We start from the raw sequence: 72,089 nt of genomic DNA on the forward strand, positions 1-72,089 counted from the left end.
GCTGGGAACCCCAGCACCTGTTTCACGTATCATGGATTCAGAAGTACCTGGAGGCTTTGCTCCAAGTATTTTCGCTCGCATTACGACACATGGGAATTCCACTCCAGGTGACCAAGGACATGCTACTGTACCAGGAGGTCCTACTCCATTAGACCTAGGGCATGTCACTGTGCCAGGAGAATCTAATCTGGTTAATCCAGGACGAGTTTCAAAAGAAAATCGTCGGACACAACTAGGTCCGGGGGACGACTCCGACAACTCTGAATCAGCAAGATCTCACCGTCGCATCTCCAGATCTAGGGAATATCTATCTCCCGACGAGTGGCTCTGTATCTAACAGAAGAGTGTGGTGGCTGAGTATGAGAGAAGGGTGCGTGAAGAACGACTTCATGCTCGCACTCTGACTTATGACGAAACTCCCGGAAAATCTCTTTCTCCTCCTCCAACGGTGAGAAGAAGTCAGATCCGTACAAGTGTACAGACGGAAAGAGATCCGGAGGAAGTATGGAGACCGCGCGACCATCCTCGTATGGTCAGGCGGGTACCTACTTATTTAAATGATTATGAAAGTCATGATTCAACTTTTCATCCGGGTGGCGTCAGTTTTTACAGTGGTGATAGCAGACTTCACTTACGAGGAAGTACGAGTTATCCACGAGCAGAAGTTCGTTAGGCGGAATACTACAGCAATGTTGAGGAAGACTTCTCTAAGCCATATCGCCCAGCTGCCTTTGCTGAAAAGTCAAAGTTTATTGCACGTATTGCAACAGCTCCATTCCCAGTCAATGCTAAAATCCCAACATCTATAGGAAAGTATGACGGAATGACTGATCCAAGTGATCACTTACTGAACTTTGTGGCTGTGGGAGGAATCAGTGGTTGGACTCTCCCATATTGGTGTCACATGTTCGCATCGACTTTTACTGGGCAGCGCGGGAGTGGTTTGAGAAGCTTCCGGATGGAAAGATAAAAAGCTGGGATGACTTTGTAGCCAAATTTTCTCAGCACTTTAGTCAGCAAAGAAAATACACTCGTGATCCGTCCGAAATATTAGATGTTGTTAGACGGAATAATGAGTCTATCAAAGACTACATTACCCAGTTCAATAACAAAAGTCTTAATATCGGCGGAGTAAGTGAAGATATGTTGCGAGGAGCTTTCCGCAAAAATTTGAGAAGTGATGAATTGATTATGACGTTGACTGGAAAATATGGTATGCCCACGTCTTGGAATGACATCATGACTACAGCGAAGTTGTTCGCAAGGACTCAAAAGACGTTGGCAACCATCAATCAAAAACAAAACTTAAAAGTAGAATTCCAAACTCCGCGGCCGAACAGGAAGGCGAAAGGAACAATTTGGTCTATACTTTAGCTGTTCGCGGAGACGTTTAAACCATTTGATGCCAGATCTTTGATCGGCAACAAAAAACAAAGCAGACTCCTCAAACCGAGGCTCAAACAATTGGACTCCACTTTCAAAGACTCCCGCTGAAATCCTTACTACGGAGAACGTAAATTTCAGGAAACCACAGCCACTTCTAAGGAGATCATTCCTTGATGCCAAGAAACACCATTCCATGATGACATTGGTCACAATACAAATGAGTGTGTCTCTTTAAAAACTGAGATTGAGGCGGCTGTGGAATCAGGGAAACTTGGACATTTGGTCAAAGGTGGAAAACCTGGGACTGGTAAGGCTCCCGTGCGAGATAACCAGGGCCTACCCAAAAATCAAGCGAAAGATTTAAACGTTCATATGATTCAAGGAGGACACAAGGTTGGCGGGAAGAGAAGAGAATTCTTGGACGAAGAGTGGAAAAATGAGACTGTGATTTTTCCACGAATCAAAGGAGGTCCTTGTAACAAAAATCCTTTAATTATCACCGCCCTCTTTGGTCATTATCGTTCACGGTACGTTTTCATCGACACTGGTAGCACGTTGGAATAATGTATGAGCAGTGCTTTGAACAGCTTGATGAGGAAGATAAGGAGAGGTTGAAACCCATTCATGCTCCTATATCTGGATTTGGAGGCGAGATAATGCACCCGCGAGGGATGATATCCTTTCCAGTCACTCTTAGTGATGGAATCCATTCAATAACCGAAGAGGTTGAGTTTTTAGTTTTACCAGCAACATCAAAGCATGATATTATTTTGGGTCGGGAAGCGATCGACGACTTCAATGCCCATCCTTCTACGGCACACAGTGCAGTTGGAGTTCCGACTCGCACTGGTGTGGCCATCATTCATATCAATCGCCATTGCTTCGCGACAGAAAGTTCTAAGCCCAGCAAAGTTCCGAAGCAAACTCAGCGGATTGAACCCGAGAAATGGGTATTGAACAAGAAATTTCCAGATCAAACAATAACAATTGGACCCGCTATCTCTGAGATAGTGAGAACATTCTTGAAGCAGATACTGACAAAAAATGTGGGCATCTTCGCATGGCAGCCCGCGGACATGACCGGGGTCCCGTGAAAGATTGCTAAACACAAGTTAAGAGTAAACCCAACATTTACTCCAATAGTGCAGAAGAAACGTAAGATGGGACCAGAACAAACGAAAGCAATGAATGAACAAGTTCAGGACCTATTACATGCTGGAATCATCCGCCCAATCAAATACCAGATTTGGGGTGCCAATCCAGTCATTATTCCCAAAAGTAACGGGACATGGCGGATGTGCATAGATTTCAAGGATTTGAATAAGGCGTGTCCCAAAGACTGTTATCCGTTGCCAGAAATCGACCTCAAATTTGATGTTGTAGCCCAATTCAAATTCAAGTTCTTCTTAGATGCCTACAGAGGTTATCATCAAATCCGCATGGCGGAGGGTGATGAAGATAAGACAGCGTTGCGAACAGACCAAGGCACATTCTGTTATAAGATGATGCCATTTGGTTTAAAGAACGCGGGGGCTACATATCAGCGGTTGATGGATGAGGCGTTTAAGAAACAGATTGGTCGGAACTTGGAAGTTTACATGTGTGATCTCGTAATTAAATGCATTGAGGTAGACCAGATGCTGAGAGACATCGAAGAAACATTTGAGACTTTGAGAAGTATCAATATGAAGCTAAATCCTGCCAAGTGTTCCTTCGGGATGGAAGAAGGAAAATTTCTAGGAGTGATCGTTACAGGCGCGGGTTTTAAGGCCAACCGGGATAAAGTTCAGGCAGTAGCCCGCATGCCTTCCCCTTCGTCTCTCAAGGAAGTGTAAACACTCAACGGAAGATTGGTTGCACTAAACAGATTCTTAGCAAATCATGCAGCCAAGTCTTACCCATTCTTTTCAACTTTGAGAAATCGCCTCAAGAAGGCACATTTCAAGTGGACCGAAGAAGCTGAACAAGCATTCCTGGAGGTCAAAAAATGCTTAATAGAGTTACCTACCCTAACCGCACCACAAGCGGGTGAACCTCTGACGCTGTATTTGTCTGCAACAGACATCGCTATTGGGGTCGTACTACTGACGGACATAAAAAATGTCCAAACGCCAATTTATTATGTCAGTAGGACGTTAACAGATCCAAAAACCAGGCACTCAATGCTCGAGAAACTGGTTCTGGCATTAGTCTATGCTGCCAGGTGACTCCGCAGGTATTTTCAGGGTCACCCCATTAATGTGCTGACAGGATACAAACTCAAGAATGTATTAAGCAAACCAGAATTGTCTGGACGATTGGAAAAATGGCCCATCGAACTGGGTGAGCTCGCGATTGAATTCAACCCCAGACCAGCAATCAAAGGGCAAGTGCTAGCGGACTTCGTCACAGAGGTTCTGCAGCACAAAGAGAAAGAATGTTTAGTTGAACAACAACCCCAAGTACCTCCGGAACAAGGACAAGTCTGGTCATTGTTCACGGATGGAACATCCAGTAGTGAGGGATCTGGCTCAGGCCTCAGGCTAGTCAATCCCGAGGGCCATGATTTTACATACGCCATCAAGTTAGACTTTCAAATTACTAACAACGAGGCGGGATATGAAGCTTTTTTGGCAGGCCTACGAATAGCTAAAAAACTTGGGGTAAGGCACTTGGAAGCGCGGGTGGATTCCATGCTGATAGAAGGACAGATCAATGGGACTTATGAAGCAAAAAACGATGTAATGGCTTCATATCTGTTGCAAGCGAAGGACTTGATTCTTCAGTTCTCCTTGTTCAAAATTGTTCATATCAAGAGAAGCGAGAACAATTCGACGGACACCCTTAGCAAATTGGCTTCAACAAACTTCGAGCACTTTGCTAAAGACATTCGTATTGAAGTCCTAGATCGCCCATCCATCCCGCATAATCAAGTTCTGGTAATCCAAACTGGTGTAGAATCCTGGATGACACCAATTATGGCTTACTTGTCATCAGGAGTCTTAACAGAAGAAAAGGCCGTGGCTCGGAAGGTAAAACACAAAGCCTTGAATTATCAGATGAACGACAGCGTTTTGTATCGACGTTCCTTCCTCGGCCCACTACTCAGATATGTGGATGCCGAGGACGCGAACTACTTAATCTGAGAAGTCCATGAAGGCATTTGTGGTATTCACGTGGGCCCGAGAATGGTTGTTGCAAAGCTCATGAATGCTGGATACTACTGGCCGGGGATGCACCTAGATGTTGTACAGGAAATCAAGAAATGTGATTCCTATCAGCGTCATGCTCCCAACACATTGCGACCAAAAAATGAACTTGTTCCGGTTACTTCCGCTTGGCTGTTCTAGAAATGGGCTATTAACATCATGGGACCTTTCCTCGAAGCCCCAGGACGCGTCAAATTTATAATCGTGGCCATTGATTACTTCACAAAATGGGTGGAAGCCAAACCAGTCGCATCCATTACGGCATCGAGTGTTAAGAAATTCCTTTGGGAATTTATAATTTGCCGATTTGGTCTTCCGCTAGAACTTGTGAGTGACAATGGGACTCAATTTGCGGATGACGGGCTACAAGAATGGTTGAAAGAACTTAATGCTACTCAGATTTTCACATCTGTAGCTCATCCGCAAGCAAAAGGTCAGGTCGAACGGACTAACTGGACAATTAAGGAATGAATTAAAGCAAGGTTAGGCACTAAACGAACCGGCTGGATCGATGAATTTCCCCATGTACTTTGGGCCTTTCGCACCGAGAAGATTTCAAGGAACTATGAAACGCCGTTCAGTACTATGGTACTGAAGCCATGATCCCAGCCGAAATCGGGGTTCCATCCGCACAAACTTTAATAATTGATGACAATGACAAAGAGTTACGGATGAACCTCAACCTTCTCAAAGAGAGAAGGGAATTGACATCAATCCGCGAGCATAACTATAAGCGCCAACTACAGAAATATTATGCCTCGCGAGTCCAAAAATGCACGTTTGATGCGGGAGACTTTGTCTTTCACAGTAACGAAGCTTCCGGCCAAGAGCCCCCGGGAAAGTTGGCCCCAACTTGGGAAGGTACCTACAAAGTTAAACAAGTGTTATCTAAGGGCGCTTACAAGTTAGAGAAGTTAGATAGGACTGAGGTCACTAGAACTTGGAATGTGGCACAATTAAAGAACTACATCTAGCAAGGCAATTTTTATTCCTTCTTATTTTCGGCCTGCGCGCCTAATAGACTAGCAAAGAACATGTAATGTCATTTCTTGTAATTTCGTTTGCCTTAGGCCTTTTTTATGAAAAATCTGTTAATCCTAAGTTTTAGTTGTATGTAATGCACACGTTACAACCCGCGCGCCAGACGGGATCTATATATCTATATAGAAAAAAGTGGTAATCCTTTATTGTCAAAAAGAAGATCCTACAAACACTTATATTATGTGAAATAAGACAAAGTGTACTGGACAAAAAACTTCTTATATATGTGCAAATGAGATTACAAGAAGGTTACAAGGAAGATAGATCTACAAAGATTACAAAAAAAAAAGATAAAACTATGTTGCTTCATCTTCTGTGTCTTCCTCTTCCGCATCCTCTTGATCGGCGTTGACAGTTGCAAGAAGTTCCTTCAACTGCTCAACCCCGTCTTCTTTATCTGCAAGCTCGACGATTTGATTTTCAATTGAAAACTTAAAACTGTCGAACGTCTTCGTCTTCTCATTAAGGATTTGAGCAGTATCCCGGTCATGCAAGACGAATTCCTCCGGAAGTCTACCATCTGATGCAAATCTTAAACCTTCCTGGAAACCCCTCTGGTGGCCGGCTTGAGAAGACGCGTTTAAAAGTACGGCAAGGCAGTTTCCAAGTTAATCGCCTTCTCGAATATGGGCGATAACTTGTTAAAAATAAGTGTAAACAAGTGTTTCGCATATACTTATGAATATAACGAAATCCGGAGTAACAAATTACCTGGGGAACTCCTTCCGCCAACAACCATTTTTTATCCACCTCGGCCCGGACAAGTTCCATCTTGTGCCCCGCACACTCCATGGCTTGCTCCATGTTCTTGGTAGCAAGAGTGGCATGGCGTTCATCTTTGGCGACTGACTCAGCCTTCAAAGTTTTAATGAGCTCATCACGCTCATCCAGTTGTTGCTGAAGAGCAGTTTTGGCTTTCTCGGCAACAAACCGACATGCTTTCTCCGCCTCCAGTGCCATATTGGCATCCGCCAGCTGACGTTCTGCTTTATCAGCGGCCAGGCGATTGTCTTTGACCTCCTTTTCCGCCTGGGTTGCCCTAACCTCCAGATCCTCCCACTCTTCGTTCATGCCCAGCAGTCTCGACATGATTCTTGAGTGGTAGAGATAGTGTTGGCTAGGTTGTACGAGTAGGAATGCAATAACTCATGGCATGGACGCCCGCGCTGACGCTCCCTTTGCGCCGGAGGAAGACTCCCTTGCAGATATTCCGGGCAAATATCCACGTCAGAAAAGGTTGAGTCCTGGCGTAAGGACCAGCGAGGACGATGCATCGAGGAGTCCTCCTCATGCAGAGGCGAGGTCGGGTGTGGACCATGACCGAAAGCACTAACCCCTCCTTGATCCTTAAAACGATAGGAAAATTGGAAAGGTGAAGAATCGACGGGGTCTTTTGAGTTACCGTATTTCTTACCTCCTAAAGGAGGGGTATCTGCGATCACTACCAGCTCCTACACACCCGTGGTGGTGTGGCAGGCGGCATGGATCCCCTTGGACCAGAAAGATCCTCAGAGGATTTCTTCAATAAATCTGCAAAGCAACATATTTATGTCAACAACATGTTTTAAGAAAATGAAAAAGCAATTATTAATGCTTAAATATTGTCGGAGTCACCTGAAGAATCATCAGTGGATGCAAGTTGTTGGAGACGGGCGGCTAGCTTCGTCTTCTTAGACTTCTGAGCAATGGCAGGTTTGGTGGATGGCACCTTTCGCTTTCCAGACGCCTTGGAAACACCCGCATCAACGGCTGGACGATCACCGTATTTGATAACATCATCGGTAGCTCGATGTTCATCTCTGGCATTGACGTCAGCACCCTCGTCACTTGTCACCTTAATAGTGATCGGATCTTGATTCCTCTTGCGAGTTAGACCTACAGTCGGATGTAGGATGCTTACAGTCTCAGTACCAATAACTGATATTCCTTCTTCGCGGGATGATGAATCCCCGCTAGACGAGAGAAGCACTATCACCCCGCTAGAATTAGCAGCAGTAATTGGTAGGGGTTTCAAAATTCCTTCACCTTTCTCAACGAACTCCTCACCTTTAGCATACATCGCTTCGGAAACCACAGGTTCCGAGCGGAGTGTGGTGGAGAACAAAAAGTTGCTGCTGGTACGTTCAAGAATAGGCGCGCCCTTTGGATCAATAGGGCGACGCACCATTAGACCCTCCTCGTGGTCTAGAAGCATACTGAAGATGAAACCCTCGCCTGTATAAACACAAACAACAGTCAGAATTTAGGCGGAACCTTAACAAGGAAAAAACAAACTTACTTTTGTTGGGCTTTTCATAATACAGCTCCAAGTCAGGAAATGGCCATAGACGTCTCATCTTGGCAGCCACTAGCGCCCCCTCATGTATCGCACGCATGGGGGTAGGCGTATGAGTTAGAGTCTTAAACCACGGAAGATTCACATTCGTAGTAGCGTGGACCACAGGAAGCCGCTCTTCGATTTTCTGATAAGTCATCTCGAAGGGAATTACGTCTTTCCGGATCCAGAAGAACTTGGGTTTCCACTCATGGAGACTTGATGCAGCAGTATAAACAAGAATGAAGATCGAATCACGTTGATTCGGAGAATACCCGTGATGAACTTCGAAACTCCCAAATCCCACCCAAAGGTTTAGGGAAAATGAAGAGAAAATTGATAATTATTAAAATTCAAGTCCATCTCTTCAGATTACATCAACATAATATAAATAGAGTTTCAAACACGAAATGGGCCTAAAATGGGCCATGGACCAAACACAAACCTAAAAACAAAAACATAAAAACTGATAAAAAAACATAAAATGGCCCATAACTTTATTTAGGAGTCGTTTCTGGGCTTCAGACAGGGGCCAAACCGCCAAAGGCGTTTGCCACAATGTGCTACTCATCTCAAGCAATAATAAGGGGGTAGGAGTTGGCCAGTTTTGAACAGCTGCAACTTTAGATTCATCCACCTGTATCCCATGACCTGAAATAACATACCCTAAGAACAAAACTTTTGGGGTCATGAACACACATTTCTTTGTTGCTGCATAGAAACCGTCTCTGCGAAGCAAGGCCAAAACCTTCATGACATGCACGACATGCTCACTGAAAGCAGCACTATAAATAATAATATCATCAAAATTTACCACCACAAACTTCCCAATAAAAGGACTGAGCAACTGATTCATCGCACGCATAAAAGTACTAGGCGCGTTTGATAAACCAAAAGGCATCACCAACCACTCATACAACCCTTCACGAGTCTTGAAGGCTGCTTTCCACTCATCACCAGGTCTAAGACGAATCTGGTAATAACCACTCTTCAAATCCAACTTTGTGAAAACAGTGGCACCACTAATCTGGTCAAGTAAATCATCGAGTCAAGGAATAGGAAACCTGTATCTCACAGTAATCTTGTTGATGGCTCGACTATCAACACACATCCACCAGGTACCATCCTTCTTTGCAGTTAACAAAGCAGGAACAACACAAGGGCTCATACTTTCACGAACATGAACCTTAGAAATCAACTCCTCAACCTGTCTACGCAACTCTTCATGCTCTCTTGGGCTCATCCTGTAATGTGGCCTATTGGGCAATTGTGAACTAGGCTCCAAATCAATATGATGTTAGATTTCACGCAAAGGTGGCAGCCCATCAGGCAACTCATCAGGGAAAACAAAGGAAAATTCCTCAAGTAAAGGAATCATAGCTTCAGGAACCTCAACTTCCTCGACCACTGGCTTCCCTATCAAAACAAACACATTGTCTGCCTCCACCAACTCATCTTCAAACTGACTAATGGTCAATAGGTTACCCGACTTCTTTGTGACTAGCTGTTTGGGCTTGCTAGGAACAAGCGTTATCTTTACCCCACCAAACATGAAGCTATAAGAATTTGACCGTCCGTCATGTTCTATACTTCGATCATACTCCCAAGGTCTACCCAACAACAAGTGACACACATCCATAGGAACCACATCACACACAACATCATCTTTATATGTGGTCCCGATAGAAAAAGAAACAAGGGCCTTTTTTGAGACCGTTACCTCTCCCCCATTTTTAAGCCATTGAAGGTTATAAGGCTTGTGGTGACTCTCTGTCTTCAAGGCCAACTTTTGGACTGCGACTTCAGAAATCAGATTGTCACAACTTCCAGAATCAATAACAAACGTGCAAACCTTCCCCAGAATGGTACATGTGGAGTGGAAGATGTTATGCTTAAGCCATTCGTCTCCATCTGCCTTTGGTGTGTAGCAAGAACGCCTAACCACCAAGTTCACCCCCACATCTCCGGTCACAAACTCCTTCTCATACTCAAGTTCTTCATCATACTCTGGGGCCTTTTCATATTCTTCATATTGTTCATCATCAGATTCAACAAACAAATGCCTCTTACCCGCCTGTTTACAATCAACTTGCCGATGACCTGTCTCACCATTTTTAAAACACTTTACCCTGCTACTACTAGCCCCCTTAGAAGTCGACCCAGTGTTGTTGGCCCCCGACCTCTGCTGACTTGGAATGAGACGAGGTCCTCCACTACCCGACCCCGAATTTCCTTCAGCAGGGGCTGGTGAATACGAACCGCCCACCCGACGGTTTTTTTTTTCAAAAGCCAAGGCCCTTCGGTATGCCTCGGCGACCGTTAACGGATCAAAAAGATTTACAGAGTCCATGATCTGAACCCCTAAACCTCCAATATAACGAGCAACAAGTTGTTCATCTGTTTCTTGAATATCATTACGAGAAATCAAATGATAAAACTCGGTCGTATATTCATCAATCGATCTGGATCCCTGTTTTAGATTCTACAAACGTTGATACGTCAACCGTTGAAAGTTGTGAGGTAAAAAAGTGTCCCGCAAACACTTTCTCATCTTGGCCCATGTCACGATCCATGACTTCCCGAGTCTGTTTCGCGTCATCTTCAACTATTTCCACCATACTGACGCCCTCCCACGTAGTCTGGTAGCGATCAAAGAGACCCGCTTGTTTTCACGGACCTCTCGGAACTCCAACACCTCTTCTACAATAACCAACCAATCGATGAACCCTTCCAGATCCAAACTTGTCCCATAAAATTCTGGGATATCCGTACGGATCCCAGCACCCCAACGCCGGTTTCCTTCACCAGGTCCTTGCCTTGGCCCCCTCTCGTACCCCTCTTCGGAAGACGAACCATCATGACCAAAAAATGGATTATCGAAGTCACGCCCCTCCCTGTTTTCAGAGACCTGTCTTCTACGATTCATCAAGTCAGCCATTCGATTAGTGAGTTGATCGAACACTTGATCCAATCGTTGCTCCACCCGCGCCATAAATCGTTGTTCCAACTCTCGTTCGTAAACCTCATCGAGCGGTCTCTGTTGTCTCCTTGGAGCAATTTTTCGAGCCAGGAATTCGGATTTGATACCAACTGATGCAGCGGTATAAACAAGAATGAAGATCGAATCACGTTGATTCGAAGAATACCAGTGATGAAATTCGAAACTCCCAAATCCCACCCAAAGGTTTAGGGAAAATGAAGAGAAAATTGATAATTATTAAAATTTAAGTTCATCTCTTCAGATTACATCAACATAATATAAATAGAGTTTCAAAAACGAAATGGGCCTAAAATGGGCCATGGGCCAATCACTAACCCAAAAACAAAAACATAAAAACTGACAAAAAAACATAAAATGGCCCATAACTTTATTTAGGAGTCGTTTTTGGGCTTCAGAAAGGGGCCAAACCGCCGGAGGCAGTTTGCCACAATGTGCTCCTCGTCTCAAGCTTCAGTATGGTGGTAGGAGTTGGCCAGTTATGAACATCTGCAACTTTAGATTCATCCACCTGTATCCCATCACATGAAATAACATACCCTAAGAACAAAACTTTTGGGGTCATGAACACACATTTCTTTGTTGCTGCATAGAAACCGTCTCTGTGAAGCAAGGCCAAAACCTTCTTGACATGCACGACATGCTCACTGAAAGAAGCACTATAAATAAGAATATCATCAAAATATACCATCACAAACTTCCCATAAAAGGCCTGAGCAACTGATTCATCACACGCATAAAAGTACTAGGAGCGTTTGATAAACCAAAAGGCATCACCAACCACTCATACAACCCTTCACGAGTCTTGAAGGCTGTTTTCCACTCATCCCCAGGTCTAAGACGAATATGATAATAACCACTCTTCAACTCCAACTTTTTGAAAACAGTGGCACCACTAATCTTGTCAAGTAAATCATCAAGTCGAGGAATAGGAAACCTGTACCTCACATAAATTTTGTTGATGGCTCGACTATCAACATACATCCGCCAGGTACCATCCTTCTTTGCAGTTAACAAAGCAGGAACAGCACAAGGGCTCATACTTTCACGAACATGACCCTTAGAAATCAACTCCTCAACCTGTCTACGCAACTCTTCATGCTCTCTTGGGCTCATCCTGTAATGTGGCCTATTGGGCAATTGTAAACCAGGCTCCAAATCAATATGATGTTGGATGTCACGCAAAGGTGGCAGCCCATCAGGCAACTCATCAGGGAAAACATCGGAAAATTCCTCAAGAAAAGGAATCATAGCTTCAGGAACCTCAACTTCCTCGGCTACTAGCTTCCCTATCAAAACAAACACATTGTCTGCCTCCACCAACTCATCTTCAAACCGACTAATGGTCAATAGGTTACCTGACTGCTTTGTGATTAGCTGTTTGGGCTTGCTAGGAACAATCGTTATCTTTACCCCACCAGACATGAAGCTATAAGAATTTGACCGTTCGTCATGTTAAATACTTCGATCATACTCCAAGGTCTACCCAACAACAAGTGACACGCATCCATAGGAACCGCATCACACACAATATCATCTTTATATGTGGTCCCCATAGAAAAAGAAACAAGGGCCTTTTTTGAGACCGTTACCTCTCCCCCCTTTTTAAGCCATTGAAGCTTATAAGGCTTGTGGTGACTCTTCGTCTTCAATGCCAACTTTTGGATTGCCGCTTCAGAAATCAGATTGTCATAACTTCCAGAATCAATAACAAACGTGCAAACCTTCCCCAGAATGGTACATGTGGAGTGGAAGATGTTATGCCTAAGCCATTCGTCTCCATCTGCCTTTGGTGTGTAGCAAGAACGCCTAACCACCAAGTTCACCCCCACATTTCCGGTCACAAACTCCTCCTCATACTCGAGTTCTTCATCATACTCTGGGACCTTTTCATATTCTTCATATTGTTCATCATCAGATTCAACAAACAAACGCCTCTTACCCGCCTGTTTACAATCAACTTGCCGATGACCTGTCTCACCACATTTAAAACACTTCACCCCGCTACTACTAGCCCCCTTAGAAGTCGACCCAGTGTTGTTGGCCCCCAACCTCTGCTGACTTGGCACGACACGATCCGTGACTTCCCGAGTTTGTTTCGTGTCATCTTCAACTGTTGCCACCACGCTGACGCCCTCTCACGTAGTCTGGTAGCGATCAAAGAGACCCGCTTGTTTTTAGGGACCTCTCTGAACTCCAACACCTCTTCTACAATAACCAACCAATCGATGAACCCTTCCGGATCCAAACTAGTCCCATCGAATTCTGGGATATCCGTACGGATCCCAGCATCCCAAAGCCGGTTTCCTTCACCAGGTTCTTGCCTTGCCCCCCTCTCGTACCCCTCTTCGGAAGACGAACCATCATGACCAAAAATGGATTATCGAACTCACGCCCCTCCCTGTTTTCAGGGACCTGTCTTCTACGATTCATCAAGTCAGCCATTCGATCAGTGAGTTGATCGACCACTTGATCCAATCGTTGCTCCACCCGCGCCATAAATCGTTGTTCCAACTCTCGTTCGTAAACCTCATCGAGCGGTCTCTGTTGTCTCCATGGAGCCATTTTTCGAGCCATGAATTCGGATCTGATACCAACTGATGCAGCGGTATAAACAAGAATGAAGATCGAATCACGTTGATTCGGAGAATACCCGTGATGAACTTCGAAACTCCCAAATCCCACCCAAAGGTTTAGGGAAAATGAAGAGAAAATTGATAATTATTAAAATTCATGTCCATCTCTTCAGATTACATCAACATAATATAAATAGAGTTTCAAACACGAAATGGGCCTAAAATGGGCCATGGGCCAAACACAAACCCAAAAACAAAAACATAAAAACTGACAAAAAAACATAAAATGGCCCATAACTTTATTTAGGAATCGTTTTTGGGCTTCAGACAGGGGCCAAACCGTTGGAGGTGTTTCCCACAATGTGGTCCTCATCTCAAGCTTCGATTTGACTGGTAATGGGCCTGAAACGGAGCCTCGTGGGCCAAGTTATGCCCGTTTTCGTGGGCCATCTTTGGAGACACGATCATGGGCCTCCAAATATAACATGGCATGTTCATCAATACTTGGGCCTTCATCAAGACTCCTGTACCACTCGGTACCGATGGGTCCCTTCCCGGTGGTAGACCAACTGTACCAGCCACCTCGGTTAGCAATCTTACAAATGACGGCGAACCGACCAACAGTAGGCTCCATTTCTCGAGCTCGGCAGCAGAATTCGAAGTGTCGAATTCTCAACATCCCAAACGGATGAATCCGCGATAAGTGAATCCCATAGGCCGTCAAGATGGCCTAAATAAACTTCGTCACGGGTAACCTAAAGTTCCCAGTAGTGAAGTGGTCCGCATACACGACCATCTTCTTTGCTGGTGGATTAGTGGCAACTGACCCATTCACAGGGTACTCGGGTTCCCACTCCGGCGCCAAGCCGTAGATTTTGACAATATCTTTATAATCCCTCTCCTTCCAGTGGAGAACGACGTTCTCTATTGAAGCATCTATCTTCTTATCTTTAGCCATTTTTAATCAGAAACATAACTGGATGATTTGAATAATGCAAAATCTCATATCTGGAGTTGAGAAAGAAGTAGAAGAATTATAAAGAGATAAGAATAAATAAGAGGTGGGATCTGGCCTAGTTATACACATTGCAATTAATGCGATTGGTCAGGCGCCAATGGAGAGAGAAAATATAGCCCAATGGGAAACCGACACGTCAGGCGGGAAAGACGAAAAAGCAAAAACATATTGTCAAAAGACGTATACACGTCTTATCAGTTATCTTACGACGTTTCTCTTCCCGCCACGTCATTACTCTTACACCACTTGCAGAAATTCAAAATATGGATAACTCAAAATATCTCACAAAGATATTATTCTAACATGAGGCAATACAAAACTCGCAAGAAGACAAAAATATTTCTTTTCATTCATGATTGAAAAATAATTACACTATACGAAAAGAAGTTACAAGTTCAAAATTCTAGTCTAAGGATTCTGGGCGGATGTATCCTCAGGAGATGTAGGCGGACTATCTTCCATTCCTTCCCACAGATACTCCTTCAATCGCTCCACGCCGTCGCTAGCCATTGCGAAATCCGGGAGCATGCCTTCCAAGGTAAATGACAAGTTGTCGTATTCATGAAGGCGCATGTCATACTCTTGGACAACATTTCGTCCGTGTAGTGGGTGCTCTTCAAATGTACGACTGGCTTGAGCATAACCCATTCCCTCGTTAAAACCCAGCACTCGGCCAGAATTGGAAGAGGCAGCAAGCAAGAGAGCCAAGCTATCGGTCAACTCTGTGCCCTCCTTGATATGCTTGATGACCTATAGAAGAAAAACCAGAATTATCAGCTATTATCGAAACACAAAAGATACAAGTAATAGCGAAAGGGTGGGATAACATACCGCATTAAGTCCTAGGCCTAACAGCCAGCGTCGTTCTCCCTCCGCACGCTCCGCCCTTTCCTGAAGCTCATTGTACCCGGCGGCTATTTTTTGCTTTTCATTTAAGTATTCTGCCGCACGAGCTTATGCTTCATCTCGAGCTTGCAAAAGAGAATCATAAGCGGCTTGCATGTCATCATCCCTTTTTTCATTGAGCTCCGCCCGCTCCTTTTTCACCTTCGAGTCCGCCTTGAGTTCTTGGATAAGAACGCCTTGGCGGGCCACTTGTTCTTCTAGTAACGAATTAGCATCAAGGGCCTTAGCCAAGTCGTCTTTCTTTTTCTGTGTTTCCGCACGGGCATCTTGGAGAACAGTATTCTGCTTCTTGCAGGCTTCTTCCCATTGACGTGCGGCAACCCTATGCCTATCTTGCTCATTTCTAAGGGCAATTTCGGCATCAGATAGTTTCCACTTGGCTGTATTGGCTACCGCATGGTATTCGTCGGCTTCTTTCTTAGCCTCCTCGGCAGACCGAGCCGCCTCTCCTAACTTTCCACCCATCGTCTGCCATTCGCGTAAAATTTCTTGTCCACAAGCCAAAGTATTGGCTAGGGACGAGGAATAATCCATATAAATGTCATGGCGAGAGCGTCCGTGTTGGTGGATCCGCTCTGCGGGCGGTACACACTGATTGACGAATGCTACACAAACGTCTGGATCAGTGAAGCGGGACCCATTCATGATTTCCTACTTAGGGCTAAACATGTTGTAGTCTTCTCCCGAATTTGGCTCCCTGTAGTAATCAACGTCCGCAAATTGGCGACGCACGGGGATGGAGGAAGACTGATGAGGAGCATCTCGGTTCACCACCCCTCGGTATTTTGAGGGCGTTGAAATTGAGATCCCTCCCCTTCACCCATAGTAATGGGTGGAGATGAGGAGAGTTGTGGAGGAGGCCGAGGAGGAGATTCTTGCGTTTTGTGTGCCTCCTCATACACAACTGGATCCTTTCCTTTGGAACTGGAAGTATTCCCATCCTCGAAAAGATAATCCAGGGAACTTTATGTTTCCTGATGACAGATTGGATTGCTTTGTCTCAGTAGGCGGAGTAGATGGCTTGTCCTCCTTCTCCTTCTCCGGAGGTGGAGATGGTTGCTTCTCAGCTTCAGGTGTTGGGGATGGCAGTTTGTTCAATATAACACTCCCACCAACAATCTCAGATGAATCTACATAATAAAAACGCATATAAGTATTGGTCAAGATCAAAAGTATATAGAAGGACATTAATATTACTTACCAGCCATTCCCTTCATATGCTCAGCAAGGATGACCCTCTTTTTTCGGATGGTGCGTCTGCTGCTTCTTAGTCGCTGGACCCTCCTCAGTATACGAGGAACCAGCACCCGCACCACTAGCCCACAAGGACTCAAAATTTCTCTTCCGCTCCAGCTCTGCCAACAGGTTAGAGACAGATGAAATTCCAGAATCATCGTCAGAACTTTCTTCATATTGGATTGAAGAATCGTCACTCGAGGAAAGAATGACGATTATCCCATCAGAGGTAAGAACATTAAGCGGGTGAGGTGTCACACCCGGCCCTAAGCGGCGGAAACAGCCGGGCGCGCGCGAGTGGGAATTGATACTTAAGCACGGGCCATTGCAAACATTCAAAGTAAGATTTTCATTGCGCATGAAAAGTTTAATACAAATACATTACATTGTTTAAAAATTTCATAAAACATCCAAGTATAAAATTTGTTGAAGATTTCCACGCCATATCCCCATGCGCGGCGGGAACAACCACGCGCATCGAAGGGATAGAACTAAAATCTTCCAAAAAGCTAGTTTAGATGTTCAGCGTGAGGTGCTCTAAGTGTGACTCCATGCGCTACCTAGTTATCTCCTGAAAGACACGTAAAAACATTTGAATCAGTATAAACTGAGTGAGTTCACAAGTTTTAGTAACTTGAGAAATCGTATTGCATCCTAATCTTGATACAAATCATTCTGAAACATGATTCTGATAACATCATTAAAACACATGCTTGGTAAAACATAGTCCTATCAACATATTCTGAAAAAAAAATCGTTCCGCGGGTTACGCGCGAACATTTCTGGGAACATGTGCTCGTCCATGCAAAGTGGCGCTGCCACTACGAGCTAAAATAAGTAATACCGTCCCGCGGGTTACGCGCGAACGTTTCAGGAACATGTGCTCGTCCATGCAAAGTGGCGCTGCCACTACGAGCTAAAATAAGTAATACCGTCCCGCGGGTTACGCGCGGACGTTGTGCCGGAAAACAAGGCGCTCGTCCATGCAAAGAGGTGCGACCCCTACGAGCGGGCTCAAACCCATAGTACTGCCCCATGACCATACTAGGCACTCGTCCATGCAAAGAGGTGCGACCCCTACGAGTGGGTGGATCAAACCAGCAGTCCCTACCCTTAGAGTTCCAATGGTAAAGTGATCACTTACTCGAGTTCTAGCGCACATACATCGAAAACCTTAGATAACCGTTTGCATTGCTCATCATGAAACATAACTTAAACACATAATCGCTTGCATAGCTTGTAAGTATACCATGATAAAACATTATTTAAGTACGTGTCCCTCGCCCCGAAAACAGTTTAAAAATAGTGAAACAATGAAAATAGGGGCTGTGAGACTCACCTGTGGTTCTTGTTAAGGGATTAATCGAGATTCGGGTTTTCTTGGTGTTGGCCTCGGAAATCGAAGGTCTAGGGCACGATTAAATAACAAGAAGTATATATATTAAGATCAAGAAATAGGAGAATATAAGGTTTGTAAAGTAGATCTCAAGTTTATAACCTCGGCTTACCTAGTAACGGAATCGAAAATAACGGATGCTTGGGAGAGGATTTAGTGCAAGTTTGCAGTTCTTTGGAGTGTGTTTTGAGTGATAATTTAGGTTACATATTTATAGGCAAACTCAAGGGAACACAATCCCTCGCTTTAGGGGATTGAAATCTTTTCATATCTAGGTGTAATAATGATAAAGTATGGAAATTATTATTGTTTATTGTTTATTTAAAAGTGGAGGAGTGGATAAAAGATCTTGATTTGATTTGGACAGGGCATGCAGGTCTGGGGTTGGTGAGAATAGGGTGGCTGACAGTTGACTTTTCATGTTACAGTGTGCTTTTTCAGGTACTTTTGTCAGTGTTCAGTAAAAAAAAGTAGAAAATCTCTGAAACACGCTACTGTTTCCTTTTGAGCGGGAGTAATCTCCTTATGTCTGGAGAATAGACTAAGTGTTCTGTGCGCATCACCTTGTGCGCATAGCTTTCTGCGTGTAGGACATTTCTTTGCTGCGGGTAGGTGCGTAACCTTCTCGCAGTTAGGGATATTGAGTTTCATTTGTAGATTCTCCAGGTGGTCTTGGTATTTCAACATAGTGATCAGTCATGTTGAAGTCAATTCCATCTTGGAGCTTCAGACAAACTAGCTCTCAATGTTCCCGCCATGCGGGGAGGTTAGTTCCCTTCCGCACGCGCATAAACGATTTAGGATGCACCCGCCTTAGCATCATGCGGGATGGTCAACCCATAGACAACATAATGTTGAGTTACATGAAAACATAAAGCCAAAACATTCGCGCATGGCGCATATAACATATGCTCACGCTGGTTCTTAACATGGTGCGCTCGCGCAGGGCGCACATAACAAATGCACGCGCTGAATAACATGGCGCGCTTGCGCAGGGCGCACATAACAAATGCACGCGCTGAATAACATGGCGCGCTTGCGCAGGGCGCACATAACAAATGCACGCGCTGAATAACATGGCGCGCTTGCGCAGGGCGCACATAACAAATGCACGCGCTGACTAACATAATTACCTAATATTTAGGTTGATTACTTGGTTTAAGGGATTGGGAATTTACCGGGTGTCACATTCTCCCCTCGTTAAACGAATTTCGTCCCGAAATTTAGGAGACGTTGCTGGCAGAAGCCATGTTCTGAAAGAGGTGTGGGTATTTCTGGCGCATCTGGTCTTCTCTTTCCCAAGTGAATTCAGGCCCACGCCTCGAGTTCCATTGAACCTTTACTAACTTGATTCTGCTTCTGCGTAACTTTTGTTCTTTCCAATCGGTTACTGCTATAGGTTCTTCTACGAAGTGCAGCTGTTTGTCGATGTGAATCTCTTCCAACGGCAAAATCAACGTTTCGTCAGATAAGCACTTTTTGAGGTTGGACACATGAAACGTATCATGAACTCCACTGAGTTCGGCGGGTAAACGGAGTTTATAAGCAACCGGACCGATCCTTTCCAGGATCTCGAATGGTCCAATGAAGCGCGGATTCAACTTTCCTCGCTTGCCGAAACGGGGAACTCCTTTCCATGGAGAGACTTTCAAAAGTACTTTATCCCCTACTTGAAATTCCAATGGTTTCCTTCGCACATCTGCGTAGCTCTTCTGTCTGTCGCGCGCTGTCTTAAGGCGATCCCTTATCTGAAAAATCTTGTCTGTTGTTTCTTGGATCAATTCTGGACCAGTCATTTGCTTGTCACCTACTTCAGCCCAGCACAGTGGGGATCTACACTTGCGCCCATACAAAGCTTCGAACGGCGCAGCCTTAATGCTTGTGTGATAGCTGTTGTTGTAAGAAAATTCAACCAATGGGAGATGAGTATCCCAGCTACCTTCGAAATCGATTGCGCACGCGCGTAGCATATCTTCCAATGTCTGGATTGTTCGCTCGCTTTGCCCATCCGTTTGAGGATGATATGCCGTACTCATGTCAAGACGAGTACCTAAAGCCCCTTGTAACGATCTCCAAAACCTTGATGTGAACCGACTATCTCTATCAGAAATGATGGACACTGGGACTCCATGTTTTGAAACTACTTCTCGAATATACAGTCGGGCTAACTTTTCCATCTTATCGGTTTCCTTGATCGGCAGGAAGTGCGCTGACTTAGTTAGCCGATCCACAATAACCCATATTGTGTCATAACCCCCAGGTGTCCTTGGCAGTTTGGTGATGAAGTCCATAGAGATTTGTTCCCACTTCCACATGGGAATTTCTGGCTGCTGAAGCAACCCTGATGGTTTCTGGTATTCAGCCTTCACCTTTGAACACGTCAGGCACTTGCTGACATACGTCGCGATGGCGCCTTTCAGATTGGGCCACCAATACAGCGTTTTAACATCTTGGTACATCTTGTCTGCGCCAGGATGTACGGAATACCGCGTCTTGTGAGCTTCGTTCAATACCTGCTCGCGCAATCCTCCCTTGAGAGGGACCCATATGCGGTTAGCGAAATATAGATTGCCGTTCTCTTTAAGTTCCAAACTCTTAACCATACCCCCAAGGCATTCGTTTTTAACAAACTCTGGTTTCAAGGCTTCTTGCTGAGCGTCTCGGATGCGGGTAGAGAGATCTGCGTGAATGGTCAACCTTAGAGCCTTGACTCGCAGCGTTTTTATTCGCTCCTTCCTACTTAGCGCGTCTGCTACCACATTCGCTTTTCCAGGGTGGTACTTAATTTCACAATCATAATCATTCAACAACTCCACCCATCTTCGTTGCCTCATGTTTAAATCCTTTTGATCAAATATATGTTGAAGACTCTTGTAATCCGTAAAAATTATACACTTTGTACCATAGAGGTAATGGCGCCAAATCTTTAGCGCGAAGACAACCGCTCCCAGTTCTAAATCATGCGTTGAGTAGTTCTTTTCATTGGTCTTGAGTTGGCGTGAGGCATACGCTATGACTTTGTCTCGCTGCATAAGGACACATCCAAGTCCCTGATGTGAAGCGTCGCAGTAAACAACAATGTCATCCATCCCCTCGGGCAAAGACAAAATTGGCGCACTACATAACTTCTGTTTCAACATTTGAAATGCTGTTTCCTGATTTTCGCCCCAAACAAACTTCTTGTCTTTCTGAGTTAGCGCGGTCAGAGGTAGAGCTATTTTGGAGAAGTTCTCAATGAAGCGTCGATAGTAGCCAGCTAGTCCTAGGAATTGCCTCACCTCAGTTGGGGTTTTTGGCGCTTCCCAGTTTTCGATGGCCTTGACTTTGGAAGGATCAACGTGAATTCCTTTCTCGTTTACAACGTGACCGAGAAAGTGAACTTCTCTAAGCCAAAACTCGCACTTGGAAAACTTCGCATACAATTTTTCTTTCCTCAACAATTCCAAAATCAATCTCAGGTGTTGCTCATGCTCGGCCTTGGTCCGTGAGTAAATCAGAATATCATCTATAAACACAATCACAAACTTGTCCAAGTATGGTTTGCACACGCGGTTCATCAGATCCATGAACACAGCCGGCGCATTAGTTAGCCCGAAAGGCATCACTAAGAACTCATAATGGCCGTATCTAGTTCGGAAGGCTGTTTTCGGCACGTCTTCCTCATGGACCCTAAGTTGGTGGTATCCTGACCGTAGATCTATCTTCGAATAATAACTGGATCCCTGCAACTGGTCAAATAAGTCGTCAATCCTCGGTAAGGGGTACCGATTCTTGACTGTCAGCTTGTTCAGCTCCCTGTAGTCAATACACATTCTGAACGAACCATCCTTCTTCTTAACAAACAGTACTGGAGCTCCCCAATGTGAAAAGCTTGGGCGTATGAAACCCTTATCCAATAGTTCCTGTAACTGGTTGGATAGCTCTTGCATCTCAGATGGAGCTAATCGATAAGGCGCTCGAGCTACTGGCGCAGCTCCTGGGACTAAATCAATACGAAACTCGACTTGTCGCGGCGGCGGTAATCCGGGCAGATCTTCAGGAAAAACTTCTGGAAATTCGCGCACTACTGGCAAGTCTTCAATTCTTCGCTCATCTCCTTTCTCTACGACATGCGCCAGGAAGGCGTAGCACCCTTTCCTTAGGCACTTTCGCGCCTTTAGGCACGAAATCAGTTTCATCGCAACTCCCCTTCTTTCCCCTTGAATTACCAAGGTTTCTCCGTTCGACAGTGGGATCCGAACCTGCTTCTCATGGCAAATAACTTCTGCGCGGTTCTCGACTAACCAATCCATACCTACCACAATGTCAAAACTTCCCAAGTCTATTGGCAACAAGTTAATATTAAACCCGTGACCTCCCATGACTATAACACATTGTTCAGTTCTTTCGTTCGCGCATAACTGCCTACCATTGGCTAGTTCTATAATATAAGGCGTGTCTAGCCTACTGGTTGCTAGGCCTAGGGAGTCTTTAAACTCAGCGGATACAAAACTTAGGTCAGCGCCAGTATCAAATAAGACAGATGCAAAATGTCCGTTAAGCAAAAACGTACCGGTTACCACATTCGGCTCTTCTTTAGCTTCGTCTGCGCCGATCACAAAAGCTCTCCCGCGAGCTTGGTTCCCCTTTTGCGGGCAATCCCGACTAAAATGCCCTGGCTTCCCGCATGCGTAGCAGTTGTCGCTTGCTCCAGCTTCTCTGACACGGCAATTCATCGTCTTGTGCCCTGGTCTGCCACATTTGGCACATTCGATTCTTGCGCATTCACCCTCGTGGTGATACTTGCATTTGCTGCACCATGGGCGAGGCCCGCTGTACCCTTTTCGGGGTGGCTCCGCGGCCTGAATCGCGTAGACCCTTGCGCTTTCCTGCTTCTTGAACGGTGGCTGCTTGGAGTCGGACCCTCGGTGGTGAGAGTTCCATTTCCTCTTGGGATCAGAGGTTCGCTGCTCGTTTCCGCGCGTAGTCAACATACCCGCACGGACCGTATCCCTAGTAAGGGTGATGGCCCGCGCTACCGCCTCATCAAAGGTTGGAGGCGCTGCGGCGTTGAGCGGAACCCTAACAACAGGAGGTAACCCAAAAATATACCTCTCGATCTTCTTTTCCTCCGTGTTTGCCATGTCTGGCACCAACTGGCAAAGTTCGTTGAACCGGTTGTTGTAGGCGTCGATATCCGTTCCTACCATGGTGTGGTTCCAGAATTCCTGTTGTAGACTCTGGATTTCTGCGCGAGAGCAGAACTTTCTCATCATCATCTCCTTCAGGTCCTCCCAGGTCTTATGGAGAGCAATTTCTCGCCCCAATGTTTTCGTTTGAAGCTTCCACCAAGACGAAGCTGCCTCTTGGAACATGCAGGTCGCGTAAAGGACCTTCTGGTTCTCATTACATCCGCTAATGGAGAGAACAGTCTCCATCTTGTCAATCCAGTTGTAGAGCCCAATGGCCCCTTCGGTTCCCTTGAATGGCCAAGGCTTACAGGCCATGAATGTCTTATAGGAGCATCCTTTGTCCAAGGCTCCTGATTCGGGTTCTGGGGTCTCATTCTGACGACCCTGACTTGATTCGGCCTTGCTGGCCTCATGTGTCGCAATCGCCTGAGCGATTATTTCCGCGAGTTCCTCGGGTGTCATGGTAATTCCTTTGGCTTTAGTTGGAGGCATTCTCGCTTTAAAAGAGTGAAAATATATCAGGCTTAGCGCATGTACTCTGAGCACATTATGTTATCATTATTTGCTACACTGTGTGACCCGTGTTCCTAAGTGTGTGTATAGTTTCTTTTGAAAATATTTTCTTTGAAAAATATCTCATGCGATTCCCCAACGGTTATAGTCTAGGTTAAAACTTCTTTTCCTAGTTCGCTATAACCAGTGCTCTGATACCAATTTGTCACACCCGGCCCTAAGCGGCGGAAACAGCCGGGCGCGCGCGAGTGGGAATTGATACTTAAGCACGGGCCATTGCAAACATTCAAAGTAAGATTTTCATTGCGCATGAAAAGTTTAATACAAATACATTACATTGTTTAAAAATTTCATAAAACATCCAAGTATAAAATTTGTTGAAGATTTCCACGCCATATCCCCATGCGCGGCGGGAACAACCACGCGCATCGAAGGGATAGAACTAAAATCTTCCAAAAAGCTAGTTTAGATGTTCAGCGTGAGGTGCTCTAAGTGTGACTCCATACGCTACCTAGTTATCTCCTGAAAGACACGTAAAAACATTTGAATCAGTATAAACTGAGTGAGTTCACAAGTTTTAGTAACTTGAGAAATCGTATTGCATCCTAATCTTGATACAAATCATTCTGAAACATGATTCTGATAACATCATTAAAACACATGCTTGGTAAAACATAGTCCTATCAACATATTCTGAAAAAAAAATCGTTCCGCGGGTTACGCGCGAACATTTCTGGGAACATGTGCTCGTCCATGCAAAGTGGCGCTGCCACTACGAGCTAAAATAAGTAATACCGTCCCGCGGGTTACGCGCGAACGTTTCAGGAACATGTGCTCGTCCATGCAAAGTGGCGCTGCCACTACGAGCTAAAATAAGTAATACCGTCCCGCGGGTTACGCGCGGACGTTGTGCCGGAAAACAAGGCGCTCGTCCATGCAAAGAGGTGCGACCCCTACGAGCGGGCTCAAACCCATAGTACTGCCCCATGACCATACTAGGCACTCGTCCATGCAAAGAGGTGCGACCCCTACGAGTGGGTGGATCAAACCAGCAGTCCCTACCCTTAGAGTTCCAATGGTAAAGTGATCACTTACTCGAGTTCTAGCGCACATACATCGAAAACCTTAGATAACCGTTTGCATTGCTCATCATGAAACATAACTTAAACACATAATCGCTTGCATAGCTTGTAAGTATACCATGATAAAACATTATTTAAGTACGTGTCCCTCGCCCCGAAAACAGTTTAAAAATAGTGAAACAATGAAAATAGGGGCTGTGAGACTCACCTGTGGTTCTTGTTAAGGGATTAATCGAGATTCGGGTTTTCTTGGTGTTGGCCTCGGAAATCGAAGGTCTAGGGCACGATTAAATAACAAGAAGTATATATATTAAGATCAAGAAATAGGAGAATATAAGGTTTGTAAAGTAGATCTCAAGTTTATAACCTCGGCTTACCTAGTAACGGAATCGAAAATAACGGATGCTTGGGAGAGGATTTAGTGCAAGTTTGCAGTTCTTTGGAGTGTGTTTTGAGTGATAATTTAGGTTACATATTTATAGGCAAACTCAAGGGAACACAATCCCTCGCTTTAGGGGATTGAAATCTTTTCATATCTAGGTGTAATAATGATAAAGTATGGAAATTATTATTGTTTATTGTTTATTTAAAAGTGGAGGAGTGGATAAAATATCTTGATTTGATTTGGACAGGGCATGCAGGTCTGGGGTTGGTGAGAATAGGGTGGCTGACAGTTGACTTTTCATGTTACAGTGTGCTTTTTCAGGTACTTTTGTCAGTGTTCAGTAAAAAAAAGTAGAAAATCTCTGAAACACGCTACTGTTTCCTTTTGGGCGGGAGTAATCTCCTTATGTCTGGAGAATAGACTAAGTGTTTTGTGCGCATCACCTTGTGCGCATAGCTTTCTGCGTGTAGGACATTTCTTTGCTGCGGGTAGGTGCGTAACCTTCTCGCAGTTAGGGATATTGAGTTTCATTTGTAGATTCTCCAGGTGGTCTTGGTATTTCAACATAGTGATCAGTCATGTTGAAGTCAATTCCATCTTGGAGCTTCAGACAAACTAGCTCTCAATGTTCCCGCCATGCGGGGAGGTTAGTTCCCTTCCGCACGCGCATAAACGATTTAGGATGCACCCGCCTTAGCATCATGCGGGATGGTCAACCCATAGACAACATAATGTTGAGTTACATGAAAACATAAAGCCAAAACATTCGCGCATGGCGCATATAACATATGCTCACGCTGGTTCTTAACATGGTGCGCTCGCGCAGGGCGCACATAACAAATGCACGCGCTGAATAACATGGCGCGCTTGCGCAGGGCGCACATAACAAATGCACGCGCTGAATAACATGGCGCGCTTGCGCAGGGCGCACATAACAAATGCACGCGCTGAATAACATGGCGCGCTTGCGCAGGGCGCACATAACAAATGCACGCGCTGACTAACATAATTACCTAATATTTAGGTTGATTACTTGGTTTAAGGGATTGGGAATTTACCGGGTGTCACATGAGGGTTTAAGGTGTACGCACATGTCTGGAAGATCACTTCCGTAGTTGCAGGTTCCGCATGAACCTTGGTAGCAAAGAGAAATCGGTTTCGTGTCTTTTCCAGGACAGGCGACTCTTTCGTATCATAGATGCGTTTCCCCACACAACCCCTATTTTTGTAAAGGGCATTCAGCATAGGCCCTTCACCTGAAAAACAGAAATTATAAGTAAATTGGAATGTTACATAAATGGAGCAAGAGAGAGCAAAGGGAAAACTAACTTACGCTCGTTCACGGCCATAAAAACAGGCTCTAATTCGGGGTACGGCCACATGCGGCTCATACCCGCCCACACCAGAGCCTCCTCTGGAAAAATCCGCATATGCGATGGTTCCGAAACCATAGCGCGGAACCATTCTTGCCCCTCGTTGGAAGTTGTGACGACTTCTGGAAGCGCCTCATCAATCGGACGACAGGCCATGGCGACCGGAACAATGTCTTCTGAGACCCAGAAGAATTTGTGGTGCCAATCCGTCAAGCCTCTCTCAGGCACGATTCCAATAACCCTGCCCTCTACAGGGTAATAGTTAAACCATCCGCCACGGTTGGCCATCCGGTAGAACACCGGGAATCGATCAATTCGAAGCAACATCCCCTTTGCTATACATAAAAATTTGAAATGTTTAATTTGCATGAGAGCAAGAGGATGCAATTGGGATAAATAGATCCCATACGCGCTTAAAACCTTCATAAGAAATTTGGTTATCGGAAACCGAAGGTTTGCGCAGAAAAAGTAGTCGGAATACACTGCCATCTTGCCGGCATGGGGAATACTCGCGACAGACCCGGCACTGTGGAACTCGGGTCCCCACTCCGGTGGGATACCGTAAATACGAAGCAACGAATCGTATTCGGAAATATCCAATCTAATCTCTGCAGTATCAATAGTTGGTGCCAAAGATCTTGCAATACTAGCCATCGATTCGGTTGAGAATGGAAAACAGCGAGCAATCGTGATAGGAATCAAATTATCGGCTAGAAGAATCGAAGGAAAAAAAAGGCAAAATCGAAATATCAAAGGCGATAAAACTTCATAAAGAAGTTAACCTCTACTATTTATACCCATCGCAATTAATGCGATGGGATATGAACAGTAGAGAGAGAAAATCATCGCCCACTCAGCAGACGCCACATCACGTGAGAAATTCGAAAAAGTGAGAAAGTGTACAGTCGGGTACAGTGACAGCCGGCATAAATGTCCCATCGCCTGCTCACGCACCTACGAGTGGTCAACTTATCCTTTTTCATGATTATCCACAGTTTCAACAGAAGATATTTCTACCAACTTGCAAAATTCAAAATCCCCCAAATGTCTTAAGTCCAAAATTTCACCCGCATAAAAACTTCACGCGGAAGAAACACTGGACGGGGGGGGGGGGGGCTTATAGAGGTAGAATACCAAAAAGACTCAAATACCCTTAAGTAATACCCGCGGGTCAAAGGAACACTCCCCACAAGACCCCGCGGGACATATGAACCATCCGCATAACTTTATAAAGGAGGAACGTCCTTATATCTCTCGCGGAAGCATCTAGGCACCTTCTAACGTCATCCGTGTGCTAATACATTCATCCTCCAAAATGACTAAGAAGCAATGCCAACAGGATAACTGTTTATAACTGATTGCCTTCTAGAAGACTTACCAAGATGCTTTCTTGGGCAATACATGATCTCTCAACCAATGGATAGAGGACACCTGGCCAGGTTGCTATAACCGTGCACATAGCCAGGAATTAGCTCGTCCTATCGTAGAGTGACGCGTGTCCAGGTTGTTATACCCATGCACATGCAACGTATAACTTAACCTAACAGAAGAGGATACGTACCCAGGTGGTTACGAGAGCATCTTCTAGAAAGGGACAACTGGCCCAATCATATTCCCACATCCATCGGCTATAAATACTCTCTTCATCTGCATGAGGTATTCATTCACACTTCACGATCTACTCTCACTACTTTAGTACTTTCTCTGTATCAGAACTGTACTTATTCTCACGCCGGAGGGTGGTTACGGGAAGATTCCCCCCTCTTGTCCTTCCCGTAACGAGCTCACGGTGTTTGTTTTACAGTTTCCGGTCACTGGACTTTAGGAAGTTGCACTCATATCATGTTGGTTGTTGTTGTATCCTACCCTGTGGACTCATTGGATGCAAGACCCATTGAGAGAATTGGATCAGTGTTTCTTTACCATAGTTGATTTTGTTGACCAAAGTTAATTTTGATCTAGAACTTTGGTAATAAAGACCAAAGTCATTTTCTATCATCAACTTTGGTATTGGAGACCAAAGTTAATTCCAACTATCAAACCTAATACTTATCATCATCAAAGGCATTCAAATTCTCATCAATTATACATATTGGATGACCAAAGTGAGACCCCCACCAAGGGTTGCCGCCCCTTCGAACCCTTGATTTTAGGGCTTCGCCCTAATAAACTTTAGAGGTTTCCTGATATTAAACTTAGATTAGTTTTGATTGAGTTTGCACTTCTCATCTCCTGACTCAAAAGCTGATGTATAGCCTACTTTTCAATTGGTCTTAAGTAATACAATTATCTAAAATGACATTAATGACACTAAATCACTAGCAATCCTCATTTTAGTGTAACCATTTTTTTTCTGAAACGGTGACTTTCTCAATAATGGGATGCCACATCTCCTCTAAGAGGAGCCCCTCCGCCTTACTCAGGTCATACTATGTTGTCTTAATCGGATCCACGCTGGTGTTCGAGTTTGGCTTGGGCGTTCCCCAAAAAAATCCGATAGCCTCAACCCGCCCGAAGACACGACGGTCAAGTTAAACAGAACGAAATACGGATACTATGGCAAAACCGGGAGGAATTAGGATTCGAACCCGGGTGCTCCGGGTCATCCTTCACTTTCCGGATGAGAATGACCACCCCACTGGAATGGGAATCTCTTTAGTGTAACCACTGGTTCACTTAAATTAATAACATTTACATTTAAAACTCATGCATAAATGAAAATGTCGTCACCCTTAAATTTTCATGCTACCATATTCGACATTTTGTGAATTTTAAATATTTGAATATTAAGGTATCTTTAAAGATTGAACCCTTGCTATATGTCATACTCGGCTTCATGAGCCTAGGTGTGACCATATTTGGTACATGTATTGAAAATACATTAAAGTATGTGTTGCTTATGGAAGTCTTTTTATATTAAAATTTTCATTTATAGAAAACTCGGGAATTAAACACCTAGTATTGTCTTACAAAACGTTAAAGGTAACAATACGTTAATATGCATTCTTTACATATTAAAACAAATGAGCCATCAAATGTGTCTAATTGCCATATCCTCCATACTCTGCTACACATTTATATAGATCACCTGTAAAACAGTTTTCTAAAACTTTAGTGACAATTGAAAGTGAATACGTTGATAGTAAATCATTTATATAAACCTTTAGTTCACTCGTAACAACACAACGACCCTATATACCGACTTACCAAAAATATCACATAGCCAAGCCCTAACGGCCCTATAGACCGGCTCAATGAGCAGGGACATGATGTTAAGTGTGGCGGGGTATCCATACCCTTTGACCACATATGTATGAATCCAGACAAACGTATATCAAACTTGAGGGCCAACGACTACTAAAGTTATATGGATCCATGTAGTTGGGGGCGTATTCATCTTCTGATGAGTTGCTCATTTAGCAATTTCTCTGTATTTGATGAACAATTACGTCGGACCTATTCGAGAATAATAGTTTAATATTTTATCTAGATAAAATGATCTAGCTTCAAACCTTTAGTCTGGTTAGATAACTTTAAGCATTGATTGAATACTTTATTGTTAAACTATTACTGTAAATCTTGAGTATGTAAAATCCTACTTTTTAATATTCGCGTTTCTTCCTGTAGAAGAAATCATCTAAATTCTACGTTTCTTCTTCTACAAGAAATCGTGTTTATAAATTTTATTTATCTTCCTTTAGAAGAAACATTATTTAATCAAAATGAATACCTTGACTACTTACAGTTTTTTTGATTCGTATGACGTTTAGGGTGACATGTTTTGACCTAATAGATTCGAACACTCTCATCGAGCTCTCCAGAAAAGTAAACGGCTCCCCCGGTTGATTGGCGTTTATGCGAATTACTTTCCTAAGACAAGAGACTCGACTACCGGTTGTCACCTTTCCAGTTACTACATACCCATTATGTTTTCTGTTTTATTATTTATGTTACGTTTCTTTTCCATGAAGAAACATGTAAATTATAAATATCTTTTATTAAAAAAAATTATGTTTCTTCCTGTAGAAGAAATAGCATCTGACAATAACCTTTGTATATAAAACTTTACGCTTCTTAATAATAAATGAACATTAATTTTTGCAAACCTTTATTTATAAAAAACTTAAATATGTCTATAAAGTTTTTTCAAGGTTTAAGCTATTAAACCGTCGACTAGGGTCTAAGCTATGAATTAAATAACTTAAGCATAACTTCTATTTTAAAATGAGTATAATGCTTAAGGACGGACAAGTAGCACATTGATTACATGTACAGTGTCAGGGTATGAAACATTGGAACTCCAGAGTGTCGGTATGGCAAGGACTTCGAGAAAATGGGAGTGGTTTGTTGTTTGGGTATAATCGTCTTCTCACACCCCGGTCGAACCGTTGGACGCCACCAATCGCCATGTGTCGTTCTTGTGATGAAACATGTCATTTTGTTTTGACATGTGTCGATTAGTCATCAACCACATATCGCTTTATGAGGACACATGTCATTCTGTGTTGACACGTCTCATTTATATAAATTAGTTATCAGGCATATGTTGTTTCGTGAGCCTTTTATATTTTTATTTTAGTTAAATGACTAACTGATCTCTCAACTTTTAGAGTTGTTAAAATTAGTAAGGAAATTTTAAGATGTTACACTATCCATTTGAATACAATTAAAATAATATACACATAAACCAACATACTTGTATGTTCTTGTTGGCACTTCTTTTACCAGTCAGTATGTTCTTGTTGGCACTTCTTTTACTAGTCATGTGAGTAAAGTCCCAAGCATTAATGTGACTAAACTTCATACTTACATTAGTCGTTTTACTCTTGCACATACACATGCAAATTTTTTTAAAAAAACTATTAAGAAATGTATAACTTGAACCTCCTTAACAAAACTATTAAGAAATGTATAACTTTAACCTCCTTAACTTGCAAGTTAGGAATTGTAAAGGGTGCATAGCTTAGCTTTAGCTTAGTCCTTAGTTCTTGACATGTTCCTACTTTTTTAAGCTTATATTTCCTTTTAGATGTGGATACTAGTTGGTTTCTTGTTAGTTTGTGATCTTTTTTCTTTTCCTTTTCTTGCATTTCTCTTTCTTTTCTTATTGCCTCTCCTTTTTTCGTCATATATTATCGATGCATTTTTATAGTTTTCTACACTATAAATATAAAGAGATGAAAAAAATTATTTTTAAGCCTTGGGTCTCATTAAAATAACCTATCTCTAGGATGGAGGTATAATTTGAACTCGGTTCACCCTTCCCAGTTTCTAGCCTCCAAGGACGAGCTAGGTACCCGTACTGATACTAAAAATACATGTATCGAAAATACCGATACCGAATATCCTCAAAAATAGGTACCAATACCGGTAATGAAAATACTTGGTGTGAGACGGCACAATAGACAAAAAGTCGGTAAATTGCCATTGGTGCCATACCAGCCCCAAAACCTCAAAACAAGGTATCAAATTGGTACCGAAAAGTACCTGGTTTGATATCAATACTCGGTATCATTTGCTCATCCCTACCAAACCCTACTAATGAGTACGATTTACTAGGCATTTGTTTGTTATACTAATTTTGCGCCGTCACATAAATAACAACATAATTTATGTATAATTACACAAGGTATGTCCAAACCCGTTTTTTTACCAAAAAGCTATACAGTAGTACCATACCTAAACGTAATTAAAATGTTCGAGCTTGTGGTATTCTTATTTACAATTTTGGTACCACCCTAATAATCCTAACAACTGGAATAGTGAGCTTAGTGATTCAAATTCACTTTGTAGTTTTTACATTTTGTAAAATAACTTCACCTTGTATTTAATAATTCTCATACATAAGCATAAAATAGTCTAAAACGATCATATCATCTTCAAAAACTATTGGAGATTACTTAATAGACACTCTTTGCTAACTTTTATACAAAAATCTGTAAAATTAGATAATACACTTATACATAGTATTTAACCGATAAAAAACTTGAGAGTAAAATAAAATTGAGCACGCCTTTATAAAAAAACAACATTTTATACTAGCCTCACCTAATTTCATTATTATTATTTTTATTATTATTAACCCAAATGAAAATCCAAAAACAAAAATAATTCAAAATATTAATATTACTATTATCTGAAACAATAAGAGGATCATTGCAGAAGCATTTCGTGCGTAGTTTCCTGGAAAATTACAAACCCTAAAATATGGACTCTGTTTCTTCTCTCATATTAATATTAATATTATATTATTATTATCATCATCAATAGCAGCAGCCATCAACACCTGCAACCAATGACACCATAGCTTTTCCGCCTTCATTGATTATTCTTTTCTTCACCAAAACCCTTTCTTCAATTCCCAATGTATATTCCCATTTAAACCCTTGCCAACATCTTTCAATTTCAATTTCAACACCGATGATGCCAAGATTCAGATTTCTGGTAATCCTTTTCCTTCAATCGGATTACCCTTCATTCAATTGTTTTGTCTTTTTATCAATCAAATTGAATTGGTTTTTCTTCTTGATTTTCGAATTAGTTGTCTTTTAGGGTTTAAATCTCTTGTTTTGACTTTTGATGTAACAGTTCCAAGTAACCCGACCCGGAAACCGACCATATTGTAAATAACCGGGTCGGTTTTTGCCCAGTTTATGCTCACCCTTACTTTTGGGTCTAATCTTGTTAGAATTATTTCCGACCTTATTGTAAATAACCAGGTCTGATCGGGTCGGGTTTCACGGGTCTTGTGGGTCTTGCCCGGTTTATGCTGACCCGTACATTTGGGTCTAATCTTGTTTATTTTTGTTAGAAATATTGCCGGCTAGATTGAAAGTTGAAACTTTTATTGTTGTTTGTTTCGTGTGAATTAATGTTTTCAACTTGGCTGTATTTGTTTTCAGTCGGATTTTGTGTTGTTGGCGGCTTGAAGATGAACACGCATTATTTGTTGCCGCCTACTCTCATGGATATTCTTCAAGTTCTCAATCCCACGGAAGCTGACTGGGCGAGACGGTTTCAGATTATTGAGGATCTTAAAGCTGTTGTTCAAACTGTGGATATTCTTAGAGGTAAGAATATTATTATGTTGTTCAAACTCACATCATCCTATATTATTAGATTGTCTGAATCTGAATATTATGTTTTTATGCATATAGGAGCCACAGTGGAACCGTTCGGTTCTTTTGTGTCTAACCTATTTACAAAATGGGGAGATTTGGATATCTCAATCGAGTTGCCAAACGGTTCGTATATTTCTAGCGCTGGGAAAAAACATAAGCAAACGTTACTGTTAGATGTTTTAAAAGCCTTGAAAAGTTTCGGTAAGCTTCATGTTTTTTTCTGAATTCTGTGTATAGTTATGTTAGTTAACATTATTGATGAAAAACATTGGTTGACAGGTGGCTTTCATGGGATAAAGTATATCTCACATGCGAGAGTGCCTATATTGAAATGTGACAGCAACAACGGCAATATTTCCTGTGACATTTCTATCAACAATTTGAGCGGTCAAATGAAGTCAAAGTTGTTGTTTTGGATAAATGCGATTGATGACCGTTTTCGTGACATGGTCCTAATTGTATGTGTTTTTATCTTATTATGCAGACAATATTCCATGTGCTGATTTTTTATGATTGTGTGCAGGTTAAAGAATGGGCAAAGGCACACGGTATCAATGATCCAAAAACCGGAACTTTCAATTCTTACTCGCTTAGTTTACTCATTATATTCCATTTTCAGGTTATTATAAATAGGTTTTATGTTATTTTATTTTCACATTCAGCATCTTTTTAACATCTTTTGCCATATTATTTTTTCAGACTTGTGAGCCGGCTATTCTACCACCACTTAGTGAAATATACCCTGGGAACATGTCTGCTGATCTATATGGTATTATGCTTAGAAAATTATACGTGTTTATTTAAAAAGTATACAATAATTTTATGTGAAACAGGTGTACGAGCGACTGCTGAGAAAAATATTGAAGAAACTTGTGGCGTGAATATAAACAGGATTAAGTCAGATAGGTCGAGAGTGATTAATAGAAGCTCGTTGGCTGAGCTGTTTATTTCATTTCTTGCAAAAGTAAGTTTTTTGTAAGCCTGCAAAACAGGTCAGTTTCTGTTTATATATTTTTAATTGTTTTTTTTTATTTCAGTTTTGTGACATCGATATGAGGGCTTTGACACAAGGGATTAGTCCACATAACGGGCAATGGGAAGACATTGATACTAACATGATATGGCAACCCAAAACTTATGCGTTATTTGTACGTCTTCTTTCTCTTGTTCTGTATATGTTTGTGTCTGTAACTCTGTATGTTTTACATACATATATCATTTTCAGTACTGTTTATAGTAAATTATACAGGTTTACCCCAAATTGCAGGTTGTGTCTATTAAACTAAGGTAGTTATAAAGAATGTCCTTTATTTGAAAAATTGTAGTAACATTTTCAGTTTTTTTCACTAACAGACGTTAATTGATTCAGTTAAAAACATATTAGTGACCAATTTTCTGTTAGTAGAAAGAACTGAAAATCTTACAACTTTCAAATACAGGATGTTCTTTCTAATTACCTTGTATATATGCATATATGCATATATGCAAGCACTTTTGTCTTTTAAAAATTGTTTATAAATTATTAACAAGTCAATGTAATTGAGAAGAGACTATTATTACAATAATGGTGTAAAGTTTTTATTAACGCAATTCAGGAAGTTGTATGATTTAAAAATATAACTTGGACGACTTTGAACCCATTTGATACGTGTTCCTTTTAGGTATATGCATGTATAATTTTTTAATTTTGTAAACTGAATATAAGAAAACCTGATTTTGCTGGTAACAGATCGAGGACCCGTTTGAGCAACCAACGAATTGTGCACGGGTGGTTGGACAGCGAAACCTTAATAAGATTGCACATGCATTTCAAATTAGCTATCAGAAGTTGACATCTGGCAACCAAATCCACCCGCGTGCAGTTCTAGTGAGGCCAGAAGTATTGAGCATCATTACCAGATCTCAACACGCAGGCCCGGGAATGAATCAGTTAAGAGGTCATCCTCAGGCCCGCACAAACCGGGCTGGGGTTCTTGGGGGCTCACCTGGGCCCCATTTGCAGACCTACAACGGTAATCAGTACCAAAATAGGAATGGCGGGCCCCACGCTCATAGAGGTGCACATGGACCCGCACAAGCGCAACAACGACACGCGTATCAGAACAGTCCAAAGAAGAGGGTCAATCAGAGACCTTTGCAAGGAGGTCAAAGTACAAGTCAAAGTCAAACTCAAGATGAGGTGGTTTCTAACAATGAGGCGCATAAGAGGATCCTGAGCAACGGGCAGTCTTCTCAAAATCCGAGGGTTCAAAACTGGAAGGTAAAATCTGAGAAATGAGTAGGTGTTTGGAAACAAAGAGCTGTCTTTGGTTATGTCTTTATATTTTTAAGCGGCATGTCAAAGAGAACTATTACTATTGGCGGGAACTGAACTTGGGTCAACTCTTTGGGAAATTGATTTGTATTGGTTTCTTTGACTTGACCTTAATTGACTTTCGTATACAACCTATTATTATTGCTGATTATCCAGTTCGATTGGTTTTGATGGGATTTATTGGCTAGACCGGTAACTATGGTTTTGAAAAACGACAAACCAAAGTGGCCCGGTTTGATTGTTTGAGCCTTTTTTAAATATCGTTAATTACATTATTTCGTTTTTAAATTGATAAAGATGCTTCATTTAATAATAAACATACAACCATTAAAATTTTGTGAAAGCAGTAACTACTAACAGACTTGTTCATTGTACCTGTATGACTATACAAACTTAAGCTGATTAAAGAATAAAATAAATATTACATGTCTCTGCTAGTAAGTTTTTTGCTTCATAAGTAAGGCGTTTATAGCAAGCATGTCAGGACTCTGTAACTTGCATGAGGCCCTTCAGCTGTATCCCTTACGGCTACATGCCAACCCATCGCCTTACGAATCACGAATGTACACATGCCCCTGGGCCTTAATATTATGTTCATCTCAAGCATGATATTTCATCTGATCTGATGCATATCAAACAGAACACAAGGTAAAAATAAATAACATGAGCTAATCTTTTGAGAGAAAGGATACCTTTTTTGTTCAATTGAGAACAGACGCGCTGCATGCAAGAGATCATAGGGTCTTGGGTATGTATCAATCGGTACATGGATCAAAATAGCTAATAGCAAAGAACAAGAATAAATTAAGCAGAATGTAATTAGAAGTATGTACCAATCATGCATATCTCCTAGTAGTCCACGGTCAAAAATAACAGGCAACGTGTTTGAACCCGCTAATTCGAACAATATTCGTAACCCAACAGTCTAGTTGATTATCGATCAAGGCAGCTGCAAATCTACCAGAACAAAGATATTGATCTTAGAAATAGAAAAATGGAAAACAAAATTTTAAAATGATTTTAGAAAAGACAAGAATATACCCTCCAAATCCTACAGTATTTTGATTCGGCTTTAACCTAATCTTTTCTGGATACAAATGCATCAAAAGTTATTGTTTAGAGTCCAACTAACTCTACATCTTGAATAATTAATCAAATCAAACGCCTGGCTTGGATAAAGCAACCACCTTGTTGCAAAATCAGCCACCATTGCAGGCACACCGCGCTCGAGTGCAAACTGAATCTGATTCTCGTGCATGTCTTTTGGAGTTACAGATAAAGTAACCACATTTCTTGAAGTAATATATGCACCCAAATGCAATCTCTGGAACCACCTACAAAAGCAGACCAAAATTGTAGACCAATTGTTTTGAAATTTGAACTGTGTGATATTAGTGTTCGCTCGTTAAGCTTTTGTTAGACAAACATGCGCTTCATAAACACTTTATCGAACAAAATTTTGTGTTCATTCATTAAGGAATTGAGCTTGTTCGTGTCAATAAAATAGTTAAACCAAATGTATAATTAAGAATATCCTATTGTGACCCTAGTCGAAAGGTTCATACTTAATTAAATTATGAGCTTCGAGGTTTTCATTATTTTAACATTGGGTTTGATAACAGTTAAGAAACTATGAGCCATGCAAGTAATTTAGAAAATAGTTATTTTTATTTGATAAACGTATCATGATTTACAGTAATTACAAAAAGACATGTTTGAAGAATGGACTAGTATAAAAGTATATGCTTGGAAATGAATCACGTGTCATAAACAGATACGCGAATTTGATTCACGTATCATACTATCTAATAGAAGTAAAGGAGAAAGTTGGTGTCACAAACTGATATGGGCTCCATGACTTTCATATATATATAAGATACTTGTGCAAGCAAAACAACTATATTAGTTCTGGTTTGTTGGCTTTGGAGTTATTGTTAGAATTTAGAGTTTCCTTTGTTTGCCTGGGTTCGGATCTCTGCAAGAGTCAAAACCGACGTTTTTTCAATTTTTTTTTCTCTCTGTCATTATTGGGCCATCAGCCCTGTTTAAAAAAAGTTTTGATTAGCACAAATCCAAAGTATTCATAAAACAAGTTTATTATAAATCCAACTTCTAAAACATCTAAGTTTTATCAATCGATTTTTTTGTTTTTTTTTTAGATTCGTAACAAACGTTTTGTTTTGTTTTACCGAATTCGTGTCGTCTCACTGTCACAATGTTCGAAACGCCCAGTACCGACAACACTTGGGTTTTAACAACCTATGGTTTTACCGAACTTTATTTTAGTTCCGTTGCCGTAACAAATGTAAACGAAATCGACAAAATTAGCGTTGACCCACCGCCGAGAAACTTGTATTTTTACCGGCGCCCCGGTTTTACTAACTCACCTCCACAACTCCCGAATATCAGTTGACTTTCCGCTACAACAACCGAGTTTTACCAACGACCGGGTTTACCGACCGAATAAACATTGTTTTAAATATGCTAACAAAAAAATTATCATATGCTATACGAGTGTCGTTGAGTCACTGCCTCAGCGTCTGGGCTCGACTGACGTCACCCTAGTGGCTCACCTCTATTTTTATTTTTTGTTTTCATTTTGTTTTATTTCCAATACCATAACGAATGTAGCAATTACCGACTAGATTCGCGTTGACTCATTGTTGTTGTACGTGACCAACCGCGCCACGCCATTGACCTGCCTCAATTTATATATATATTTTTTGTTTTCAATTTCTTTTATTTCCAATACCGTAACAAACTTAGTTAATACTGACTAAATTCGTGTTGACTCGCCATTGAGACACCCGAGTTTTACCGCGCAACGCGCGGGTAAATCACTAGTATTCACTAGTATAAAGTAAATGTGAAATTTAGTGCCACAACAACTTGACTTTCTGGTTTTTGAGGACTCCTATTTAAGATTTCTTTTGCCGTTAGTAAACATAAATGTTAGGTGGTAAGTTGGCTAGAATGTTTGTGTTAGTTTTCTTAGAGACCTTAGCAATTTGCAAACAATTTCCTCTTCTCTACTCTTCAGTTCCACTTGCTTCTTTTTTTTCGTAGTTTTGTTTTTAAACTTATGGTATATGTTTGTTTTTAAACATATGTTTATCTCTTTGGTGGCTTTGTTTTTAAACTTATGTTCAGCAACTACGAAAACTAACCGAATTCGCGTATTAACGGCGGGTACTGATAACGTAACGGAGACCGACCGATTTCGCATGGAGTCACAGCCTTAACGCCCAGGCTTTACCAATTCCGAGTTTTCTTGACATATACCACTCCGTTGGTTCACCTCAACTTTTATATATTTTTTTAGTTCCGATATTGTAACAAACGTAACCGATATTGATTGAATTTGTGTCGACATGCCGCCATAGCGCTAAGGTTTTACCAACAACTGAGTTTCAACGCTCGGGTTTTACCAACGTTTGGGCTTTACCGACCGAATAAACATCTTGACGTATACTTTTTTTTATGTTTTATGTTAAGTATATTTACTTTTAGGTTTAGTTTCGGTGCCGTAAAGAACTTAGCGAATACCGACCGAATTTGCGATAACTTACCTCTACAACGCCTATGTTTTACGAACTGAATTCACCGCGCAACGCGCGGGTAAATAACTAGTATATAATAATTAAGAAGTTTGGCGACGCAATCATGTGATTGGTCGCCAAACTTCTTATTTGCTTTTAATTTGTTTTACATTTTTAAATTCTTGACGGTTTGCTATCGCAAATTACGGGTTTTTTTATCGTTGATACCATCAAATGATTCAGGCCAAATTCGCGTTAGCTCACAGTCGTAACTCAAGGTTTTTTCCGTGAGTTATTTTAGTCCATCGATTCTGGATGAACCTGCATCAGGTCAAGGCCAACGCGCCTATATTTTTTGTTTTTGCCGTGGTCTTTTTTATGTAAATATGTTAATTTGTTGTACTTTGAGTGTTGACGAATAAAGTTACTGCTTTAATTTCGGAGTCGTAACCTGATACCAATCGAACCTGTGTCGGTTCACCACCACAACACATGGTTTTCTATGTACGATTTAGTCTCGACAACGTCGCTTCCGAATGAATTCGCATTAGTTCGAAAACACAACGCGTGAGTTTTTTTATCACTTTTTTTGGTCCCTCGATTCCATAATCAACGAATTCGTATCAGTTCGCAACTGCAACGTGCGTGTTTTTTTTGTTCGCTGTATTTTTAAAAATTTTAAATATATTAAATTTTTGTATTTAAGAGTGGACGAATTTATTTTGTGGGTCGTAATAGGATATCAACCGAAGTGTCATCGGTTCGTAACCGCAATGCGTGTTTTGTCATATTAATTTGTTGTATTTTTGCGTTAACAAAGTTGTGTGTATTGGGTGTGGGGGGGGGGGGTAATTACTGGTTTCGTAACCTGGCATCCATCGAATTCACCTCGACTCGCAAACGCGCTACACGATTTGATAAGTTATCCAAGTTGAATGGGTAGTCCCTATGAAATTCGGGCTTTTAAGTCGTTGACTGATTCTTTCTAAACTTCGTACAAGCATATCTTATGTGGCACAGGCTTACTTTTTTATTTTTAAACTATATATATATTAGCTTAGTTGGCCCTCAATTTATGCTTTTGCACAATACGGGCTATATTTGTTCTAGACTCAGGGGTATTGCTGGTATATTTATTTATGTTTTGTATGCCTTTAGATATTGGCTATGATGATCACTTTAAATAATGAGATTTCGATGATCCAGGTTGTGTTTTGGCGGGGCAATTTCCGGATGGCACTGTTATTGTCTATGCAACCTTGAATTTGCAGCCATCACGTAACCCATATCTTCTCGATCTGATCCTGTTTGTTTTGTTGTGTTCGATTTAATCTAGAAAAAGTCCCCAAAATAATAGTTAAAAATTGGATGTTTAGTGACTCTAAATTCAAAACTTTTATATCAATAAATCTATTACTTTTTGCATTTTGTTTATTGAATTTACATATATGGTACTCAAAAGCATTTTCCACTATAGTATCTTTGGCATTCTCGATTTGGTAATCGGGTTACAAATGTTGCTTATACGGTTAACTTGCAATCTTCATACTGATTCAAAGGTATTTTAGGTTTGTTTGCAAATGGTTACAAATTTATATTTTGACCATAACAATATGTTAGGTATTTGCTAACGTACATGTTAAGTGATCTGTTTATAGTTGTGGACAACTTCATACTTAAACAAATCGACCAGTGTATGTGTGTGTGGGGTGTATTTATGTGTATCTTTTGCTTTCTTTTCTATGTGAGGTTTCCGCTTGCACTATTGTTGTCATAATGGCTAATGTTTTTTGTTGGGGTTTTGTAGTGTTTGGTTTGGTTTGGGTATATTCCTCATCTTGGTTGCTGTTGTTGCTCTCAGATTTTAAGGTACGTTCTTTTTATTGTTATCGTTTCGTTTAATAGTTTGCGTACTTATTCAGATATTAGGTAGAAACCCACAAGATGAACTCTAAAACCATTAAAATATATTGTCTTTACAATTAACTTATTAATATGAAATATGGTTCGATATAAACTCGACATATGAATGTTATCTTTGCACTTACTTAAAAGTTATTAATATGAAATATATATAAAAAGCATGCTTTTGTGCTATGTTGCACGAGAACTGGTACGGGCACGGGAAACGGGCACGGGTACGGGAACGGGAAACGACAAAACTCAAAAAATAAAGAACCGGGTACGGCACGGGTACGGCAATAAACACATATAAAAAATAAATATATATATACACATAGGTAATTAATTACTAGTAACAAATAAATAAATATATAATTTTTGTTTATATATAATGTCATTTAAACATTTTATGTATAAATTTATAAATTGAGAACCAAATGTAAGCTAGTCTAGATAGTGAGGGTTAAATGTTAAAATGATAACCTAATTTAATACTATTTATGTAAATATTAACAAAGTTTAGGGACTAAATGCAAACAATTGAAAGATCAAGGGGGTTTATTGTTTAAACCTAAACCTAATTTAATAAGCAGCCTTCTTCTTCTTCTTCTTCCGTTTTCCGGGCGCCGAAATACTGTATGTGGCGCCAGAATTCATCGGATACGGTCTGGAAACACCCTTTAACTTCCGGAAGCGTTTAATAATGGTCCCCGACGTTCAGGAAACGTTTCGAAATAAGGTTTGAATTTTGGAAACGGTCAACGGCCGTCCTCAACATCACGGAAACAGTCAAGAAACGTTTCTAGGCGTCCTCGACCGCGTTTCCGTCCCCGGCGAGTTTTCGGGACGGGGTACGGCACCCTGGTGCGTTTCCATGCATCAAAGCTTTTGTGTAACCTAGGCTGATTAATAACTGAACTGAAAGCATTAAGATATCAAAAAACCAACCAAAAAGCTAACTACCGAACCTTAATATTCTTGAAGAGTCAAAAACAGTTGTTTTGGTCAAATAATGTGGCCAACTCAATACGCATAGGCTTAAGTTTAACTATACGTTTAAACGCGCAAAAACGGGTTTATGCTACCCAGACGCCTAGACAGTTAATTAAACCATTAACCTATTATCTTTACAGCTACTTGAAGTTATTAATATGAAATATGCATAAAAAGTACGTTTATGTGTAACCTAGGTTGGTTAATAACTGAACCGAAGGCGTTAAAATCCTAATAACTAACCAAACAACCCAAGCACCAAACCCAAACATTCCAGAAAGTTTAAGCACATTAAATTGTGTCTAAGGTTTTTACATGCGTTTAAACATTATATAAATGCGTACCAGCACTATAAATGGGCCGGGACTTGCATTTTCGGCACTGTTAAATGGGGAAACATACCAAAGCTACATGCATTACAGATCACAGTCCATTTTTTTATTAATAGGGTTGATTCGATGGCCCTGTATGAATTTGCTGTTCTTAACCTTATTAGTATATGATCTGTATAACACATGAATACTATATATTATGTTAAAGGTAAAACGACGAACAGTGCTACGCGAATTGGCCTCCTTAAAAAATTCGTTTCCCCTAAACATGAACCCAAAATAGATTAACGCTTGCCTTTGTAAACAAACAAGTTGCACTTGAGCTCGATACATCAAATCTCACCCTCTTTGCAATCGCAGGCTATTCAACATGTTTTGAGTCAAGCCCAATAAAAAATAAGATGACATGCTTTAGGAATGGAGAACTTTTTGGCAACAAAGACGGAACTAATGCAGCCCACCAAAACTACCTTTTGATCACCATATGATCGACGGACAACGGTAAAGCAAATCCAGTATATTGGACCCAACTTCTTCTATTATCCTGCCAAACTGAAATGTATCAACAAGTATATTGGACCCAACATCTTGTATAATGCTGCCAACTGAAATGTATCAAGAAGTTTATTACAGTATCACTAGACAACCTCAACGCTTAATTATGAACGACACATGGATAAAAGCCTAGCGCCCTAGGCCCATAAGCCATACCTGCCCGGCGCAACGCGCCGGGTAAATTATTATTACTAGTTATTATTATTATAAAATAAAAGACAATTCTGGCGCCACAAAGTTTAGATCCTTATGTTTTTAATAATTACATAAAAGATAATTGTGAAACACCAACATAATGTTACTTATAGCTGGGTGGTTGTTTTGTGAGTGGGTGTGTTTTAAGGAGGTTTGATTTGAGTGGGGTGTCTACCGCATGGTTCGAATCTCAGCTAAAAGAAGGGTTTTTATCTTTTTTTGGTTATGTACTCGGTCATTTATTTATTTATTTTGTTTATGTTTGATACTTACTTTTAAATGTGTCTTTTATGATTTGGTGACGACATCGTCACTACCAGTCAGGGCGTATTTATTTGTTTGTTTTTTTGAATTTAAATATGTTAATTGTTTGGACATTGGTGAATTTTAGTTCTAATACCGTAATGAACATAACTGGTACCGTTCAACTCGCCTCCGCAACGCCCAAGGTTTACCGACCAGATAAACGTTATTTTAATATGTTGTTGTAACATAAACTATACGACTTTTCTGAGTGTTTACTAATTTATTCTTTTGGTCGGGTGCCAATACTATAATTAATTCAACTGAATCTAAGGTGCATAAACTGTTACTATTAATTTTGTTAACTAAAACTAAAAAATGAATTTTGCTAAACATCGACCTAAGTACAATATTTAGAGTTGTACTTTCAACAACCGCCTTGAGATGTTAAGTTTAAACGGGCGGCTATGTTTCGTAACACTCTTAAAAGAAAATATACAATTATACTTGCTTAAGTGAAAATTGTCATTCCTGCAAGCATAATAATGGAATGCAATTTATCATTCCATTCTTTTATCCATCCCTTATCTTTCAAGATTTCTTTGCATGTGGTCTTCTGACAGTCACATTTTGCTTTTTCAAGTGGAGCTTCCTTTTTCTAAGATATTCGTTTGACCGTTTCTTCAGGAATCTTTACCGACAGTGTGCAAACAGTGGTTAACTGTTCTTGACTGTTTTTCCAGGTTGGCAGACAGTCTTCCACAAGAAGTCTCTCTTCATCTTCTTTTGGAAGGAAAATTTCGTCGTGAGATGACGTTAGCATGTACATTGCTCTGACGTCATCATCGGAGTCACTTGAGTCTGATTCGCTTGAATCACTACTCGAATTATCATACCTGATGGAGCAAATTGTTTGTTCCTTTGGTTCGTCATCAAGAGAATATAGGGACTCTAAGTCAGAGACATCTATTGGCTCAACCATGTTGATTGCTGCATTAGGGCCTGGGTTTTCTTTTTGTCTTTGCAGTCTCTTGCGAAGTGTCCCTTTTGGTTGCAGACATAACATCTGTTAGTGTTTCTCCCTCTGTTTGATTTTCTGCTCAAGAATTTCCATTTTCTTTCTACCTTATCTCTTCTCTTGTGGGACTTCTTTCTTCTTGATGAGTAGTCTTCATTAACATCATAATTTTTGGAAGGACGTGAGCAGTTGTAAGATTTATCTTTGCATTTTATCTTGAGATGCTTATCATCACAGGCTGATCCAAGGCTCTATCCAGTTCTTTCAAATTCTGCCAAAATTTTTCTTTGGTTACAAAGTCTTGAAAGGGCGTTTAGGATTAGCTGGTATAGCTCTCCAAGCGAGATTTGGGCGAGTTGGATGTTCTTTGTTTCGAGGTATCTGCAAACATCGTTTGACAGTGATTCAGGGAACGAGTTTAGAAAGACTTGTTTGAGATTTACGTCATCTACACCGTTTAGGATGTAGAAGCGTTCGGACATTCTGTTATAATGTCTTTCAAGGTCCTTTTGTTTGAAGGAGCAACACTTCATTTTCAGGAATTCATCCCGTGCTTTCACAGTGAATTCTATTGGGTTTCCCAGAAATTCATTGTGAATTATATTCATGAAGTCTTTTGCCGTTGAACGTTGCTGGATCTGCATTTGCCGATAAGCTCCTAAACTTAAGTACCAATCCATAAGTCTTACTTTACATCTTGTCAGGAAACGCTTGATGACCATGTCAATGCCATAATACTGCAATTCTGCAGAGCACCATGTTAGCATCTCAACATATCTCTCGCGCCATTATGATGGCGGGATGTCATCAAAGGTGAACTGTTGCTTCGAGTCTGTGTTGGAGAACACATTTTTACTTGTCTGTGGTTCTGTTCGTGACTCCACATCTTCTATATTAGAGTCAATATGATTTTGCTCTTTGGTTTCTGGCTGTGTCATGAATAAGTGCTCAAATTCATAATTTGGAGCTACGTCAGAATATTCTAACCGTTCTTTAGATATAACACGCGATTCGTCATCAGAATGACTGATGATTGGGACGTCTGTTGGTGGTCGTTGGTTGTCATGCTGAGTCTTATTGTAGGCCATCATCATGCTATCATCTCTGACCTGCTTGTCTTTCTTAGAACTGCTTGACGGTTTCTGGTCTGTGCTACTTAACGAAGCACTACGGTTTGAGGATGACTTTCTTGCTCTAGCTCTGATCTGAGCTTGTTCGTTCGCTCAGAGGTTCATCGATTGGGACGTTTCTGACCACGTGTGTATCGGTAGCGGCTGTGGATCAAAATCTGTTCTGACGAACGGAGCACTTGGTAGCCTCTATGTATCATCTGCCATGGTTGAAGTTCTTTGTTGCTTGTGCTGCCTTTCAAGGTCTACAAGCAGGGCTTTGAGGAACTTCATCTCCGCTTCTTTCTGGACTAGACTGTTTTGAGTCTGTGGGCCAGGATCTGATTTGACTAACTGGAGTAATTCATTGTGAAGACCAAGCATCTTGGTCCTTAGCTCATAAATGATACCTTCTAGGGTTTGCACCATGTCAACCAAGCTTTCTTGGGTTTGGCTGAACCTGTTCTGCTGAGCTAAGATGGCTATAAGAGCGTTGTTCTGGGCAACTGCATTCTCACTTTTCCAGTTGGGTGTAGCTTCTGCAGCAGTGATCTGGCTTGAGGATCCTGTGGGGTTCATAGTACTGGAAGGCTGAACTTTCCAACTATGCTTTGTTTTCTGTATAGGATCTTCGAACGAGGTCAGGGCCAGGAACTCTATATGGAGTTCTGGGGACGAGGTGGATGGAATGGATGTGATGACAAACATTTCTTTTTGCTTAGGGGGGGCTTTTGGTGATGAAGGGCTGGCTGGTCTTGGTGTTGGTTGTGGTGGTGAGTCACCGTAAAGGACATAGTAGTCAAACTTGCCCGATGGTTCACCAAGAAGACCAACTGTTGGATTTCCCGCTTCATATATCTTCTTTAGAGACCTTTGGGATCCTTTCTTCTTCTTAGGTATATCTTCATCGTATTCAACCCTGTCTGCTTCGTCTAAGCATGACTGGCAGTTGCACACATCATACGGGAAATGTTCTGTCGGGGCTGGGGTCTTTACAGGCTGCATCATGTACATCGTGGAGAAGACATTTCTTTTATCTTCTTTCTTGAACTTGAGTTCGACAAGACCGTCCTGGAGCCGAATGAAGTTGGAGCTGTCGTTGTTTGGACGGGAGCCTGATGGATTTGTTCGTAATTAGTTATCCATTTTTTTGGGAGGAGCTTGAGGAACTCTTCTCTGGATAATTGCTTAGGAACATGTGTTAATGTTGGCATTGCGTTGCAATCGATTTTGATGAGCAACACGCCACCTGAATAGTCATGCCCGGGAACCATGATGTCTAAACAGTGGTTTTGGACTCTGTACGCCATCTGGTAATGGAAGGTTGCTTGAAAGGTGTTAACCTGTTGGGTACCTCCGATCTGAATCTGGGCTTTTAAGGTGGTAAACAGTGATGGATCGGTGAGAGGCATGTTGAAGTTCGGGTAGAAGGTGACAAACATTGTGCCAACGTTCAACGTGGTTTGAATGGTACCAATTGTAAGTCCCGAATCTGGATCACTACAATTATGATATCAATAGAACGAGTATTGGTTCGGAATACCAACACTCGGTGATTCAAGAACACGGCTAAGTACTAATAATGAACACAATATTGCTTCAAAACACACGTATATTAAGAATACGTCGGGTGCTTAAGCACTTACAATACTTGATCACAGTCACTTGGAATGAACAACCTTAACCCTATACAAGATATCATCTATATATAGGGTCACCAACAACCTGGCCGGCCCAAACAAACAAAAGCCGACAGAGAACACAAGGTGTTCTCGGTTCACATCATAGCCCACATACTAAGCCCAAAACAAATAAACTAAATACAAACTAAGCTCAAACCACATAAACTAGGCCCAACAATCTCCCCCTTGGTTTGTAGCTTTGTCTTTTAGTCATATTCCATGTAGTCTATATCAACATCTTTCAAAGCACCCGCCCAATATCTGCATCTGATAATTGAAGCTACCATGCTGGTGAATTCTTTCGCAGCCATTTCAAAGATCGGATCGGCAATTATTTGGATCGCACTTAAAGTCTTGATATCCCTTTCATTGAACTTTAGTAGGTCTCATGGATCAACAAATCTCAACTGACCTTTTCCTTTCGCCAGCTTGATGACAACTGTAGCAGTTAAACTATCATACATCCAAAATCTCATGTTATCCAACGTGCCATCTGGAATTTTGTCTGGTACAGGAATATGAGTGGCCTTCTCTGTGGTAGGCCACATGACATTAACCATTGTTTTCCCTGTCTTCGGATCCTGGACTCCTTTTGCCTTCTTCAGAAAAGACTCAGCCGTCTTCATATCAGGGAAACCTATGTCGACTTGTCTTCTTAGAAAGTTCCAGAAATCTATACTGCGTTTATCATTTGTTGGATTGGTGAATGGAGCATTAATCAGATCATTAAGATCCACTTTGGTCCATGAACCAAAGTTTCTCATCTTCTTGTAGTACTCAGTCGTTCCTGACTTCCTCTTTACCCACCACATATTCTTATCCGCATCAAAACCCCATGACAGAACTCCAGATCGATCACCGTATTTGTCGGAGAAACCCTTTTGAAAAGTAACAACGAACCTGTCTGGATGATCCGATGATTCAACATTCTGATTCGAGTTTTTCATCACTAGCAGTTTCTTCTTCCCCTTTTCAAGTAGATTCTTCTTAATTCTGTCTGATTTCTCCTTGGAGATGGGGGGGGGGGGCATCCATGTATTGTTGTAGCGATTCTGACTCATCAATGTTATCAATAGGACGAGCAGAAGAACTACCACATTGACTTACGTTGGGTAGTTTGGAGGCTACATCATCACTACCTTTAAACTCATCTCCAAACTTTTGAAACAGTTTTTGTTGGAGATAAAGGTACAAGGAAGTAAGTTCTCCCATGTTGGACTGTAGTTCTTTTATCTTGGAATCTTTATCAGAATTTCCTGCTTCCAACTCTTGAATACGAACATCTTTGACTACCGAATCTTGTTCGAGTTCAAAAACCCGACGTTGTAATGCATGAACATCAACAGGAACATCTTCAAGAACCACACCTTTACCTTTATTCAGAAGATTAGCTTCCTACGTAGCCAGAATCTGGGCAACCTTGTCTGACGTACTGGAGCTTGACTGACCCTGAGTGTCTGGGCCAGATGAACCGGAGGGAATATCTGTCTCAAAATCAAATTCACTGAGAAAATCACTAGTCAACAAATCATGATATGATGGCTCAACAGTAAGTGTATCTTTTTCAGCTTGTATTTCTGGGGCCGGTGTCTCAGCTAGAACATTTTATTGTTGAGGGCTAGTTGTTGCATCAGTAGATGGTATGGTGATTCTTTCAGATTCACTGATTATCACGCTAGGCCTCGGGTCTTTCTTTCTTCATTTACGTGGACCGAGGTATGCGGCTGTATCCTCAGCTATGTCTTCTTCATTGATTTCAGTAACAGTCTGAGGAGGCTTCAGAGTAGTTGACTGTAACAAAGCTTTCACAGTTTCCAAAGTGCTTAAGGTCTCAGTACTTGGACGGGTATTTGACTGAAGGTGTGCAGTCTCATCTTCTTCATCATCATAAATCTCGTAAGTTGCAACACGCGGTCGAACTGGTGCCGCGTGTTCATCAGCAACCTGAGCTATGACCGGCTCAGCTTCTGTCTCAGCAAATCGTCCAAATTTTACCAGAGCATGAAGGCCCCGATAAACGATCTTGGCACCTTTCCAGTTTTGTTTCATCAACCCAAAAGTATTGGGTCCCAATTATTTCATATCCATAGTGTCAACAGATTTTACAAGGTCTGGAAAGTGAGAGTCGAAAATCATCTGTAGGAACCTTGGATACATAAGGAACATCTCCTTCTTCTTCCCTTTCAGATTGCTCATCATTTCATTGAAAACGAACTTTGAATAATTGTAATCCCAATCCATGATCAGAGCAATGATAGTAGACATCTGAGTATGACTAATCTCATCGGAGCCCCCTTTCCTACCGGACACGCAAGTGAAAAACGTGTGAATCAAGAATCTACAGTACGGGAGAAACAATTTCTTGATTGCCGGAGGATAGGTGCCCTCATAATCCATTCTTGTGAGAACCTCTGTAACAGCAGCAATGGAGTACTGAGTCGGGTAATCAGGTTGATCACCAAACAATAACACCTCTCTCACAATGGCCTCAGTGATACGGACTGGCTTCTTCTGTACTTTGGAATCTATGGATATGACTCCATCTTGTCCGCGTCGGTTGATTGAAGCATTGTTCCAAAAGTCCGTGATTATCTTCTTGCAGATGACAGGATTCTCTCGTAGTGCGTGAGAGATCCTGCATGTGTTGAGACTGACAATCATAGAGTTGAATTTCTTGTGAATCAGGGGTGGATCATATAAGTATCCAACTACGTTGTGCGAGTCATCAATCTTTAACGAGTTCTGATCAGCCATTTCTGCATCAAACGCATCAAGTTAGATAAGCAGATAAATTTAATTTGACAGTATTCAACAATGGTTTATGACAAGTGAACGATTTGGTCCGTAAGACTGAAAAAAGGCCCAAAGGGGATTCATATGTAAGCCCACAAAATCATTAAATGGCCCAAACTCACAACACAGTAAAAGATTGGGCCTAATTAGTGAGAGTAAAGCCCAAATAAGGATATTTTGGTCAGCAGAGTGAGTTCTTGGTCAACGAAAGTCAAAGAAATAACCGAGAACAGTGGTTCTCTGTCACTTAGCCATGAACGAGGGTTCTCTGTTAATACAAAGTGTTCTCGGTCAACGAAAGTCAACCGAGAACCCTTTGACAGCTGGAAACAGAGAACTCCTTGGGTTCCGCCTTGGGAAGTGTGTAATCGTCTTCAACCCACCGAGATCCTTAAAAACTTCATAAAACCTGCAACTGACCAAACCAAACGGCCGAAAACACTTGATTAACCAAAAAACATCAAAGCCCTTAGATACTCATGAATCCGCTGTTAGTTCATCTAAATGTTCATGAAATCAGTTCGAGGCAATCATCAGATGACCCTTTGTTTGTACATAGATCTCGTACAATCTTTGTTCAATACCTGTTAGTCAAAGAAGGAAGAACAACTTTTGAAAAAAGATTAGAGATGATGAATTAGATTTCGGCTCAGAGGCTTGAGAGAGATAAAGTTTTTGATTTTTGTGAAAATAATGATAGTAAGAAATAATTCAACTTTCATTATATTAAACCCAACTTGGGCCGAGAACCCTAAAAGAAGCATGGACCTGTGAAAGGTCCAACAAACAAAAACAAACAACCCAAAGTAACTAGAAACTTTCAAAGCCCAAATTTAAAATAAACTCAGTTTACTCAACCGTTTCGAGGAGAGTAATTTCGAGAAGAAAGAAACAAAATGAAATTGGCACAACAAAAAAAATAAAATTAACAAAAAAACAAGAAAGAAATCCACATTAATTTACCCAGTAACTCCCTTTGAATTCATAAAGTCGGGATCAAATTTAGTTTAAGTAAAACGCCGCCCCTTTATGAAAAGATCCGAACATGGAATCAATCGTTTAAGAGGCTGTCACAAGGATTCATGTTCAGCGTTATTATGGCATAAAGAAACAGGTTGATAGCAGGTATAACATACTTAGCATGATTTTTATTGCGTCAGTGATATGATTAAGGTTCAGTTCGGCATAAAGCTTAGATGGACATCACTCATGGACCTATGGTGCCTCCTATCTCTTCTCAAAGCGTATTTGGCTTTTCCCAGATCACCCCAATTTGACTCCAACCCCCTAGTGCTTGATCAAAATAATTTATATAAAGAAAAAATTTTAGGTTTTAAGGTTGAATGTTGGACTTAGTGCTAGTAAATTGACAAGCCTTTCATTCGAGACATGACATGACTTACTTGTGTGCCCCCATCTCTGTAGTTCTACTATAACCCTTTAAACCCTTTTTAAGAAAATACTTTGAAGGATTAAATTAATACTCAGACAACTCTTTTGCAGATTTTTTTTTGGATTAATAATAATAATAGCATAATAATGTAGTATTTTTTGGTGATCAAGACACTAACGGGCTCGTGTATGACTGGGTAATTGCTTTTCTGCCTTTCATTCGGAGAGATATATCTGGAGACATGCACCTGTCTTCAAAATGACTCTCCACATTAAGTTTAGCAAATTTAGTTTATATCACTTCAACTTTTACGCACCATGGAAAGCTACTATACAATATTAGTGACTGATCTAGAGCCTTTTAAGCTTAATAACTTCACCCGTTAGGCACACAAAAACAAATTATCTATCACATTCCAAAGGTTGGATCAATTTTCATTTAAAAAAAATGTAGATGCTTCCAAAAATCTGTTAACTGAATAGTAATATCACTTCCCATGGAGTTACATAAAACACGCGTATTAAGGATTCAGTCACCCCGGTCGCTGTTAAGCTTTTAGGTAAATGGCTATCCTGTATGACCACAAGTGGTTAACTGGACCAAACATGTATGACATACATGTCCTTCCAGCTCAAAGTTACTGACATAATTTTAAGTGAAAGAAGACACAAAACACATCATAATCGCCTCGGGTGCATTCAGTCGTTGGGTAAATGGCTATCCTGTGAAACTACAAGAACACCGGACCAACCGTATACGAATATATGTCCTTCAAACTTGAGCAACCGATATAATTTTAAGCGAGAATGAATCTTGAAATTATTTTTTATTTATTTATTTATTTATTTTTTAAAAAACGCACACACACTATTTTTGCTTTTTGAATTTTTGATTTTTCTAAAGTAAAAAAAAAACAACGCACACACACTATTTTTGACTTTTTGGATTTTCTCCCTCTAAATTTGTGTAAAAAAATATGTACAAATTTACACCCAAAAAGACTTAATCCTCGAAACAGAGAAGCACATTAAATTTTGCTGTTCTGACCAGTTTTGTAAATAAGTCCGACACATTGTTGTCAGTGTGGACTTGTTCAAGGTGAATTAATTTTCGATCGAAACAATCATGAATAAAATGATTTTTGATGTCAATGTGCTCGGTTTTGGAGTGTTGAACAGGATTTTTCACAATTGCAATGGCCGCATCATTATCACAAAAAATAGGAGTGTCAAGAAATTCCAAACTGTAATCCAGCAGTTGGTTTTTGCTCCAGATAACCTGAGAGCAGCAAGCAGATGCAGCAACATACTCCGCTTCGGCAGTCAAAGTAGACACCGTCTGTTGTTTCTTGCACTGCCATGAAATGAGACGGTCTCTTAGGAACTGGAAGCCAGATGACGTGGATATCCTGTCAATGTCATCTCCACCATAATTGCTATCAGCAAAAGCATAAAGATCAAATTCTGATTGTTTGGGATACCAAATGCCTAACTTTGGTTGTCCCTTCAGATATCTAAAAATACGTTTAACAGCAATTAAATGAGAGAGTTTAGGATTAGCCTGGAACCGAGCACATTGGCATACTGCAAACAAGATGTCGGGACGGCTTGCTGTTAGGTACATCAGGGACCCAATCATCGATCTGTAGTATGTTTGATCTACGGGACTCCCATCAGGATCAGATGACAGCAATGATCTTTCCGCCATTGGAGTATTGGCACTCTTTGAATCTTGAAACTCGAACTTTACCAGCATATCCACAACGTACTTCCCTTGATGTAGTAAAATTCCTTCTGAGCTTTGACGAACCTGTAGACCCAGAAACGTTGTCGTTTCACCCAATGAACTCATCTCAAACCTCTTCTTCATTACACCCTCAAATTCAGTGCACAACTCAGCGCTGGTGGATCCAATTCTAATGTCATCAACATAAATCTGGACGAGAATCAAATATTTTCCAATAGTTTTCCGGAACAAGGTTTGATCGATGGTTCCACGCTTGTAGCCATAATCAAGAAGATGTGCGGTCAATGTAGCATACCACGCTCGAGAAGCCTGATGTAACCCATACAATGCCTTGTCTAACTTGTAGACGTGATTTGGCTTCTTAGAATCAACAAAACCCGGTGGCTGATCAACATAAATCTCCTCCTTGACCTCTCCGTACAGAAACGCGGTCTTAACATCCATCTGATACACCGTAAAACCCATGAATGAAGCATATGCCAGAAAAATTCTAATAGCCTCAAGTCTAGCCACTGGAGAATAGACCTCAGTGTAATCTAACCCCTCAACCTGTCGAAAACCACGAACTACCAATCGTGCCTTATTACGGACAATAACCCCGATGTCATCTTGCTTGTTTCTGAATACCCAGCTAGTATCAAGAGCTTTCTTTCCTTCCGGCAGTTTAACCAATCTCCAGACCTTTAACTTATCAAACTGATTCAATTCTTCATGCATAGCATCAACCCAACTTTGTTTCTGAAGAGCCATTTCTACATTTTTAGGCTCAATTCGAGAGATGAAACAAGAGAACATGCAACTGTTTATGTGTCCTGTCTGACTTCTGGTGGACACTCCCGCTTCAATGGGACCTATGACATTTTCAATCGGATGATCTTTCTGAATTCTTGATGGAATTAACTGATCAGAGACATCACCGGTAGATTGTAGATTTGACAGGTTCTCAATATCATCAACAAGAGGGTTTTTCCATCCAGATGTCGCCGTGCTGTGTGAGTACAAAGTGCTGGCGACATATTCATTTGGATTGTCACTGGGAAACAATGTGCTCCCGAAGATCTGACGAATAGAACTCTCCCCTTCAACATCAGTTGCAATTTCAGTCATGTTTGGCGAGCATTCTGGTTCTGGAGTTTTGTTGGACTGATTATGAGTGGCAGGTGAAGCGTTATTCAAATCTGTAACATCATCAATCAGTGGAGATATATGAGATACAGTCTGTGTTTTCTCTTTTGCAGCTTCTACTGTGGGACCACACAGAGGTTCGGTGCTGATGACTGGAAACACATTGAAAGGTTTGAAAAATTCATTGTAGTCAAATAACAAGTCGGGACCAACACGAACATCAGTCTCATTTTCTTCCAGCCAACGAACCTCAAAAGACTCTAGAATCTGTTTGGTGGACTTGTTGTAGACCCTGTAAGCTGTATTTCCTGCATACCCAACAAAGTAACACTCATCGGCTGCAGCCCCAAACTTTGGAGTGGTTTCAAGGTTCAGTAAAGTGCACGGACAACCAAAGGCTCTAAAATGTGCAACAGTGGGTTGATGACCATAAACAATCTCATATGGGGTCTTCATCTTGGATTTGTTGATTATCACCCGATTCTGAACATAACAAGCCATGTTAACAGCTTCTGCCCAAAAGAACAATAGCAGTTTGGAGTCACACAACATTGTCCTTGCAGCTTCAATAATAGTTCTGTTTCTTCTTTCAGCCACACCATTTTGTTGAGGTGTCCGTGGAGAACTGTACTGACGAAGCACCCCCTTTTCTGAACAGAAATGATTCAGAGTTGCATTCTTGAACTCTGTTCCATTGTCACAACGGATTCCCTTCAGCTTAAGATTCAGTTGATTCTCCATGAGCACAATGAACTTCTTGATTAGATCTGCAGTTTCACTCTTATTTGACAAGAAAAATACCTATGTAAAACGTGAGTAATCATCAGTAATAACGAGACAATAAGAGCTACGAGACAAACTCAAAACATGAACGGGCCTAAAAAGGTCCATATGAAGTAATTGAAAAACAGACGATATGGTATTAATCAATTTTGGCTTGTGAGTTTTTCGATGATGTTTACCCAAAGCACAAGCCACACATTTTTCAACAATCACAAAATCCTTGATTGGTAAACCACGCACTAAGTTATTTTTAGCAAGATGATTCAGATTTTTTGTATTAGCATGACCAAGCCGACGGTGCCAAAGCATTGCATTATGTTCTGACACTTTTAAAAACAAACAAGTTATTTCGTCAGGAACATTTTTGTTCATGTCGATCACATAAGCATTATCTTTTCGTTGTGATCGAACAAGAATCCAGTCTTCTGGTATAATTATACCAGGTTTCATAATTAAGCTCTCCTTTTTAGTAAAATGAGTTATAAATCTTTGTCACAAATTTGTGATACGCTCAAAAGACTATGCTTCAATTCTGGAACAAAATTAGCACTTTCAAATTTTAAAACACCGTTACTTACAGTACCCCTCTGAGTGATCTTTCCCTTTTCTCCTCCCGCAAAAGACACATACCCACCATTAAATTTTTGAATGTTGTGCAGCTGAGTAATAGCCCCTGTCATGTGCCTGGAACAGCCACTATCAACATACCAAGGTCTGATGATATTCCTCCATATTGTCCCTACACAAAGCACGAGATTAGTTAGTTTTTGGTACCCAGTCCATACTTACACTGGGTGACCCTGACTCATCTATAGTTGTCACAGACTGCCATGACATATCCTTTTGATCATCAAAAATGGAATTAGTAGACACTTTCGCCGGAGATTTAGGCAACCATTTATGTCTGTATGATGTGGTATTATAGGTGCGAATGATTGTCATAATCTCTGGTGTTTTAGATGTAGATGGAGTCGAATCAGTCTTCTTCTCCTGTTTTGGTCTAGCCTTAATGTTCATGTGAGAATTTGAACTTGGAACACCGTTTCTAGCTTTTCTGTTGGACATGTTAGATTTTGTCTGATGAGGACTAAACCTGCCAGATTTGTTTCGATTCCAATCATCGTCAAAGGAACTAGCTTGATAATGCCTGAATCCTTGCCTGTACGCGTTATGGGGCATGTATGGCATATTCCTTTGATAAAATCCGTAGTAAGGAACATACGGACGATGTGGACAATTTCTAGCAATATGACCGGGAGTGCCACAACTAAAATAAGTTTGTCATTTTATGAAAAAATCATTTTGGGCAACTCCTTGTCTGGACTGGTTGTGTGGACCAGTCTTCTTAATTTTGCGAGAACTCTTGTTCTCCCTTTTTTGCTTATCACCTTGTTTGTCATTAGAGCATCCCTCCTTGACAAACTTAGGTGCAACATAATTTTTTGATGTTTTTGAATTTTTAATTTTATTAGAAACCACATTATTAGAGTTCAAAGTTTCAACCGAATCAACCACACAAGAATCCTTGCTCTCTAAAACAGAGCCCACAAAAAAAATTGGAATAACAGAATTTAAGACATGAAGTTTTAAAGAAACATCAAAAACAAAGTCATTATCAAAATCAAAACTAGGGTCGTCATCCTCATTAGTCCACTCCTTCACAATTACTTTTTCTGCACATGAAGTATACACATTAGAATCGTTCATATTTGAAGTGGATGGACCAGCATTCGCGGAGCTGGTCCCATTACCCTTATCTTGTTTACCATACTTCATGTCCTTTATCTTTTCTTCCTGTTCTTTGGTGACAGGGGTAGGGACATAATTGTGGTTATAAGGTGGGGGAACTTGACGAATCCTACCCCCTCACCTTCATTTTCTTTCCACCACAATTGATTTTTAATCATTGAGTTAACAACTTTACTGGATCCCTCGAATTTTTTAAAATCAAGTTCAGCGTTTTCAAACTTGCTAGTTAGATTTAAGATTTCTAACTTGGAGGCTTCCAGTTTAGCAGTTAATTCAGCGATTTCTTGTTTAGCATCAAGATGGTGACAACTTTTTATGCTAAAATCAGACTTAAGTTTTTTAATATCCTTGTTCTGTGATTCTATTTTGTTTAGAAAGCCCTTTTCATTTTTCTTAAGTTTAAAATTCTCTGATTTTATTCTTTCCATATCTCTACTTAGACTGTCATTATGAAGCTTATACATTTCTATTTTCTCACCACAATTTAGAGAACATGGTTGAAAACGTACCTCAGATGAATCTGGAGAAGTGAAAGCCATGTATGCGAACTGAAGCTCCTTGACCTTCTCCTCAGCAGTGTTTTCTTCTTCAGTGTCTTCAGCAGTTGCGAAGTTTGCGGTTTGATTTCCAATGTTAAGCGCAGCCATCTGACCTTCCCAAGAGAACTGTTGAGCAACCATACCTCTTTCACCATTACCCGAACTACCTTCAGCCTCACCTCGTGCACTTCCAACTGGAACCAGTGCCCTTTCCGTATTTCCATCCTTAGCTGGGTTAGTACATTCACGAGCAAAATGACCCAGCTCATGACAATTGTAGCACCTGAGAGTCTCTTTGTTAAAACCCACTTTTTGGTTATTAGGCATGTTCCAACTATTTCTACCCGTCCTTTTAGTAAACTTCTTGGCACGGAAAACTGCTATTGCAATTTGCCACGAGATATCCATTTCTTCAACATCATCGGGATGAATCTGATCTAGTTCAGAAGCAACCACGGGTTGAACCAAATCTCCAGCCAGAAAAGCATGATAACAATTCCTAAATCCCTCCATCAGAGCTATATTCTCTTGAGTCTCTTTTGGTATGGTGGGAATCTGGCTGAAGTTCTGATTGGGAGTGGTCTTACTAGAATCATTTATAGACTGACCAGATTTGGTGAAAAACGCTGGAGCTTGTTTGGGCGAATTGGATGATGATGATTTACCTAGAGTGGATGAAAACATCTTGAAGTTTCCCTGTGGTGGTTGTTGAGTAGGCTTGAACAGTGAGAAGCTATCTTGAGACATAATAGCACTGTTAGAAGCAACGTTATATCCAGCGGCACTGTAAGAACTAGCGTGATTTATTGCCCGCTGTTTATCATCCATATCACAGGCTTTAATAGTGGCTATTATTTCATTCATGCTCATTCTGTTGAGATCCTTGGTCTTTTTGATAACTGCAACATTCATGTCCCAATTTTTCGGCAGAGAGTTCACCAACTTGTTATTAATTTATGAGGTTTGCAGAAAAATTCCTGCAGTTCTCATTTCAGTCACGAGAGATATAAACCTTTGAAGTTGGGATTCCAATGTCTCTCCCAAAACATGGTTAAACATGTTAAACTTTTGTCGCAATAGATCTTGACGACTTCTCTTCATATCTTCATTTCCCTCATAAAGTTCTATCAGTGCAGCCCACAATTCGTTAGCAGATTGAAGTTCTCTAAACTGAAGGGCAATCTCATGTGAGAGTGCCATGGTTAGAGTGGAAAGAGCTTTCTCATCTTCTTCAACTTTGGCAAAGTCATCATCATCATATTGAGCAATTGGTTTCACAAGAACCTCGTCTGAACCATCCCTTTGATAGGTGATCCTTTGAGGTCCCCTCACAATGCTTTTCCAAATCTTTGAGTCTTTCATCTTGGAATAGTGTTCGAAACGAAATTTCCATTCACTGAACCCCTCACGGGACAATAAACGGGGTATACGAGTGGCAGTTCCCATGATGGAGTCAAGTTCCTGATGAAGTGACGAGTTGGTTGAGTTACTAGTATTAGTTAACTGGGCCATTTCAACTAAGTCCAAATAAATTATGTCCAATTGAGAATTTTAAGTCCAATTAAAATTAGGTCCAAGAAGAACAAGCCCAAAACAACAGACTGTGCTGAGAACGCGTTGAAACAGGAGAACCGAGAACACAGCTTTTGACCAAGGGTTGACCGAAAACACTGAGCGTTGACCGAGAACCCTGAACGTTAACCAATCTTTGACTGAGAATCACAAGGCTGACCAAGTCTTGACCGAGAACAGCGATGAGCCTAGAACTACCAGTGGCCGCGAACTGATGGTTGCCGAGAACTGATGGTTAACGAGAACTACCAGTGGCCGAAAACTAACGACTGCTCAGAACTGATGGTTGCCGAGAACTACCAGCGGCTGAAAACTGAGTGTTTTTCAACTAACTTGTAACAAACTCCCGAGAAAAGAGGGATTATGATATATTTCCAAACCAAAATCAATCCCTTCCCAGAAAACACTTTCTTCCTCTTCTCCGGTCACTGTTTCACCGGAAAAACATTATGACCACCGTAGAAGCTATTCTCGAATCGTTGATATCACAATAACGAACCTGAAAAAGTTCTAAGGCTCTAATACCAATTGTAAGACCCGAATCTGGATCACTACAATTATGATATCAATAGAACGAGTATTGGTGCGGAATACCAACACTCGGTGATTCAAGAACACGGCTAAGTACTAGAATGAACACAATATTGCTTCAAAACACACGTATATTGAGAATACGTCGGGTGCTTAAGCACTTACAATACTTGATCACAATCACTTGGAATGAACAACCTTAACCCTATACAAGATATCATCTATATATAGGGTCACCAACAACCTGGCCGGCCCAAACAAACAGAAGCCCACCGAGAAGACAAGGTGTTCTCGGTTCACATCATAGCCCGCATACTAAGCCCAAAACAAATAAACTAAATACAAACTAAGCTCAAACCACATAAAGTAAGCCCAACACCAATACAAGTGTGTCGTTATTCTACAAACCTGGAATCGACTAGGGCGATCCGGGAGAACGCTGGTAGACCTTTTCTACCATGGAAGGTCAGGGCTAACCTTACTGCACCGAAGTGATAAGGAAGGACAAGACCGTCAAGTAGCACGAATCAAAAACCATCCACAAGCGGTTATAAGAAAGACAAGCATGTCAGAAATGACATTATGATGATGGCTTATTCAGAGACACCACAACTCAAAGACGAAAATGCCTTGTCAGTTGTCAGACAACCTTTGCCGGTTAATGACCCGATTATCGTCCTCTATGAAGAAACAGAGGATAATCTCGAACCAAGTAAAAAGACAAGATTCCCCGAATGTTCGAAACCAAAAACATGTTACATGACGAAACCAAACTCCCATCAGAAGACTCGCAAACATAAAGCAGAAGTACCAGAACCAATTGCCAAGATCCATATCCTTACCAGCACGTATGACAGACCAATTCCGGTCATTGCGTTTTTTGATACCGGGTCTCCAGCTTCCGTCCTAAACCCAAAAGTTCTCCCTGATGAATATTGGGTACCACATCACCAAGGATTTGTGGCAGCGAATGGGGAATCGTTTGTAATCACCAAGAAAAGCATCCCCATACACCTACGAGTCTTCCCTACGTGTACAATCAAAAAAAGATTCCTAGGTTCAGACTGCCATGGAAAAGATCTTTTATTAGGATTTGATGTCCTGCATGAATTAAGAGATTTAAGGTATGGAAAAGTAGGACTCAGATACAAGAGGTTTATGAAACTGTGGAGTACCATCCCGAGAATGTTCATGGTTTACACGTTTGCTGTTGGATCCCGGATTAACAGTCGATAACAATAAACAGATCTCAGATATGTGAATATCCGATTACCACTATTAAAGATCTAGCTCATAATTAACCTTGATTTAATATTATATATATGTATATATTATCAATAGATTAAACGAATAATGTTAAGGTGAAGCTTGAGAGAGAGCAATTACTCAAAAGTCCTTTTGAAAACTTTTTTCTCCAAAAAAACTTACATTAAAGTGAACAGTAGTTCACTATATATAGAAGGCGACCTGGTTCGCTAACATCCACTAGCGAACCAGCTTCCCCTTCGTTACATAATTTAACATAGCGAACCACCCCCTGATTCGTTAACATCCCCTAACGAATCAGGAGGGAATACATTATAATGTCTTAGTTCGCTAGCATCCCTAGCGAACTAGACTTAACTTTAACGAACTAGTCTTAGTTCGCTAACATCCCTAGCGAACTAGACTTAACCTTAACGAACTAGTTAATAATAAAAATTAAATATTACATTAATTAATAAATAAAACATTAACGATAAATACAAAGACTCTAGACGCAAAACCGTGCACTAACAGACACCCCCTCGTCTTGAGCTCTTTGTGTTTAACTTATTTGAAGCGATTGGACAGCCAGTCTCTGCAACTATGAATTCCATGTTCGTGACACACACGAACGACTCGTTGGAATTGCATAGCCAGGTCGTAATCTTCTTGGCGTTCAAACAAAATCTGCTTCCTGTGTAGCACGTCGTTGTCTGTCTCTGATAAATTAACTAACCACATCGGGTCGATTATCTTGATGAGCTCGATCTGCAGTCCTCGACCACGAACAATAACGTCCTCGCCAGTACGATTGTCATAGTACCAACGGTTGAAAGACAGATAAATATCTTGAGGCATTGTCTTCACAGGAACCTTTTTCATTGTCTTTGGCGGCTTCACTTTCAAGACAAGTTTCTTCCAGCCGGTCCTTGGATCAATCTCATCAATGCGCTTACGTCTTGGGACCTGGGGCTTGAAGAATTTGAAGCCATGATTGACCTCGAACAGTAAGTGTTGATGAAACCACTCAGCCGTTCGGTGATCCCCACGATTAATAAATGGACGTCTCGCGAGGGTACGTACATCCCAACGCGGTAGAGTTAAAACATCCATTATCCTCTCATAATACTGGATACCCTTTTCCCACTTGACTATACATACTTTAAGATCAGAGTCATAAGCCCATGAAACAATATCACCGTGTACCTTTGAAACAGTCTTGAAGGTAGTCACCTGATTAGTCTCAATCCAAGCAGCAGCAGTATCTTTTCTTTCTTGATCTACATAACGATAAGCACTAATAATTTTACCCACTTTATGACGTTTGAACCATCTTTCTACGTCATCATCAGTCACTTCTTTGAGTGAAGGAACTGTTCGCTGCACAACCTTTTCCAGTTCATCCTCAGTCTCTTTAATTACATCTTCATGAAATACCGGAGCACCTTGATCAACGTTTGCGTGTTGATACAAGTCCGGGTACTCTTTAGCTGTCACATCCTCCATCTCAATCTCTTCATCCTCATAAATAAAATCCGTATCCATACACAACAGATCAACTTCCAATTCTTCCTCAATGATCATTTCTACATCGGGCTCAGTCTCTAAAGCAGTCAACTGATCGTCATTCAGCCCAAGCAGAATCGAAATCTACTCCCGTGTCAAGGATCTAATCACAAACTCACCAACCTCTATCTTATCTCTGTTTACCACACTACGAACCACCCCTGATCCATCATCAAAAATCACTATGTTAGCTGCAATCATTTCAATTGGCTTGGCAGCTGTTGGATCTTGATAGGTAATTATCTGCTTGCTCGAATCCTCACCGCCACAAACACCAGCACCAGAGGATGAACCATGCGATTGTTTAGGCTCACCTCCTGCATCAGATTCGTCAGGATCATCATCGTCATTCTTAAGTTTCTTGAGGGCATCTTCTTTACAAGTTAATTGTAAAATCAACTCTTCTTGTTCCTTTAATTTCACCCCCTGAGACTCAACAATCGTACGTAACGATTTAGTCTCCTTCTGACAGAAAGAAATATAACTCATCATTCGTCGTTGATTCTCCATGAGTCGTTCTTGAGTTTGACGGTCAGCTGCCATTTGATTTTCATATAGATGTAGCAGATTTAGCAGCATTTCAGTTTGACGACCTGGTGGCAAGTTGTATACGGATGGATGAACAGGTTGAACAGGTCCTTGAGGCCGAGTAATTCTCATGAAAGAGATATCACTAGGCGGAGGTGGAGGAAGAGTAGTTGTTGGCGGAGGAGGAGGTCTCATTGATGTGATAGGAGATACAGTAGACAATGCAGCAGAAGGCCTCGGTATCTCGGTCAACGCCATTTGAGGAATTAGACCGAGCCTCTCATGTGACACCAACGTCGTTGTCAAGGTAAGCATTGGAGTGCTAGTAGTTAGCGGCACCGCCGAGCTTTGAGTAGTTGATTGACGTGGTGATGGGGTTCCAATGATTACCCCAGCCCCAGCAGACACACGGGGCTTCTTTGATGGTTCACCAGTAGCCACATCTTTACCCTTTCTTTTTCTTTCCAGCTGTGCTTTCATGGTGGCAGCTAGAGCAACATCTACTGCATTCTGTTGTTCTTTAAGAGCTCGTTCACCAGCTCCACCATCACCATCACCATCATCATTGTCACCATCATCATCTCCACCATCATTGTTCCCACCTTCTCCCCTTTCACGCTCGGAATCCGAATCATCGTGGATCCAGCGCTCATTAGGAGGACATACGTAATCCGGATTGATTATATGACCAATCATCCGTTTATCCTGTGGCTTTTCTTTTCTATAGATTAACATATGATGCACCGTTTCAGCTTTCATATGTTCCATATCAAGAACATCGTTCACCAACGATCGATCAATCACTAAATTCGGAATCAAATCCTGAATAATTAGCTGTAAAAAGCGAGGGTACATCAAGAACTTCTTTGACGGTAGAGTTTGCTGAACTTGCTCTTTCAGATGATCAAAGATGAGTTCTGAGTAGTTGAAGGGCTTGTTCAGGATTAGAGCAACAAATTCCGATTGCAAACTTAGTCTACACTCATCAAAACCACCGCGACGTCCACTCATACAATGAAGTAAAACATGCAGCAGATACTTGTATGGTGGACACAACCCATTCTTGTTCAACATAGATTTAAATCCTATAATTAAAATAAATGAATATTGTAATTAATCAATATTTTTTTTTAAATTGTCATTCGTTGGGAATCACACTGATTCGTTATAATAAGATAACGAATCAGGCGATTCGCTATCAAGTAAATGTTTTAACGAACTGAACATAGCGAATTACTATTTAATTTTAACGAACTACACGCTAGTTCGTTATATTTTTCAAGCGAATTCAAATCTGATTCGTGTAACGTCTTATTCGCTTAGCTAGTTCGTGTAAAATCTTAACGAATTGGACACGAAATAGTTCCAATTCGCTAAGACTAACGATTGGTCATAATTAAGACTTGTTCTTTGACTTCACAAAGTCAAGGTCAAAATTAGGCCATAACTATCGTCGAATCATCACAATAATGAGCTCGTTGTACTCGGAATTACATACATAATCGAAGATGTGTGAGATTAAGACTCAAAATCTCTAAGTACATAGGTTAGATGAACCCGCAGTAAACACCAATAACACGAAACAATAATTAACCCGGCAAACAATAATCAAAACATGATTGAAGCCCACCAAGGGTATCAGAATATGATTCCGATCACAATGACATAAAAAACATACATTTATTAACATAAATTACACACAAATAGGTTTCAAAACTTCGGAAACCCTTAAACTCTTAAAAGTTTATAATTTAACTATCAACTCTTAGCCATTTTTGACGAAAATTATATCGCCAGGATCGGCTATACCTTAGATACCCAAATATATCTTTGAAATATCCAAACAAGAAAGTCGAGATTTCAGAGAAAATTTGAACAGGGTTTCTTAAAGATGAAGGAAGAAGGCGAACTGTAACGCCCTGGAATTTGACTGGTAGACAAAAATCAAGGAATCATCGGAAACTATACACTTTGGGGTTCTGGACGATAAGTTCGGAACCCATATCATTGGAGAAATCTGCTTTTATCATTTGAAATGTTTATTTTATAAAACGACATTTACGCCTGGAAAATATTAATTTTTATGCTTTTGAAAAATAAAATGTTCTTATTTAAAAAAAAAAAAAAAAAAAAAAAAAAAAAAAAGATTTTAAATAATTATTCGGAAAATGGTTTATAAAAGTTTTGCTGAAAAAGTTTTAGTTTGTTTAAAAACTTATGAACTCGACTAGTCTTGACCCGTCGGTAGCCTAAACCCGAACCCGAGTCACCCGAGTATTTAAGCGGAAAATCAAGTATTCTTACACCATCTCTTTCATTTCCACCAACACTTCCCACCCAAACACTCCCACTTCTAGAGAGAGAGTAGTGAGAGAAAGTCATCCAATCTAAGATTCGAGTCCACCAATCTGTTTATCGTTGTTGTCGACTTAGAGGATCGACGTTGACAGCACCCGACCGCCCTAGCAACCACACCTAGTCAACAAGGTGAGTTCATAGCCCCCATTTTTCTTTTAAAGCCTTTCAAATCATTGGGGGTGAAAACATGGTAAATGTACACGTTTTGACAAAACACATTTATTCAAACATTACTTATCATAAACACTTGACAAATCTTTTGCAAACAATGAACATTGGGAAAACAAGTAATCATGGCAGGTTACGCGTACCTTAACTTTCTCGGAAGTTGTGTATGCATAATCAAATATTCAGGAGTAAATATGGGAATCACTCAGCGTTTAGGGAACATTGGACGTTTGGAAATCAAAGTCATGTACCCGTTATACTTTATCATGAAAACACATTATTCATTGGTCAGTCTTGTGATCGTGTGAACAGTGGCAATATAGGTCACAATAGTGCATAGGTTTGATCTCCAAGTGGTCGATTGGTAGACAGGCCGTCACTAGATGTGGGATTCTAAAGTGATCGATTTAGAATACACGTGACCTATGGGGTTCTTAAGTGTTCGATTAAGAATCCGAAGGATCTCTTAAGTGTTCGATTAAGGATCCGAAGGATCTCCTAAGTGATCGATTAGGAAATCCAAGAGATACTAAAGTACGCTTTAGAATTCTCTCATGGTACCCAAAGTGATCGATTTGGGTTACCATCAAGGAAATCAAGTAGCATAGTGTGGTCTTGTGTGGGGTCGATGTCAGGTCTTGTGTGATCATTATGCATCATTATCATTTTTCATCATGGCATGGTTACATATGATTCTTGGGTATCTTATACATATATCCTTGATACCGTTCCTCCTGCATGCATGGAAACAATAATTGGAATCTTTATACGAAACTCTTGCAGATTCAGTTGAGATGATAAGCATACCAAGCATAGTAGGATAAGTTGTAGGAGTGGTGGGTTAGCCGATGGTACACCCTATATATAAACCCCTACAACTTAGCCTAGTATGCTTGTGTAGGGCTTATCACTACAGTATTAGTTAACCTATGAATTCACTCATCTACTTTTTGTAGTTGACGTTTTATTACATGTTTTCAGGAAATGAAGCAGGAAGTAGCTAATAGCTGATAGAGGCCTTAGAGAGATGAAGGCTAGGCTAGGAGTTGTTTGGAAACTTGATATTTTGTATTAAAACAATTTGTTTCATGTTACCTGGATGATGTAATATTTGACAGTTTGGTTATGTTTATGCATTTAGACTTTTATACTATTGTGCTCAATCAATCACGACCTAGTCGCCACGCCTCGGTTTTCCGCCATTACGACCGGGGTGTGACAGATTGGTATCAGAGCCAATGGTTATAGGGAATTAGGAAACCGACCTAGACTATAACCTAGGACCCTTAACTCTAGATAATTCATGCATCACTATCACACGCCCACACTTATGTGCTTGCTATGTGCTTATGTGCTGCATCTTTAATTGTGTCTATCGTAGCGATGTATTCTTTGGCTATTCCTTATCCTGTTATTCTTATTCCCGGTATCATTCTTGCGCGTTCTTTTTCTTTTTCAGAATGCCTCCTCGTCGCTCGTCCGTTAATGCTGACCCTGCTGACCTCGCTGCCATCATAGCGCAGCAAATTGCAGCAGTTCTTCCGGGTCTGGTTAACAACCTAAGGCAAGAAGGAACCTCGGGTGCGCCACAAGCCCCAGAACCGAATCCTACTCTTCAGGCCGACAGGCTCTATAAGGCTTTTACTAACACTGGGCCTACGAGCTTTAATGGATCCGAGGGAGCTGCTGGTCTTCTCCAGTGGTTCGAGAAAGTCGAAGCTTCATTCAACATGTGCTCTTGCCCGGATGAACTCAGGGTCAAATTCGCGGCGAGTATGTTCCACAAACGGGCTCTCACGTGGTGGAATATCGAGATTAGAACCAGGGGGCGAGACGCGGTCTTAGCCTTGCCCTGGGCCGAGTTTGTTGAGCTAGTCACGCAGGAGTTCGTTCCGAGAACCGAACTCCAGAAATTGGAGGCTGAGTTTAGGGCGCACACGATGAAGGGCGCCGATCACATGAAGTACACGGAGAGATTTCATGAACTCTCCCTATTAGTGCCCCACATGGTTACCCCAGCTTCACGCGCTGTCGAGCAATACATCAGCGGTCTTCCGGACTCTATGAGGGGCATTGCGGTTGCAGTTGACCCCACTACACTTAAGGCGGTGATCGATCTCACTGCCCGTTTGACCAGGGAACAGCTCAGGACCGGTGTTTTGCATCAGGATAAGGGCAAATCTTCCGATGGGAAAGCGAAAAAGGGGAACAATAGGAAGCGGAAAGCGACCTACTTAACTGCGATCACTGGTGCTACGCCTATCAACTCCATGGCCCCCGTTTCTGCCGCAACAGTTCAGGGAAGACCGAGAAAGGAATATACTGGGCCGCATCCCAAGTGCAACTTATGTTCTTATCATCACCCAACAAGTGAGTTGTGCCGCAAGTGCACAAATTGTGGACGATTCGGACACCTGGTGGAGCGCTGCAGGAGTCCTGGCAACCAATTGGCTGTGGGGAATGCTAACCCTCAGCCTAACCCTGCTCGAGGCTGCTTCGAGTGTGGCGCGATGGACCATTACAGAAATCGATGCCCTCGCGTCACCAACGTTCCTCCGGCTCGCGGGAGGGCCTTCACCATTGGAGCTGCCGAAGCACGCCAAAACCCCGATGTTATTACTGGTACGTTTACTCTTAACAACAATTGGGTGTCTGTCCTATTTGATACAGGAGCTGATAGGAGTTTTGTCTCTTGCGAATTGGTTCCTTTGCTGAAATTAAAAATTTCCGAGTTGGAACCTGCCTTGGTTGTTGAACTTGCTAGTGGAGAGTCCACACAAGTGAGGTCTGTCATTCGATATTGCACCCTTACTCTTGTCACCACATCGTTCAGTTTTGACCTTATACCTTTTCGTCTTGGAAGCTTCGATCTAGTTGTGGGAATGGACTGGCTGTCTAGCAATCGCGCGGAAGTAATCTGCGCCGAGAAACTTATTCGTATCCCTCTGTCTTCTGGTGAAATTCTAACCATTCAAGGGGATAGGTCGGGTGGATGCCTAAGAATCGTTTCTTGCTTAAAAGCCAGTCGGTACCTTCAAAAGAAGTATCCCGCATTTCTAGCCCGTGTTACTCTCAAGGAATCCAAAGTCAAGAGACTGCAGGACTTCCCTGTCGTGCGTGAATTTTCTGATGTTTTTCCCGATGAGCTGCCTGGACTTCCTCCTAGCAGGCAGGTGGAATTTCGTATCGATCTTATTCCTGGTGCTCTCCCTGTTGCTAAGTCTCCTTATCGTCTAGCTCCGCTGGAACTTCAAGAATTATCGAATCAGCTTCAAGAACTTCTTGGCAAGGGATTCATTCGCCCTAGCTCGTCTCCATGGGGAGCCCCAGTACTCTTCGTCAAAAAGAAGGATGGGACTTTCCGTATGTGCATTGACTATCGGGAGCTTAATAAACTGACCATCAAAAACCGGTACCCGTTACCGAGAATTGATGATCTCTTTGATCAGCTTCAGGGTGCTACGTTTTTCTCTAAGATCGATCTGCGTTCTGGTTACCATCAATTGCGTGTTCTGGAAGAGGATATCCCGAAAACTGCGTTCCGAACTCGTTACGGTCATTACGAGTTCATGGTTATGCCTTTTGGAATGACCAATGCCCCCGCCATTTTCATGGATCTGATGAATCGCGTTTGCCGTCCATATCTCGACCAGTTTGTCATTGTTTTCATAGACGATATTCTCATTTATTCTCGTTCGAGGACCGATCATGAGCTTCATCTCAGGCTTATTTTGGAGCTTCTCAGGAAGGAACAACTATATGCCAAGCTCTCCAAGTGCGAATTTTGGCTAAAGGAAGTTCAATTCTTGGGACATGTTATCAATGTCGACGGCATACACGTCGACCCTGCCAAGGTAGAAGCCATCAGAAATTGGGTAGCGCCTAAAACACCTACCGAAATCCGTTCATTTCTTGGATTGGCTGGTTACTACCGCCGATTTATCTCAAACTTCTCCAGGATTGCCTTGCCTTTGACCACTCTGACTCAGAAGGGAGAACCCTTCGTGTGGGGACGAGATCAAGAGGAAGCCTTCCAAACTCTGAAGAATAAACTTTGCCGTGCACCGATTCTATCGCTTCCGGAAGGTGACGATGACTTTACCGTTTATTGCGATGCTTCAAATCAAGGCCTCGGTTGCGTTTTAATGCAACGAGGGAAGGTCATCGCTTACGCTTCTCGACAACTCAAGGTGCACGAAAAGAACTACGCCACGCATGACCTCGAGTTGGGTGCTGTGGTGTTTGCCTTAAAAATCTGGAGACACTACCTGTACGGCACGAAGTGTGTCATCTATACCGACCACAAGAGCTTACAGCACATCCTCCATCAGAAAGAGTTGAACATGAGGCAGCGACGCTGGGTCGAACTTCTCAGCGATTACGATTGTGAAATCCGCTACCACCCGGGAAAGGCTAATGTGGTGGCTGACGCATTGAGTCGTAAAGAAAGGACCCAGCTGCACTCTATTCGAATTCAATCCAATCTTCCCTCCTTAATTCGCGAAGCTCAGAATCTGGCGCTTGTGAATGGAGATCTCAAGGGCGTTTTGTCGTGTGGAGCCGAACAGAAATTCGAAACCAAGTTGGACGGCATCCTCTATTTTCTTGGTCGAGCATGGATCCCAAACTCTGAGCCTCTTCGAACGCTTATTCTAAGTGAAGCCCACAAGTCCAGATACTCGATTCATCCCGGCAGCAGCAAAATGTATCAAGATCTTAAACCTCATTATTGGTGGCCCGGGATGAAGAAAGACATCGCTTTATACGTGATGAGATGTTTGACTTGTTCGCGAGTCAAGACAGAGCATCGAAGGCCGTCTGGGCTGCTTCAGCAACCTATTATTCCTCAGTGGAAGTGGGAAGAGTTAGCTATGGATTTCATCACCAAGCTACCGCGGACGCCTAGCGGTCATGACTCAATTTGGGTTATTGTGGACATTCTAACTAAATCCGCTCACTTTATCCCGGTTCGTGAGGACTACACTACGGAAAAGTTGGCGCGGATATACATTCGTGAGATCGTTTCCCGTCATGGTGTGCCTAAGGGCATTACGTCTGATCGCGACAGCAGTTTTTCTTCCAGGTTCTGGAAATCTTTGCAAAAGGCCTTTGGGACAAGTGTGAAGCTTAGCTCTTCCTATCATCCAGAAACTGATGGGCAGAGCGAGAGGACCATACAAACCCTAGAGGACATGTTGAGAGCTTGTATCCTTGAATTCGGTAATAGTTGGGAAGCTCATCTGCCGCTGGCAGAATTTTCTTACAACAATAGTTACCACTCTTCTATTAAATGCGCGCCGTTTGAAGCTCTTTACGGTCGCAAGTGTCGCTCACCCTTGTGTTGGTCCGAGACCGGGGATTCACAGATCATCGGCCCGGAACTAATACAGGAAACAACCGATCAAATCGCTATCATTCAACAGCGACTCAAAGACGCCCGTTGTCGGCATAAGTACTACGCAGACAAACGACGCAAGCCACTCGAGTTTCAAGTTGGTGACCGTGTTCTGCTGAAAGTTTCCCCCTGGAAGGGCGTAGTCCGTTTCGGGAAGAAGGGAAAGTTCGCTCCTAGGTATGTTGGACCATTCAAAATCCTTGAAAGGATCGGACCTGTTGCCTATCGTCTTGAGCTGCCGCCGGAGCTCGGTAGAGTTCACAATGTTTTTCATGTTTCGCAGTTAAAGAAGTGTCTTGTTGACGAGGCCCTTCTCATTCCCGTCGACGAGGTTCGAATTAACGACAATCTGCTTTTTGTTGAAGAACCCGTCGAAATCTTGGATCGCGAGGTCAAGAAGACCAAGCGTAGCCGCATACCGCTTGTGAATGTTCGATGGAATAACAAACGCGGACCCGAGTTTACATGGGAACGCGAAGATCAAATGAAGGAGAAATACCCTCATCTGTTCTCTTAGTCTCTATTCTTGTAATCTATTGTCTAGAAGTCAATATAACATTTGCAGCATGTATCAAATAATTGTGTTACTCAATGAATGTCGTGTTGCCTTATTATGCTTATAAGTATTCTTTTATTTGCATCCACAAATTTGGCTACTCAGGGCTCATGCTGGGAGCACAAGTCATATCTACTCAATCATATGAATTTTGGGGAAATTTATACATTATTTAAGCCAAAAATTTGTCATTCATTCTTGCATTCATGGAGCATGGTTGTGTGTATGTGTGTGGTGTCGTGTCAAATTTTCTAGCCGCACACAATAGAGCTTATACATTGATACAAGGTGAGCTCGTAATTATAGTCCGGAATATAATTACATCAAGGTCACAGGTGTATACGTGTATAAGCAATATGCTATTGTGTAACTAGAAGTCGTGAACTCAAGGTTCGTGTAGAGAAATATTCGACAAAGGTTGAAGAAGTGGTGGGTTAGCCGCTGGTACACCCTATA

At 41.4% G+C, this 72,089-nt stretch overlaps 1 protein-coding gene across 2 annotated transcripts; it reads left to right on the top strand.

Annotated features, from left to right (window-relative positions):
* The first annotated feature begins 32,777 nt into the window (after positions 1 to 32,777).
* Positions 32,778 to 36,184, top strand: LOC143543130 (protein HESO1-like). Of its 2 annotated transcripts, XM_077035521.1 has the most exons (9): positions 32,778 to 33,027; positions 33,486 to 33,653; positions 33,741 to 33,905; positions 33,984 to 34,162; positions 34,228 to 34,323; positions 34,404 to 34,473; positions 34,538 to 34,668; positions 34,742 to 34,852; positions 35,434 to 36,184. In XM_077035521.1, exons 2-9 carry the CDS (start codon positions 33,515 to 33,517, stop codon positions 35,980 to 35,982), a joined length of 1,440 nt encoding a protein of 479 aa, XP_076891636.1. In that variant the 5' UTR covers positions 32,778 to 33,027; positions 33,486 to 33,514; the 3' UTR covers positions 35,983 to 36,184. The 2 variants fall into 2 exon arrangements, with proteins under 2 accessions (XP_076891636.1, XP_076891635.1); XM_077035520.1 differs by lacking the exon at positions 32,778 to 33,027 and having other exon boundaries at positions 33,065 to 33,653.
* Positions 36,185 to 72,089: the final 35,905 nt, after the last annotated feature.

The sequence above is a fragment of the Bidens hawaiensis genome, unplaced genomic scaffold (genome assembly GCF_021521415.1).
Source record: "Bidens hawaiensis isolate Kalapana, Puna unplaced genomic scaffold, B.hawaiensis_p1.1 tig00013069_1, whole genome shotgun sequence".
Taxonomy (NCBI): Eukaryota; Viridiplantae; Streptophyta; class Magnoliopsida; order Asterales; family Asteraceae; genus Bidens; species Bidens hawaiensis.

What these genes read in the sequence shown, in the direction of transcription:
- LOC143543130 (XM_077035520.1), top strand. Translation starts at nt 33,455, where the DNA reads ATGTTTTCAACTTGGCTGTATTTGTTTTCAGTCGGATTTTGTGTTGTT. An exon ending in AAAAGCCTTGAAAAGTTTCG is followed by an intron (nt 33,906 to 33,983) that starts GTAAGCTTCATG and finishes ATTGGTTGACAG; the next exon opens with GTGGCTTTCATGGGATAAAG. An exon ending in TCATTATATTCCATTTTCAG is followed by an intron (nt 34,324 to 34,403) that starts GTTATTATAAAT and finishes TTATTTTTTCAG; the next exon opens with ACTTGTGAGCCGGCTATTCT.